Here is a 72,089-nt window from a genome sequence, read left to right on the forward strand (position 1 = left end):
AAAATTGAAGGCCGACATGGCACCCAGACCAACTAGTGTTTTTTCGCTACTTCTTTCACTAGCCTAGCCATTCCCTTGGGAAATCTCGGCTGAAGTAGCGGTTTCGGGAGGCAGTTTTCTTGACGTTGCTGATAGAACCGAGGACCTAGCTATCGCGCTGACAAAGATGTTTCGCCTCTAACACCATGTGTCTTTTTTATTACCTTGTTTTTGTGCCTCACTCAGAAATTTTCAACCAACCCTGCTGCGCTCTTCCGACTTCCCCGCGTTCTTTGGATATTCTGTCGAGTCAGCCTCCCGGTCGTAATTTGTACTTTCCGCCTTATGAGGCTGCTTTCTTTTCGCAGACGTGATAGAACGCAAATAATTTTTAGAGCTGCAAATTTTCTTTCTCCCCAGAAAGGAGCCGCGGGCACTCGTACAGCAATCCCCAGTGCATTTAGGTCTCATTTCCTCTGTGTTAGTTTCCGGATTTCTTCTTTCTTTACGATTCCTACTGGCAGGGTTCAGTGTAGGAGTTCTTTACCGTGCTCTGGGTCGTACGTGCGACACTCAAACAATGTGACATAAACTGGATGCACTCCTCAAAACAACCTGTGGTCTGCCTTTCCACGGACGTCATGTACTGGCTCCCGCTCTGTTTTATATTTATGTTTGCATGCACTAAATGGTTTCTTTTGTTTTGGTCTCAGTAATGAGATAGTTGGCAGCAATGTCTATGCTCGAGGACAACTTTTTGTGGCAGCGCAGAAGAGGCTAGGCCGGAAAGGGACACAGATGGGCTTTTCTGCCCGTGCCTTCGGGTGTGGATTCTACAGTCGCAACGAAACGAGATTAGCACTGTGACGTGCCACCGGAGCGCCAGATAGCAACGTTCTGCGCTATAGGTTGCGAACATGCCGATAACGGAAGTGGTAGCCGTGTTCGCGCAGCATGGTGCCACGCCAGGCTCACGGTCGTCGCTCCGTTCCTGCGCTTCGCGGCGTCGCCGTTGTTCCTTGTAACCAGCTCCACAGCCAGGGCAGCGTGCTGCTCTATAGCTGCGCGCGCTCCCGGCCCCATTTCTCCCGCACGCCAAAGCCGAAACGCATAGCCGCCGCCGTTCGCCACTGCGTGTCTCTCCCCCCCCCCCCCCCCCCCCCCCCTCTCAGCCTTCTTCCTCTGTGGCGGCGATAGAGCGCGGTGTTCTCCGGTTTCCGCATCGCGGGCTCGGCATCAGCGAATCACGGTGCGTGCACCTCAAGTCGAAACGCAGAGCCACGTTCATTTGACTCGCTAGCAGCATCAACGGCATCAGTCAGTCGCTGCTGTCCTTCACCGCGCATTGCTCCAGTGCGCCCACGCGCTGCCTCCGGCGACCTCCCGATAACTTGATTGCCCTCTTCGCTCCTGCTCCAATGCCACCTTTGTGCGGCGGCAATCAGAGCGCCGGATTGGTAGCGGCGGATCTCGATATGTGCACCGCCCGAGCCGAAACGCATAGCAGCCACCGTTCGCCACTGAGAACCGCCTGTCTTAATAAACAGTTTATTCTCTACCAGTTCTTTTTGAGCCATGAGCGAAGCAACCGGTGCAAGTCCTTCGTCTGCCGCTGCTGCTAAACAAGCTGCCAGAGCAGAGGCCAGCGCCGTTGCCGCCATAATCCAGAGGTGCTAGCCGCCGAAGCAGAAGCTTACCGTCGCCCACTCGAGATGATCCAGGAGTGTGCGTCGCTGAAGCAGAGGCTAAGCGCCGCTGCCGAGAGCAACCAGGATTAAGCGACTCTGAAGCAGAAGCTAAGCGCTGCCGCCGTGAAGACCCTGCCGTTCGCGCCGCCGAAGCGGAGGGTCATCGCCGCCGCTGAGAGCAACTAGGAGTAAGCGGCGCTGAAGCAGAAGCTAGGCGTTGCCTCCGAGAGGACGCACCAATGTTAGTAGTGTGGGACTTTAATAGATATAAAGAGAATCAGGAATTCATTACCACTTATGCGGGAATACATCCCATTCCTCTCGCTCGTATCGCCTCCCACGGCTATGACAACCTCGCGAAATACTTGCGTAGACCTCGTCTTTGAGAACCAGGCTTTGGTGCAGGAAGTCGAGCATATATCCATCTATTTCTCCAACCACAAATCTACCTTTATGAAAATCAAGAACTGTTAGTGGAGTGTTTCTTGAAGAAGGAATATTTGTGAAAAATAACAAGTTGTCTGTAATTGTACATACATGGCTTGCACGAATTCTTTGCCTCAATTTATCGAAAACCTCAAACAGATGATCAGCTGCGCTCAAATTTCGCGTTAGAAAGTAACGTAATCGTCGGCAATTTTTTTTTCGTCACGACTCTACGTTGTTCAGGCTAAGGGCGTGGAAGGGTGAAAGAGGGGAAGTTAGGCGATGTGGAGTTGGTAGGGCTACCGTGCAAGCTTGAACCGGCGGGATTTCTTTGCGGATCGTCTGCAGGAAGCATCGAAGTCGGGTCTGGTTTTAGTACGTAGACGCGCATATTGCATTTCATTAAGAAATAAATGCAGCTTTAGTAGGATTTATCTATTTTGGCAGCATGTAAAAATACAGCATACTATAAGATGATGCAAGAAATTTGGTTCGATTAAACTATAATGTGTAGAGGTCCACTTACTACGAACTTCGGATGCAACGAATGCCATTCACGTGACCATCAGGATTGTTAAACGTGGGCTGGACTGTATGTTTTGTATACTTCAGGCCCGAATCGAGAAAAGGATTCAGAAACATACATTGGCTAATCGTACTTATAAGTTGCGAAGAAACGTTTATTGGAGAAGTCGCTACTTCAAGTATGTGATCCTAATATATCCTGCAAACTGGTCGGTTCTCTAGTGGCAGCCTGCTTTCAAAAGCATTTTTGTAATACTAAAGTGTTCAAGTGCTTCACTTGGGGTTAAAAAATCAATCACTTAGAGGCACAAGACTGCTATATATCGAGAAGCTGGCTTGTAAGCCGGAAGTGATCTTTTACCTGACTGACTCCGGGCAGATCCTCCCATACGCTCTTGCCTTCGTACCATCAAACTACAATTTGGCTCGCAGCACTGACACACTAAATTCCTCAGTGAGGATGTCACCAAAATAACTTTCTGCTGTCTGCCCACCTCATAAACCCGGTTAGGTATGACTGTTCAGAGTGGAAACATACTGCCACAACAATACAAGTGGGCTAGAAATACAAATAGGCCGCAAATACACAGAACTCTTTAGTGAAACGCCGCTAAAAGAAAGCTGCTTCAGAAAGGATGAAAAGTCAGTCTAACAACCACAAAGTTTTTTCATTCATTCAAGGCTATAAGAGGGGCTCGAAGAGCGCCCTGGTCGTTGACAACGCCGTATTGTTTCATAATTTGCGATTTACGTCAGTGTTCATATTAAGTGAGTGTGAAGGCTTTGAGGGTGCCACGCCAAATTAAATTTGTTTAATGGGACAGGAGGATTTGTCAGCATAGATCAAAACTGAGAGGTGCACTAGCAGGTTTCTCAAGACGATAAATATTTCACGCCGCAACTAAAGATTGCAGAAACAGTTTCTTTGACACTATGAGTTGGCCTTTAGCATCCTCTTAAGTGACATCTTTAAGGCTCCTGTTCAGCGTTGAAGGCGGCGTCGGCGTTTGTCGAGAAACCTACATTACGCCGGCTGGCCGAGAACACCTCTTATATTTTCATTGGTTATTCGAGAAGCCCATGTCATATCTTCTTTGCTTGATATAGCAGAATGGCGCCGGCATGCGGCAGCTAGCCGGAAATCTCAGTGATTTAATGTACGCCGTTGCCTCATCAGGTGGCGCGGGAGCAGTATAAAGTTTACTGAGTGCGAAAACCTGCGTCCATGTGGAACGCTCCTTTCTGGGCACTTGAGTGTGTGCGCAGTAGAGTGAGTAAAATCAAGGAGTGTGTGTATAAAAAAGCAATACTATGTGCGTAAACTGCTGCGTGGAAGAGTTCATAGATTGAAAGTTCAAGGTTCGAAAATGTGGAAACTGTGTTGTCATAACTGCAATAAATGTGTCAATGTGAGCGAAGGACACTTACTGGCTGTGACAAGAGGCCGCTGAAGGGAGCCGTTCTCTTAAAGAGCCATTCCCTTCATACCTTTGAGGACGAAGCTCAAGTGTCGCCCTAATTATATTCTTGTTTCCCCTCAACAGAAGACTCACATGTGCTTACTCTAACGCGTGATATAATGTAGAGCAAATATGACGTCTTTCGTAAGTATTATTAGTGACCTGAAATGTTCCGCTAGTTTTTAAGTTCGAGAAGCTGATAGATTCTGCTTCCACATGAGGGAAGTTTTGTAACACGTTAATGACGCCTTCATAGCTCGCTTTTTTGCGAACCTTTTCCTGCTAGAAGACTATGATTCCGTTCCAGCTCGGAGGAGCGCGGCAGCCATTGCACGCCTGAGTAGGCAATGAGCCATGCCGTGTAATTCCCCTCTCAGCGGCTATGGTCGCTGAATACGCTCATTGCTTCGCCTGCGACGCTAATGGAAACTGGCCGGCCAACGCCGCCAACGAGCCAGGAATTCATCCGTTGCCAACAGAAACCATACACCGGTAGCTAATGAGCACCGAACGGTCAGCGGTCACTCTTTCTAGGAACACGCAAGAGAACTCAACATTTCACGAAACGGGGGAGCCAGTCAATATGATGACTGTAATCTCTTTTGAAAGCTCGTTCATAAGGCCAAATTATGATGTCGCTGCGAATTTTGTTTTTATAGAGCACAAAGAAGAGTGCAAAGTAAAGCTGAGCTTCAAACGTCAATCTATTTTTAAACTGATCAATGTTTTAGATCTTTCAACGTTCAAATGAAGGTCAAGCAATGTCCAGTATACATTAAAACTGTGTTTACAAGCACAGCGGACGTTTGTGGATGCCGGAGCCAACAGAGGGTATTGTCTCCTACGATACGTGATCCGCTTATGACGTCACTTGAGGAATGTATTTGCGAGAAACTACCACGTCCGGCAGCATGCCACAGAACACGAGAAGCCAGTCTGATTTAATGAAATGACCGCTTGATTTAGCGCCTGAAGAGTATGTCCGGTATAGCCACAAACATTTATCGTGATATTTTAAAAAAGATATGATCTTCGAAGTGTTGCTGACTACTCGTCTGCAAAAGAGTACTCATCAACTTTTAACTAAGTGCTGCCTTTGTATGTGTACTGTGAAGCGAAAATTAATTTAGAATTTTTTGGAAAGCTTTTGGCACGTTCATTTCTGCACGCTCGTTGAACTGTTCGCGTCATATATATCGTTTTTTTCATTATCATCGCCTGACGCTACTTCACGCTACTTGCATCACTTGAAGCTTGCATCGCTTGAAGCAAGCGATGCATGAAGAAGAGAAAGAAAGAAAACTAATGTATAAATGTTCCAATCTCGTTGTAAAATCACTTGCTGCTCTAGAGAGTGTCTTGTTGTATCAGTACCGTCACGTCTTCTTTTTTTGCGCTATATAATATCAATTTTTCTTCTGGTAAAAAACAGGTTCTCGGCCCCTTTATCTTATGCATATGCTTGACTGTCAGCAAACGGCGCATTTATTGCCAAGAAGTCTGCATCAGAATTTTCCTGCCTCTCGAAATAAAATTCAGGCGCCTTAAGCGAGAATGACTCCGTGATCAATGTTTGGAAGTGGCTGGCGGTGCTACCTAGCCGCCTCAGGAATCTTCTAGAAATAATTGCTCTTGGCACTCGGCAGTTTCCTAGCGAGAGCCGTGGGCGGCGGCTACACCTGTATTTGAATTTTTTACTTATTGTAACTGAAAAGAGTTGTTTTTTTTTTACAGGAAGTAACGTATTTGTCAGAAATTTCTCTTTACAGGACAGCTGAATTGTGAGCTCAGTGTCACTTCTATGGCGTGCGTGCTATTGTACAGCTATCAAGAACACACATAATGTTAAAAAATGAACACATGTGGGCGCTCTGCTTCTACAGGATCATAATACAAGTGAAAGCTGGGGTAATAGAAAGATCACAGAAAAGTAACTTGATCTATTTTAAAGTTCCTGAGTTAACATTGTGCCCAGTACTGCTTAGAACCACCCTGTGAAGAAACATTGCAAGAAAGTTCTGACACTCGCCGCTATCTTTCAAGCCATGAAAAATTCATCTAAAACAAGTGGTTCCTTTATTTCATAAACGAATACGTATGTAAGCGTAGTTTTCGTCATCGAGTCTGCGAAATAAATTTTCTTTATTAATGCTTGAACTGATATTGGTCTCACTTGAGTGTTATAGAAGTTCTAAACAACACCATATATTGAAAGAAGAATATATTCATAAGTATGATCAGATTTTGTGAAAGCGCTCACAAGACGAGTATCGTTCTGAGGAACGAAAGTTTGGTGCGGGCATCGTTTCAATTTTTAAACCGAGTACCATCACGAGCTACTCTGCTGAGGGCGCTCTCTTTAAAAGCGGAAATGCTAATTTAAATCTTTCTCGTATTATGAGAAAAGATGAGATTCGTGACGAAAAAATGTCAAGCTGAGCCACAAAAAAAGTTGTTCTTAATGCTCAATCGAGGTGTGCGCTGTTCTAAATCTTGAAATTGAAAGTTTATTGTGGTCGCAAGTAAAGAAATGAGAAAATCGAGGGAACTCGCAGATTTCTGCCACTCTTGTATATCCACGCCCTTATCCATGTTCTTCCGCACATAAAATAGCAGCAGTTATGACGTTAAAGGACACTAAAGTGAGAAAGACATCAAATCGTAAAAACCTGCTTGTAGTCTCAAAAAAATAAAGTGATTAATATTTTAACGATTTATGTGGCACTGTGTTTCGAGTTCGGGTGTCTGACGGAGCATTCCCATGGCGCGAAAATTGGAAAGAAAATGTGGAAGCCTCGAAGCGAATCTGCAGTTCATAGCGCCAAGGAGAGGCTGTCAGAAATTTTTTGAGCAGTACCTTCACTTTGTGCGCGCAAGTGAGTCGTCAGTTCTTTTTATCGCTATGTAACGGGAGGAGAGGTTCAACAATCCGCGGAACAGTACTTTCGAGTACGAAACGTTTACCCGACTGGAGAAAAACGACGGTTTTTCGAGACAGCTCCACCTCGGAGATGTGTTGTTCTAAGCTGGTGAATACGTTCGGAGTTCGGTCACCTTCTGGTTGTAACCTCTTTTCGTAGCTGCGCTTTTCTTTCTCTCTCCTCAATGGGTGCTTGCAACGCGGTCAGTGGGGAAAAAAGTGTTTTTTTTTTCGGCGCCTCTACTTGTCCCCAAGGTCCCCTTCGATGGAACATCGAAATGATTTCCACCTTAGCAATGTTTTCGCAAGTCCAGCTGTTGGGCTGACAACTGCCTTTTATCTGCAGCAGTATGCTTCTCTCTTTTACTTATTTCAGACCCGACTTTAGTCGTTATAATTATGAGCTCAAAGAAAAACGGGTAAAAAAAAGCCACAAAGAATATTTCCTCTTCTAAAATTATGATGTTTTGTTTCATTTCTTGTGTTTCCCAATGGTTCAAATTCAAAAGGAAGAACACAGTATGTAAAATGAAATAGAAGTGCTTCCAAACGTTCGTCGCAAGCGCTTAGTTTGCGCACGTCTGCCCTATTGGAGCATCGATAATGAAGGAGCGGCAGTCACGCCTTCGTCTACAACGCGAAATCCCTAAAGTCTAGAGAAGCTCGTTAGTTCTCACATTGGCTTCCAATATTTTGGCGCTTACGACATGGAAGCAGTTTTAGCCGGCAGTTGTGTGCCCCGATGTCATGGAATAAAATTGTGGCTGGCGTTCTTAGAATATTTTATATGATAGTATTATATACTCAAGCGCATTAAGAGCAGAGGAAATGCCGACACTGCAGCGATATTGAATGTGTGCTTCATAAAAATAAGGTGACTTTTCACTCCCAGATGCGCGCATTTTCAGAGTGGCTTTCAAGTACTCTTCGTTGCGCCTGAATGCTGGAAAGTCACGTTTGTGTTGATGGAATGCATTGTAAAGAAACGAAATTTGAACAAAGAGCAAAAAAGGCACAATTATATAAAGAGTAAAATCGCGACGTACTCTCTGCCAAGGTAGTTTAGGGGATGCCGGAGCTCAGGGAGAAAATTATTTTGACGCGTTGACCTAAGTCACGCTCCGGAAACGACTAGCGGTTTTTGGGAACCAGCATACTCAATGAGCTGGTTTAAAAATAATCGGTTTTAGTCGCGATGAAATGGAATAACATTTTTTTTTTGGAGAGCGCACATTCCTACCTCCTTTGAAGCGTATTGTACAATGTAGCTGCGTTAAAAAGATATTAACCCTTATTGCATACATGTTTGTTGAGATAGATAGAAAGAAAAAAGTTTTAAGAGATTCGTAATATAGTTACGCTCCCCCATAACGTTTGAGCACGCTCTTGGATGCTCTTGGAAGTGTAGCATTCTCTAAACCAATCTTAACAATACTGCTCCTAGTAAATTCAAAAGCAGTGCACTGTGCTACTTCGGTTGGTTGAGGTTGAGGTGTTGAATGCTACAGGTGGGGTTAGCCTTGCTTTATCTGCCGGCAATTGCTCCACCGCAGCGTCCCTTCGATATTAACAATGCCGCATCTACCCCGCTAAGCGCACAGTCTCTTATAATAGCACACATTCTCTCCCGCAGTCAGCATCTATGCACACAATCTATCCACACAGTCCACATCACAGTCCACTCCAGAAGTCACCATCTATGCACATATTCAGTCACAGTAGAACATACGTCATTGTAGTGCCACACTCCATAGACACATTCACTCACGTTCTCAGCCTGCACTGAATGGACTGATTGGACGAACAATGAAAAAAGCACGACTTCATTTCAAAATGAGCGAGTGGCCCACTACTACCACCTTCCTGAACCTAGTAATTTGAAGCGTCTGGCACGGCCACAGTAGGAAGGAATAATCTCTAAGTTCCTGTTTGATGCCCGAATGTTTCCGAGATATCTGCCACTTAGACCGTTTGAGGCTCTGCGAGTGTAGCATGGAAATGTCTCATTAGGAGTGTGGGAGACTTTCCTCGCTCACTAAAGACATAGTGGACACGAGAGCAGAGATAGCGTATGTGCATTCGGATGCGGAGAGAGAGGTGTAGTCTTGAGACTACAATGGTCCCAGTCATCTAGCGGTCTTGCCTGGCGGACAACCGCTAACTCGTGTTTTAAAGCAGAGGGGTTAATTTTGATCTCGATAAATTTATCGGTAGTAGTGACGAGCCCTTCGATAATTTTAAGTGGTACAAATGTGGAACATAATATATATAAAAAATCAACTGCAAGAAATATATAATAATGGTAACAACAGTTCATTATATGATATAATTAAAACTTAGCTCTTTGTCTATATTTTAGAAGGCCGCAACTGTATTTCTTTTTTCATTGTAGAATAGGAATAGCTGGTATTGTCTGGCTGCTACACAATTAACAGTTTTTCTTGTTATTTGGTACCTAGAGAACCAGATTCTGTGACGGCCTTTAACGAAAACTGAAGGCAAACCAGGTTAGCCTATATTGATAGATGATATTGATCGAATCACAAGGAAGTTAAATTTAAATGACACAGAAGCTTTGTGAGCTGAAAATACAAAAGAAATGAAATATACAGATCTCCGCCACCGGCTGTTTCTTAAGGAACTGCTACGACGTGTATATATAGACCCCGATCTCGAAGGCTGCACACCGCTATCCAATCACAGCATATGCTCTCGAAATGCGTCATAATCTCGACGTCATCATCAACGGCATGAGTTTAACTTGAAAGGCGGGAAAAAATCATCTTGAACTCTAAAATTAATCGACAATAAATATGTTGATATTTTGCTGCCAAACAAGTGTTTTCGGAACCTAAAATCACCAAACGATTCAAGTATACTAGTGTAACAAGGAAATTTGGCTTCAGTGAGTCTGTGTCGATCATGAGCCTTTTTACAGCATTTCTGAAAAAGTTACACGCATACTGCTCGCTTAAGTCAACGCATTATAAACCTATAAAAGTTTTCAGCTCTTTGCTAAGTGGTGTAGAACTCGGGGGATGAATTTAGCATTTGAGAAAAAAGTTCAAAGTCCGACTGAGCGTCGATCTCGCACTTGCAAGACCAGCTTTTCTAAGTTAACCTTAGCGTTCTTTTATTGTACGCACGTGCTCAAAGCGAACGCCGGAAACGTTTACACTCAATTATTTTTTCACTTTTTTTGTCGCATGAAGGCTACAGACACAATCGCACAAGTTCCGAGAAGAAAATTTATATTCAGCGAGCCGCTCGAGCAACCTGACCACGTCAGCACTGCAGTCGGCGAATACGTCCGCGCAACGACAGCCACTTAATGTGGAAGTGGAGTCGATGGAAGGAAAGTGGGGTGAGTGCAAAATGCCTTCTTTCAACAGCCTTGCTGAAATGACGCAAATGCAAATGACACAAATGGTGCAAGCGATTCCATCCACAATCACTTGCACTGGCTAAGCGCAGGTGTTCCCTCCGCTTGACGACCGCCACGCTGGGGGTGCAACGCGTTCCAGATACTTCTCTGAACTGAGTCAGGACTATAGCGCGGCTCAATCTTACTCTTTTCCCACTATCCTCAACGTTCGTCCGCGAGGTTGTACACCAGATCAAGAGTGTGAAATACGAAACTATGCAGCAACGGCGACTCCATCGGAGTCATCGTATATGCTTGGTATTCCGCTTGCCCTAGTTTAACAACCATTTCCCTTAGCAGTGGCACCGATTCCTTTTTTTTATTTGCGTGAACAGCGCGTAGTCGCAGTGTACCCTTAGCATAAGTCTGTGGAAAGCGGCTGCGTGCGCCAGGTTTCGTGAAGCAAAGGAGGCAATCGAAACCGCATAATGAGTATTCTTGAGCGGTGGCCAAAACTCGAATCGAACAGGCGAAGGGAAGCAAGTTAGAGCAACAGCCGGTATTTTTCGACCGACTCAAGAAGAAAGCGACTAAACTGGGCTGGAGTTTTCGCGGGGATGCACTCGGTACTGCCCTCAGCTATTTTTTGTACGACCTCAGGCGGCCACTAAACTACTTAGAATGTGAGAAGTACATTTTCGTTGGCCTTTCTTGAACACGAACTTGGAAGACGCAGCTTTTCGTCGTGTTCGATATGGGAGGCTTCATTTAAAGACTACTATTTCGATAAATTATAAGCCGCTGTCGGGCGGCATTCATTTTCCTTCAGAGTGTATGCGAAATACCTTTTTTCTAGCATTCTAACATGAGCTATTCACGTTAACACTTTGGCCTTTTATTAGCCGCTGCTGTAGACGACGAATAAATTCCATTTGGTCGCCAACAATTTTAGAGGGGCATTTAGAAGTATCCGACAGGGCTTAGGGTTGAGATTGTCTTAGACAAGATATCTAATCTTTGCTGGAATCTTGTTATAAAAGCGCGGCACTAGGTAGAGACAAGAGCTGCTTTCGGGAATTACGAGTAATTCCCGAAAGTGTAGGAGGACCTCTTGAGAAGCTGTAGTTTTCCGAGTTTCCTTTGAAGTCGGGAAGCAGATGTGTAGCCATTGGAGACATCCCCATGCCCTGTTTGTTGAAGCATTGGCCGAGTCAATCAACATTTAGCTGATGGCTGCAGTATTCTTTTTATTAATGTGCAATAAATGCACTGCTTAGGATAGGGTTGTTTACGAAAACACTTTTACACAACGACCCAGAATGCAAAAAAATAAATGGGCAGTCTATAATAGAAAAACGGCTTTGAAGCAGTCTTCAGGACCTCTTTAACGACTGCACTTGATAACAGCCAATGTAGTTGGATCCATTGAGTACGCAGACTTGCCGCATGCAACTTTCAGGAGAGACTCTCTCTTAAGGCAGGCCGAATGCGTTTTTCAGCCCACTTCCTTCCCTACTTCGATTTCCGCTTTGCGGCATTTCCATGTCTGCCTCGTTCGCCTGTCAGTCGTGCATCTCAATGGAGGCTCGTCTGGCAATCAAAAGTCAAGTCCCCAGCTTTGTTTCCGGTTGGTCTCGCAACGTTTTGGCATCATGCATCGGTATTATGAAGATATCTTTATTCTCAAAATCTTACAAGACAGAATAGCATGCTTTCAAAGCATTCACATTTTTTAAATGAATGACACGCTGAGAAAGATTTTAAACGCAAGAGAAAAAACTTAAGGCACACAGGAGCTCGCCGAGAGCAACTTTCAAGAATGCGAGGCACATTAGCTCTTGTAAGAATATGAAAGTTCGACTGCTCGTCCTTTCAGAGAAGTGAATATTTCGCCAGAAGAAGATTTAAGTGGAATTGTTGGCGGGGATGTTTCAGAAGGAGGACAGTTTTATAAATTCACTGATTTCATTTATAAGAAAAATAACATTATCCGCAGAACAAAAAGATGGGCCAGTGTAGATCTTTAATGGAAACATTCTTGCTCTTTTCGGCATGTACTTGTGAGCATCTACAATAAGTTCTATATACAAAATGGGCAAAGGACGGGAAAGCTTTTGTGTGATTCGGGATGCCTCAATATATAAGCCTTCGCGTTCTTTGATCATTTTTGAACAGAATGCCGTGGAGCCTGCCCTCACCTTGGCCGCTTTGTTCAGGCTCAGTGACGGTGCTAGACCGTGCACGGTTCTTTCTCTCCGAAGCTTTCACTTCCCCCAACTATTTCTGAGGTTTAGTGGCAGCCAACAAAAGGAGTGCGTCAGGCACCGGCTGCGGTACTTTTCTGCCTTTTGTATCCAGCCAAACCATCAGTGGAGAGGGTTCAGCCGCACAGGCGCACTGGTACACGCGCCAATCGTTAAGCTTGCCGGCAGAGGTCCGCGATTCCACTCAAACAATGCGAGCTCCTAGCACGTAGTTCCAGTGTTCAGTGGCAACCTACGCCCAGGCATAGTAATAAAGTTTTCCGAAAGGTTTCGTCGTAGAGTTATACTTCAACCGTTGTGGAGCAAGTGCTCGTGGAGCAATAAAAGTACACTAAGAGAACAAACAGAAAAAAAGCTATGTGTACAGAGAAGGGCACTGAATGCGAGCCTTCGGTAATATAACAAACGATGAAGCCGCCTCTGCAGGACAATCCTGCTTTATAACTGAATAACATTCCGGCCTGAGAAAACTCTCTGGTTCGTTTCGGTACAGGCAGCGGTGAAGCTGGGGTGGTTCTTTCATGTAAAGTATGCGCCCGCTAAAAATAAGAAAAAAGAATATTGTTAGGAGGAAGAAAGCCCACAACTCACTGTAGGCTTTTTATTTTTTCCCACCAGAGAGCGGGCTCGCAGGATGAAAAAGAAGAGAATAGCGCGCTCGTTGGCGAACGTGTTCGCGCCCCCAAGTATTGTGCCTTTGTTCTCATATGGCGTGCCACTGCGGGTTTACTGCTTTCCTAAAGAGAATACAACACGGAGAAAACTTTTCTGTGAGAAGACAACCATTGCTTACACGTGGCTCTGTTGTTGTTTGCACGTTATCAGTTGATTCTGTTAGGTCGTTTGGCTCACAATGTAAAGATAACAAATACATCCATAGACTTTGCAACTGGTATAACTTGGTCTCTGTAATAGAGTATGGCGTTGTAGTTCTTTAGAAACTATTCGTATAGAGCGCTATATTTCGAAATTTAGTTGATCGTGGGTGAACTTTCTGCACGCGCATTCGCATTGTAATCGGTGTTGAATTGTGAGGCGGTACAATTCTATATTACGGTTTTCTAGCGAGAGCTACACTACGCCAGCTCTTCGAGTCTTCAGCATGGCACCCTTGAGCTCCGTGGCCACCTCATGAGCAACGTGGCACCCCTTGAGCTCCGTGGCGGCACAGTGGCTGATCACGTGGTTGGTCACGTAGTTCAAGCCGTTGCGTGACTACTACGTGTCCACAACCATTGTGTCTTCACTTTAAAGCCGAATCTAAGCGTAGCCAGGCAGATGCAGCTCTCGCGTCACGCGAGGTTTAACCAGAGCTAAACAACAGCTAATTTTCTTTACGCTGTTCCGGTCCACGAATACACCGTACACAAAGAACTTTGAAGACAGCTCTTTTAAACTGTTTCTGGAGGATCTCCGGGAGTGAATCATATAAACGATTCTTTCCAACTGTGGCCTTTTTCTCTCGTTCTCATTGAATGACATGCCTCCACTCCCTCGTTATTTTCGTGCTAACCTTATCATGTGGTGGAGGATGACACCCAATCATAGTCGAGTGGAACGAATGGTTAGATCATACGGAAACTAAGATTGGTTACGCTTTTAAAGAAACGGGAGAAATGTGCGGTCTTTAGAGTATGGTCTCACAACGCACACTTGTACTTAGGATCTGCCTTAACAGGTTGTGAGGAGCAACACTTCTGAGCCTCACGGGGCATTGTCACAAAAAACACACAGTTCCGACAAGCATCAGCAAACAACGCTCAAAGGCTCCACGCAAACAATAACGTAGCCAGCGGCCTTAAGCGACGCCTCTGTGACGACGCTCGAAGTACAACGCGGGGGCTGTACATCTGCGGCTCAGTAAGCCAGATTTCATCATTCGAACAGCCAATCTAATGACGCATTTTAGTAATGCCTTTGGGGACCCATTTTACAATGTCCCGAACTACTGCCCCCTTTTACAGACGCTCGGCCATAGGCGCAAGACCGGGGTAAAAACGTCCTATCGGCAGGAAAAGTACTAAATAGACTAGCGGTAACGGGTTACACCGTTGGTAGATGACAACCATAATAGACTGCGCCAGTCGTCCTCATCATTGTATGACTGCTGTGTTAAGCAGTGCAGCAATAAAACTTAAGAGCAGCTTTCATGGTCCATATAGTGTTCTTATCAATACTACACCTCAGATACACCCGACGGTGGTGCCAAGACGCGGAAGGCGACAGAATAGGTTGCGGCCATTGATCCTACATATGAATTGAGTTCTATCTACGTTCAAGTGCTCTTCGCCCTACGTCTATAGGTGAGCCACCGCTACGGCTCTGTTATCGCTGAGCTCAGAAAGTCGTCGCTGCGAATGAGAGTGACAAAACAGAAGCGGAAAAAAACAGTTGTTGCAGTATATTGGATCTGTACTACTGTTTTTGAGAGCAGACTGAAGTCAGGCCACTGAGATAACGGCGCGGGTGCCTCAGCTTAATGAGGGGCTGAAAAACATACCGTGCAGTGGCCATTCGCCTTCCTGGTCTCTCTTCACCTCTTAGAAGCGTCGGTATTCCTCGATTACAGCGTAGAGAGACCCGCAGTTATTGCCGACATTAAGCTTCAAGGCATCGTTTGCGATGCCTTTGAGGACGTGCCAAATCTTGTTTAGCACACGTTTTCGTGAACTTTGATGCACGGAGCCAGGACGTCTTGAATCTAGGAAATGAAAGACTGCGTGAGAATATGGGCGAGGCAGGCGAGCTCTTTCTTCGCAGCTAGTTGCGACTGACAGGGTTCCCGAACAAGTCAGGCATCTTGTTGCAAATGCCTCAGCTCGCCAGTTAGATCTTATCGTTATCAAATCAAACGCAAGCCATGCCCTTAAGGTAGAACATGACTTTGGGGAGCATGATTGCGGGATCGATCCTTTTATGCACGCTCACACGCTCATGTGTGCTAAGCCAGTCCTCGTCAGTGAGGAGTCCGTGCTGGAGAGCATACCAAGATGTGCGAATGGGGACTCACGACCGTACGATGGCGCATACCGGTGCACCGTATTAGACGGTCGGCGCTGCAGCAGATCTTAGTGAAGGAAGGCCAACATTGATTTGCATGTTGGCGCTTGAGGGATACAGCATCGATACCAAAATAATATCAGATAATTACGGATGCGCGATTATTAAAACATTTCGAACAGTGAATCGAATATTCTGCTATTCGACTCGCTGAACAAATGACATAAGGCAGGTTGAATATTATTCGAAACTAATTTAGTGCGCTTCCAAGTTCTCAATAGGTGTTAAACAAAAGGAACGACCGGGCAGGCTGCAGTTTCGGGTGGCAGACTTAAAATCGGGAAGATCTCTTTTTGAATGGTGTACCGGTTCCTCCTCGCATCAATATTGGCGCCGAATTGCCTGTACTAATCTCACATTTCCGTCACGGCCTCAGGAAATTGCTAATACCCCTCATGTCGCCTCTTTGCGTTACTCATGTTTGTCTTGCGGTCGTAACTGGCGTATGCACTTGGCGATAAGTACTTCCGGTTGCGTGCCCAGTTACACCTCAACCGGTGATCTCAAGACGGGACCCTTGAGCACGAGTTGCCGCCCACTCAGCCATTATCGATTGTTCCGCAGGCCTTCTCCGACAAGACGTGCATCTCTGTGATGACGACCGAACCACAGCAGGCCGCCTCCGCTCAGTGGAGTTCGCCCGCCTGTCGCCTGAAGGTGGAGTATACCTCCGTTTGCTGCCTTTTGTTCCCTTCCCAAATGAAGAGTACGTCGCTTGCTCTATCATTGCTCTTGTTCTGCAGAGTACCGTTGTTCTTCCACACATCTTTATACTTGTCATCCAGAACCGCACCTACCTACACGTCCTGAACTTCAGCCTGTCGACTCATATTCTCCCTGGAGCAATTTAAATTGCTTACCTGTCTCCATGACCGACTACGCAGTTTCAGCCTTAAGGCCTGATCCTCCTACTGACCTCCCAAAAGCACCTGCATCGCCTATATCGAATTAATATCCATTTACCGGGATCCACTCTTCGATAGTTTACTGAATGCCACCACCTGCACAAGGAACTTGCTCGGGATAAAAGCGCCCGGGACGACAAAGTCTGTCTGGTACCTCACAACAGCTTATACATGCCGCAAGGTTCTTAGACGCGTGGTGATTACAGTCGCCTCCACAGTGCCGACTACTCGCCTGGTTCCATTGTCTTCCTCTGAGTACCGTCCCAACGTGGAGGCCTCTGTTGAGAAAATTCTGCTGCTTACTACAGGCCCTTACCTCGTTTACGCCCTGTCACCACCGTTTGCTACGAGATCGCACCTATACATCTACATCCCCGGCCGCTGCACCAAGAGCCGAAATCGTCCATGTCGCACGCCTCGAACTTTTATATTAGAACTTGAACTTGCCAGTGTAGTGTGCACCCGAGTTTGCTTTTGCGTGCCAAGGAATGGGGGGGGGGGGGGGGGGGGGGAGGCCGAGCTTCGTACGATTCCTATGCCCTTAGACGACGAGGAAGTGACTGAGAGCTCATAACAGTGAGAGAAACAACAACAACAACAACAACCATACTCGCTCTTCATTGTCTGCGCTTCTGAGGAGATTTTATAAGTCAGGCACTCGAACTTCAGGTTCGAGGAATATCGATGTATGTAAATATTTTGTCGGTTATAATAATATACAAAGTGGTTCCTCGTTGTCGCTAGCAAGGTGTGACCGGAGATTCATTGTCAAGTTCTGCGCCGTAATAATATGCGCGGGACTGTACACATTCAACGCATTCTTGCTTGAACACACTTCCGTGCCGCCGGCGCTCCGCAGCTTTCTATCGGGCCCCTTTGGAACTATTAGTGCGTGAGCAATAATCAGATGGGTCCCAACCCCGAACAGAATCGTCCGTTGTCGGTTAATTTGTCTTTTCGCAGCTATCCTCGCGCGAGCGGTTCTTGTCGATGCACTGCCCGCTCATCGTCGTCTTCTACGTGGCGCTAATCCTGTGGTTCTGACCCGAGGAAAGCCATCTCTAGCATGTCCACCCCTGGTCTAGCGCGATTGTCCATTCATCGTTGTCTTCCAGCTAGCACAAATCCATGCTTTCGAACGATTCCGTTTCGATTTTGATTTAATGCAGTAAATAATCTCTGTAGTTTTTTCATCAGGCACGGTGAGAACAGTAGGCAGGTCATGCGGAGCTTTGTCCGCTAAATCGCACCGACATCGCCGAATGGAATAAGTCTTGTTTTGCGCAAAAGAGAACCTCGCTATAATTTCGCGCATGAAAACATTTTATGTCATTGGCTTTTGCGAGGCAACCTGCGGCACACAGATGAAAAAGTGCCGGGTATTGTTGTCTCGTTCACGGTTGAAAGTTGTCAGAGGAGATGCGCCATGATTGAAATTCTGAGCATTAAAAATCTACGAGGTCAATCACCAACATATTGTCTTTTTTCAGCACTCTGGACGCTGTGCCTTAGCTAGAGTAAGAGAGGTGGATGAAGTTTGATCAAATATATGCATCCTTGTTTCCGGGCAGTGGCAAAAAAAGAGAAAGTCATTGTAAGAAGTTCCAGAGAGAGAGGATTAACTTTTTTTTGAAATGTTGTCTCGAGAATTTCTTAGCGACCTGATGGGTGAAGTACTCATTCAAAAGCTCCAGTGGCCCGAGCTACTTCAGAAATCTAGTCGATGAGCTTTAGCTCATCTTCCAAGGATGCTCTAGTCAGTTGAGCCTCTCACTGCTCGTAAGACGTGCCTTCTTTGCAGGTTGAGGCTTGTCCGCACGCCCACATGAACCGCTGAAATGTGCTTGAATTGCGTCACACCAGAGTAAGGTGTCAGGGAATATGGCAGTATGCTTTCGATGAGTATTTGTATGTTTAGAAACGAGATCGTCTGTAATCGCCACCAAGCTACAAGTTCTATTGTGCTTAGATCGTCGTGCAGTGGAGGGTATTTGCTACGGTTCAGAGGTAGTGTTTCTAGACACGCTGGCTTTATCAGCGTACAAGCTAGGTTATGAGCCGCACTCGTTTCCGAGTAACCCGGCACTAACGAGTAACCAGAGTAATATTCGAGTAATTGGGTGATATTCTTGTAAAGGGGTAGCAGCAGTGGTCTGGGCGTACGCCTCGGCTGCGGGGCATGGTTGGTTCGAAACTCACCGCCGGGCACCCACCGGTAAAAATGGGTATAAGCCACCCTCTGCCCGGCGCCCGGCTTCTTCAGGGGTGTGTGCTTGGAGGAGGCTCCGCAAACCCCGCTGCGCCCTGTCGGATGCAAACCCGGTTTCGAACAACTCAGCCTGCAAAGGTGGTTCGTGTTTCACTCCTAAGTGAAGAGTTCGAGTCAAAAGCTTGTGCGCTCTAAGAAGCGTCAAGTTCAACACTAAGGTCCTTCGTCAGAAGCGATTCAGAGTATCACTGCGGTCCTGGGAAGGTCCGGTTTTTCCGGCTGTTCGATTTTCTGAATAAAAAGCCCACAAATGGGCTTCTACCGCACGAGGCGGATTTAACCTTGCTTGACGGCGGAACTTATATCTGATCCGTAAAGGTAACTGCGGTTAAGACCCTTTTTCCAAGCATCTCACCCGAGAATAACCGAGCACCAGGCCGGGGGAAACCTTGTACCCATTAGAAAACCGGTGAGTCCTCTGCGGCACTGGGGATTGAACCCAGCACCTCCCGAATGCGAGGCGGATGCTCTACCACAAGGCCACACTTAGGCCACCACAAGGCCACTCCTCATTTGGGGTGGGCGGGGGAAAGGGTGTCTACCTGTTGCGTAATTACTGCAGGCTAGCTGTGATTCTGTGATAATTTGTGCCGTTTGGCCGAGTCTGCTTTGGTGTTTAATAGCAAAAGCCACTGCTCAGGCATCACGTACGGCGCGGCTCTCTTCCCAATTGGAGGCTTTTACTAGCGGGTTTTATACGTTGTCTACCGCACCTTTCGCGAATTCGCACCCACCCAGATATGCCGCATCACCACATGGGGGAGAGGAATCTCGTTCTGGATGTTTGTCGGAAACGCTGCACTCGTTCCTTGCACCTTCCCATGTGAAGTTCACGGAGCAAGTGTTTAGGGAATTGGTGTAACCATTAAGTGAACACTAATGTGGGGCAGCAGTACTGGTTTTGCTTCCAGAACATTCAATCCTCCGAGATGCTAGTCCTGTCAAGGATGGCCTTTCTTACTGCCCGGAATTTGAGCATTGTGTTCTGAGACGAGGATCATATCTTTGAGTTATTAATAGGAGCTTTCAACGCCGAGGGCTTCTTACCACTCGTTTGAAGTGGTGGTAGGGAGGTCTAGTGCCTTTTTCTAGACTGATCTGAGTATTGCGCTGATTTGGGCTTCCTCGCTTCTATTTATGGTGTGTTACGGGAGACCGTAGGTGGCCCTACTCGTAATTAAGCCTTCAACGAGTCCAATGGGGTCATTATTCTCATGCCTAGGACGTGTCTAGTGATGTGCGTGATCATGCCAGTGACCATGGTGGTAGCTGATTTTATGGTTTGAATTCTGTGCAAAGAAAGCATACTACTTTGTGTCCCGAAGACCTAGCTCCCGAATTAACCGAACGTCCGATTGTAAAAATGAAGTTCGATTACACTGACAGTGAAAAGTTGTTGCGTTGGATAAATGGTTTCAATAAAAGTGCACTTTCAGGAGCTTGTTCAGTTCAATGTGTAATTACTTATTAAATTTTATTCAAACTCAAGCAGACGTAGTACTGCCTCATGAGGCAATTTGGACGTTCCAATTACTGTACGCATAACATCAAACAGGGGCCGTAATATTGGTTGCTTTTTAAGGCGCCTTCTGCTTGTCCGAATGGGAAAACTAAATTTAATCTACGTAGTGGGCATTACATTGACTCGACACATGTTATACCATTCGAACTTTCTACAGACCGGAAAATCACGACGTAGCATTTTTATGTATTCGCTAGTTTCATAGCTCGTTATAGGTGCCCTGGCACGCACTGAAGAAGAATGAAACGTACGACCCCGGCCCAGACCAAGTCTACGCTCAGCGTAACAGGAATAGCGACCGATTCTTGCTTTGCTTTTCGCTACCTGTAATCGCGAAGGCCACAAGAATGAACAGCGCAAATGGATATGTGGAGGTTGGGCGTCATTATTGGCATAAAAAAGTTAAAACAAGGTCGGCAGAGAGAATACGTTTTTTGCTCAGCAATACTGCGTTCACTGCGAAAGAATGACTAGCATACATAGAGGAAACTGGTAGGTTTATCAGCGCTTATTACATTTTCTTAGCAAAGTGCCCATAGGTCACCTGTCGCGGAAATAACAGCAAAGAGCTGTAAAGAAGAAGCAAAGGCACAAGATGCCTCAAGTATCCTTCGTCAGCAGCCGGATGCTAACTCTTGCGCTGTTTTCATCTCCCGGTGAGCTGGAAGGATGCTGCCGCCTTCTGTCTTGTTGTTGATGGATGAAGATGGAAGCGGTCGATTTCCTCCACCGTCCTTGCGAGCGCCTCACCGCCATCTACAACCGCAGGGGACCCGTGACGGGAAAATTAACTCTCTCTGTAGCCATGGGGAGTTTTTATTTGTTCTCTTATTCATTTTTGTCGTTCTATAGCCTTCCTTATACGGCCTCCTCCGTCATGCACCTCCTTATATCTTTCTCGCTGCTAGGTTTCTCGCTTTATTCCATGAAGTGCCGTCCCTCGCTTATGTCCGGATATCCCTTGCACCCACTCAAACTCTGGCGGCTCTGTTGCGAGCAAGCTGCGGTTTGGAAAGCATAATATTACTTCACATAACGAACGCCTGGGAACAGGCTTGGCCTGCCATGTTTCTCTACCTTCCATGTCATCCTTTCTTTACATTTAATATTGAGATTTTCGTTCAGCAGAACTCAGCAACCTCAGCAGAACTGCGGTGCTAGATCGAAAATACTTGTTTGTTGTAGTTGCGAAGTAGATAAAATAACAGCCGTTTGTGGAAAACAACAAATGTTGATGCGCGTCAAGCGGCACACTTGGCAGTGTAAATTATGCAACCACCAACAAATATGCTATCACTTAGTCACATGCACGTTCGCTCAGCCTTTTGCTGATGTCCTTCATTATCTGCTTTGAGCTACCAAGGTTTGTGCTCGCCGCAGTCCATGTTAACGCGACAAGAATAAGAAAAAATGTATGCCTCAATGGGCTGTAAGCAGCTTCAGCCTGCCTAATATCCGAATAACGAGTTTTCATATCAACGGTGCCGAAATATCTTAAAAAGTCAGGTCTTCGAGCAGCTTTATCAGAATGGGGTCGTCCATTTTATTAGAGTCTTGTTAACGATGCACAACTGTATAAATTATTTATTTGCGCTACAGCTCGCGCTCACGAATCTGTCCTACAGTGCAAAAAAAAAAAGCGCCCATCGCATCAGCCAAACGAAGTCCTATATAAAACTATTATTATATGGCGCCAAGGCGTTCTGCTTTTGTCGCTACAGCAGTGACAACCGCCCCAATAGCTGGTGATCAGATTTTCTACACTACAATGGGTTTTTTATGTTCAAAAACTATTCGTACCTTACATGCCGCATGTGGGTATGTTATTAGAACACCCGGCTGCTGAGCATTTGGACACGGGTTTAATCCCACTAATAGTGGCCGTGTTTCGCTAGAGGCAAAACGCCGAAAGAGGCCATGTGCAGTGCGACGTCAGTTCACGTCCCAATCATGAGTATTCCGAGACTAGTTGGCTCCACCAGTAGGCCGCAAAGCAGCATTGATTGATTGATTACAAACGTCTTTATTTCTTCAATGTTCTCCGAACATGTGGGTGGACCGCCTAGTCCGGTAGTCCACTGGCTGCTGCTGCTGCGCTGGCCCTCCCCACCAGCCAGTGCTGACATGGTGTTCGCGCAGCCTCCATTCTTGCATCGGTCGATTTTGAAATTGAAAATTGTTTTTTGGGGAAAGGAAATGGCGCAGTGTCTCTCTCACGTCTCGGCGCACACCTTAACTACGCCGTAAGAGAATGGATAAAGGAATGACCGAGAGAAGAAAGATTTAAGCATTTTCGCGTGCCAGAGGAATCTTATACATCGCCTTTGTGGCGCATGTGAAATGATATGAAGCTGCATCGCCCCCAGTAGATTTCTTAATCCGCCGCGTGAAATACGCAAGCACAAGCTTAGAATCTTGTACAGAAAAGGAATCACATCGTTTATGCGTTGTCTTACAGCTACCTTTTCAAAGGAAGCATGAAATTCTATTGACTGAGGCAAGCGGTCGGTTTCCCATCGCTTGTTTCCGCATCATAAAAAAAAATATTTAAGCTGGCTTCATTACTGGCGAAGATATCGGAGATATAGAATGATGAACCTCCGCGCTCTCCTGAACAAATACACGCTTAAGTGCCTGAAAGCAACGAGAGAAAACAGGTTGGGCTGCACACGTCCGCACCCGTCCGCAACCGTCCCCACCCGTCTGTACCCGTCCGCACTTCACTTTTTTTGTCCCACATTTTCTGTAGTAATGCGGTGTTGTCCGTAGCATTTTAGAACTTCATGGTCTTTACAGCGTGAGCTGTTTATGCGACACGTTCAGTTGCCGCACACACCCTCAACGTATAGCTTTTCCCAGCGATCATTTGGGCATCCAGATGGCGCAGTGCTTGCCTCATGCTCAACGACCAAGACGCGCGGCCTTAAGGCGCGCGAAGCTCTTACAAATTTGGTATGAGGAATTGAAAGACAGCGCCAATCTCATTTCTTGGAGGACACGTGAACAGTGACGTGAGGGAAAGGAGGATGGAGGAAGTGAAATAAGGAAGAGAGAAAGAGGACTCGTAGTGAAGGAGTCTAGATACAGCTCAACGACCTGGGGTTCTTTAAGGTGCGCTCGTCTCGCACTGTACGAAATGTTCTTGCATTTCGTGTTTATCGAAAAGCGGCGTCTTTATCGGAATGCAACTATCAAAGTGACATTGAACCCGCGTCCTCGCGCATAGTAGCCTAGCGCCCTATCTACTGAGCCAAAGTGGTATGTGTTGCGTTTAAAAATGCCTCGAGGACGCTCCGTGAGTCTCTGTGTAGAGGTTATAAATAGTTCATAAACGTATGCGCGGTAGCAATCGTGCAGTGGGAGGACCTTGAAAATAAATTGGTTTTGAGAAAAGGGAAGGCGCAGAAACTGTCTGCGTTTCTGTGGAAACCTCAACAGCGGTGAGATGAAAGGCAGATATTACAAGAATGAAGAAAGAAACTAGGGCCGTAGGAAAAAAGAGAGCGGGCCCGTTTTTGGGCAGTCCGCCACTATACGAACATTCCCCGCGTATTTCTGTCATAGGTTGTCATGAAGATCTAACACGCTGAAACTGCGTACTCCGCAAGATAGTGACGTAATTCAAGAAGGACCCGGCGCCAGCATTTATAATACGTGGCCAGAGGAAGGCATTTCAGCTTTCATATCAATGGCAATACTATTAACGAACTGCCTCTTCCAAATACATCTCAGTAATCTTACTGTATGGTGGCTCCAGGCTACAATAGTTGTATGGAAGTTGGATGTGCGTCGATGGCTGCTGGGTGGAGACTTCGTTATGCGCTGAATGCCGGTTTTTATGGGTGAACGGATCTTGAGAAAACGTCTTTAGTACAGCTAGCGAATTCAAAACTTCGCAAATGCGATAGCTACCGTCCATAAGAAAGCAATTCACTCATAATGAATCATGAAGACGAAGTGGCACGGTCAGCTCGCTGTAAAGTAGAGCTCTGGGTGCCCACCTCCGCAACCGCGAGAAGAGTCCAAGCAATCTCTCACCTTAAGCTTTCCGTGCAGCCAAACAGAAAATGAAAATTCGTTTTTGGAGAACGGAAATGGCGCAGTATCTGTCTCATATATCGGCGGACACCTGCAGCGCGCCGGAAGGGAAGGGATAGAAGAGGGAGTGAAAGAAAAAAGGAAGAAAGTGGTGTCATAGTAGAGGGCTCCGGAATAATTTCGACCACCTGAGGATCTTTAACCTGCACTGACATCGCACAGCAGCCTACCAGGGCAGCCAAATTTGCTCTGCTAGTTTTAATTGGCCTTTATATTTCTAGCCTGAAGGAAAACTGTCTCAATAAGCCTGATTTAGATATATCCGTTTCATTCCTGTTTTCTATAAGGACACGATGACCAGTAGGAGAAACTGAGCCCATAATGTAGAGATTTTCACTGCTGCTAATGTTGCTCAGCATCATGAGCACCGAAATACCAGCGAATGCGGTTGAGGGCTTCTGGAATCTCTAAAAGGTTTTGAAGTCTCTTTTGGACGCACCAGGGCCCACTTGCTAGAAAAAAATACGACAGCCTAGATCCCAGTCTAATCTTTACAGCCCTCCGCAAAACCACGAGCCCGGCTGGCCGGCGAGCCAGGGCAAAAGCGCTCCGCAATTAATACGGTTCCAGGAAGTATGCCGTGCGGGTGGACCCTGCATGCTCAATCGAGGAAGCGGTGGCAGTAGTGGTGAACCACACCCTTCAATCCTTTGCTGTGCTCTCCCTCTCCTCAGTTACCCCATCAGAACTGGCTGAAGGGGCAGCCATCGCCTTTGCGATTGCCCACAGGGAACCACTTTTATATTCTCACAGATTAAAGCACTGCAGTACTCAATTTTGCGCCGGCAAGTTCATGCCCGTGCTATTTGCATACTGTCCTCGCCCGGTGCCAACCTCCCAGCCAGGTGGAGCAGCTCCAGGTGCCTGCGCACTCGGTGAACTCCGGCAACGAGGCCGCAGATAACTTAGCCCGACGTGTGATACACCGGGCACTGGCGGCCCCCGCGTTGGAGTTCTCCCGGAAGCACATGCACACGTTCACTGAACTGTCTCAGGCCTAGTGAGCCGAGAGACAGCTCTAGAACCCACCTCGCCCCTCCGTTGATAATTACCGCAAAACCCTAATGTGTCGCCATGAGATGCGAACCATCCAATACACTTATATTAGATACCCCTACTATCAAATCCGCACCGAGTCCTTTTGCGCCTCTGAAACCATCCCATTGCCTCGCTTGCCGGCACCCTATTCCAATGCCCGGCGGATCCTCCACTGGCCTGGAGCACCTCACAAGTTGGCAGGATGGAGACCTTGCTACGCTCTGAAGATCCGGTCCGGCAGAAGACCGCCACGGACCAGGCTGCCGACGTCATGGACCATAGAAACATGAACGTTTGAGTTTTGCGGGCCAGGTACTCCATTTTCAATTGATTTCTCTCAATACAGTTTGATTTAGATCATTTTTTACAATCAGTAATTAGTCAGGTCTTCATTTTTTATTCTTTAAGTCACTCCCGCAAACCGTTGGCTAGCTAGAGCTTCTTTGTGCTGGCATTCTTCGCACGCGCCAAAGCTCCACTTCAGTGCGAGAAAGAAGTTAATGAACACCCAGCTGCTGCTGTCCTCGTCACTGGGTAGTTCTATCTGCCTTTATGCCAGTGAATGAATCATCCATTTTAAGTTTCCTTTTTGCCTTGTATTACGCTTTGAAAGCACTTTTAAAAATATTAAAGTCAACTACCCACATCACCTAAAAGCAGAATGTGCCGCAACTATCCTCTGTCCCTCTCGAAAGAGTGAAGAAGACAGAGAAGAAGACCAGCTGATGTCGCAGTGAGTTTCTTCGCATCGCTCCTAACAGAAACGCGGATCAGTTGTTTGTCTATTGCCATAATAATACGTTGAGCATAGGGCAGAACGGAAGGATTCCAGTGAGAACCTTGTGTATAGTGCTTCCTTCTCTATTGTTTTCTTACATATAACTGATGATTGTTGAGCTGTTAGTGACTCCCTCAGTTTTCTGCAGGTCGCGAGATGTGCTTCTTCAATACTCCCGGTGCAATCAAGGTTTTGGCGGCCTTTTGCTTTGTAAGTAAATCTCGACATTTTTTATACTTGCGTAAACCATTCATTCACGTTTAACATGACGCCGCGGTGGCTAATTCGTTATACTGCTCGGCTGTTGACCCGAAAGACGCGGGTTCGATCCCGGCGACGGCGGTCTCATTTTGGTTGAGGCGAAATTCTAGGCTCCCGTGTACTGCGCGATGACAGTGCATGTTTAAGAACACGAGGTGGTTGAAATTGTCTTGTGCTCTTTACAACAACATCCTTCATAGCCAGAGTCATTTTCGGACGTTAAATCCTATACACATTTTTTTAACGTCTGCATAGAAAAGACAAGCTTGCATTCGCAGCTCAGAATGCCGTAAGGTGCCGAAGCGCTCAAAACGTACATAACTAAAATCGAATGTGCATAAAACCTGGAAGGTTCTATCTGTGGTTGCTCGCCAAAAATAGTGGTAACAACAACACTCCTGGCTTTGTGTTATCAGTCTCGAGCGTTAGCAGTATTCCTGTGCAAACTTTTGATAACTAACCGTAGGCACGGCTTCATGAACTTAGCAACTTTAAGTGGCCACCTTGAATAAATCCACAAACATCAGAAGCAGTGACTCTATTTAAGATATGGTAACGTTTCAGTTTGAGACGATAGTACTATGCGATAATGTAAAGGTCCCATTTAGTGGAGAAAGCAATCCAGTTGGTGATGTTGGCGTGGAATGAAAATTCCGATTTGTCTAGTGGGTCATGACGTCGCACGCTGAGTTGCGGATTGAAAATGAATAAAAAATGAGTTAAATTGTGATCATGGGGTCTTAGCATGACTCAAATCCAACAAGAACATGCAAGTATGTAAATTAAGTTACAAATTACGCTACTCTGGACAAATTACGGGTTAGGATAACAATCCATCAGCCCTTGGTTGGGAGTTAGACGCGCCATTTCAAGGCCACTGAGGTACATTCGCTGTTCTTGATTAAAAGGACACTTTGTGTATTCTGTTGCATCATGTGGTCTAGTAAGATTTACTGTACGCTAATGAGTGCGCGTAGTTAGTAGCTTTTTACCTAAGCTCAGCGTCTGTTCCAGTCATTCCGGTTCCTGGTGTGTGTGGCATCTAACGGAGTTTGCGCATGACATAGCGGTCAGTTCGTAGGAGGTTGAATAACGTTTCTCAGACCTCCGAAAAATACTTGGTGTCGCCCCGTCAGAATTTGCGCTTGTTAAAATTATCAATCTTGTACAGTTTTGAAAATATTCTGGGCTGTATTAAGAATTAAGGATGCTTGCACAGAAAGGCAAGTTGATCTTAATGAGCTAACATCAGTTCAACAGCATGTGTTATAGGGATTACCTCAGTGCTCTGTAATTGGGCCGCTCTTATATCCTTTTTTTAGTAAAAATAAGTAGCACGCCTTAAATCAACCATTTGATTATATCCCGATGCCGGTGTCATTAGTCATGCGGCAAATGCTTTGTCGATATATCAGCTTTGAAGCGTGACCTACAAAAAGTGTTTCTGCTAGCTGCCACCGGTGCCAAATGACTTCAACTACCGAAAAATGTTATGTGCGGTTTTCGAGGAAAAAAAAGTTTTTATTTCATAAAAAAGTTTCTTATTTCATATAACATATATTGCCTTGTACTCCGAACCAAAACGCGCTAAATACCTCGCGATTACGTTTAGAGAAACGCTTGACTGGTGTCTAATCAGGTTGACTTGATTGCCGCGAAAGCTTAATGTCTCCTTCATTTTAGTGCGAAAGTACAAATTCAAGCGTTCAATCGCAACCAAGTATCTTGTGGCTTGCATGACCTTCAGGCTACAGAAATACAATAAATATTGCCGTGACTATGTTTTGAACTCTCGGCGGCGGGAACGCATCAGCTTCGCTAGCTACTCCAAAAGAACATTATCCTATCGCCGCATCGGAGCCCACCTCCTGTTGAACTGCAACACACACTCGTGCTGCGCATTGCACATCGTAGTCTTCATAAACTTCATCTGTCGTGCGAATAGCTGAAATGAGCTTAATTTTTATCAGTGCTTACAAAAATCGGTTTTTGAGGAAAAGAAACGGCGCAGTAATTGTCTCACATCTCGGGGGACACCCGAACCGCGCCGTAAGGGAAGGACGGAAAGCTGGAGCGAAAAAACAAAAATAGAAGGAAGTGCTGTTGTGGAGGCCTCCGGAATAATTTTTGCCAGGTGGGGATCTTTAACGTGCGCTGACATCGCCCAGCATACGCGAGCCTTAGCGTTTCGCCTTCATCGAAACGCAGCGGCAGCGGCCGGGTTCGAACCAGGGAACTTCGCCTCTGCAGACGGGCACCCTAACAAATGTGCCACCGCGGCGGGTCAGTGCTTATCGTTAGTTCATTATCGTTAGAAAAACATTAACGTAGTTAATTCAACTAGACGTGCAAAATAATTTGTTTCGCCTGGTTATCTCATACCTCATGGTTGGCTCATGGTTTTGACTCGCGTTAAAATCCTACTACTTTTCACTAACAAAATTTTAAACAATATTCGTCTCCACCGAACGCGAACTTTCATTTGTCTAATATTAATCATATGTTTGAATATTCATGAGTAACCTGAGATGCGTACAAAAACGCTCATAGATAAGATAGAGCGTATTCTTGAAGAAACGGTGCGCTTCGTACCTGGGATTTAGAACATTAGGTAGTATTATAACAGTAAGTACTATAAGCAGATGTGATATACGTAAAGGGCTGGGTTGGAAAACTCTGTTTGAACAGAAAAATTGAAAGATCGAAATTTCATTACAGTATGTGCATTAACACAACTGGTATTAACAAAACACTGTACAACATAGCAATAGGTTTCGTCTAGGAGCAGCAATGCTCACAAAATTAGACCGGATCAACGCAGTAATAAACGCTTAAATATTAATTTTTCGAAGAGAGCGATTCTGTAGAATTCTGCATTAAACTTTACGCGGAGAAAAGTAAACTAACGAAATAAAACGATACCTGAATCTATAAACACGGCACCAGTGATGGCTGCGCTTGATTTCAAAATTTTTATTCAGAAGATAACACATTCATATTTTTGTTGTTTTTGACAATGTTGACACATTTACGGAGCTGTAATATAGCGTTCACTGTTTTAAATGTATTTTAATTTTACTATTTTTTCAATTTTTGCACTCTTGTTTGGTTTTTGGTATCGTTCATTGCTGCATAAAGTGATGTGTTCGTGCTATCTACCACGATCTCTTGATCACAACTTGAGCCCCTCTATTCTAACGCCCCTATAATAGTGCCTTAGTGGATTGATGTATGCTTGCAGAATAAATAAATAAAATATAAGAGGTAATAGACAAATAAACTAGGAAACAACCATTAACGCTCTCGCGTCTTGCTTTACGGCGGAGATTAGTTTTTGACAGAAATTTCCTGCGGCTCTTCTTTACTCCCGAAATTCACTCTATGTTACCAGATTACTAAAGTTGTATATTCAAAACAGAAATAACTGCATCAACCGCATTCATGAACTGCACGCAAAACGGGGGTACCGTAAATAAATACATTCGTAAATTATGTCCTCAGAAGATGTGATTCGGGAAAATTAGCAACTGAAGAAATGCCGCTAAAAGAATTGCCCCGTGAGCAAAGTAGGAACAAACAGCTGAAAAGGTTCTAAGGCCTACAAACAATGCTTTTGCTTTTACAATGTGTTCTGATATTTCTAGCCATCAGATTCCATGACTCCGATGGCTTTAGTTGTCTCCTGAACTTCAGCCATGGCAATTTCGGCGGGAGTTCCAAAAGCTAAGGCTGGAATTCGGAGTTGATAGTTCGGTTCGAGTTGTTCCGTGGCAGATTCCTTGGTTGGAAAACTGGTTGAAGTTGCCGGAGTACAGAGTCGATCGCACTTGTCTAGAGCGGACGGGCGGTGTGCTGCATAGCAAATGAAGTTAAATCTTTCCGCACCTGCTATGCTAGCGGTTAGGCGCTGGTGCCTGTGCGGTTCACGTGTCTATTCTGCTGCTCTCCAGCGCAACCATTATCAGTGAAATTGAATACTTGCTTTAGAATTCTGATTTATTTTCCCCGGATGGCAACTCTCGAGCACTCTAGACAAGTGTGATCGATTCTGTACGTTGCATTCCTCGATAAAACTGGGTTATATTAGAAAACGTTTGTTTGAAATCAAAAAGTGAGAGTGGGATAAGTAGATCTAACCAAGATTTTCGTCACACTAAACATAGTGGTGACTTTAAAGGAGTGCAGTGCACTGGCTTTACAACAGCTATAAACGCCTAGTCGGAACTTGGTGAAATTGCTTCGTAGATTTTTAAGCGGTTGGTTCTAGGACCTTGCCTGGGGATATAGGTATTGCAGTGGTTATTGTTTCAGCCTATGTTTCTGCAAATATAGGCGCGTAAACCAAGTGGCCGACAGGTGACTTCGCGGCAAACGCTTGCCGTATATCCTCTTATTATGTGGTACTTCCCTTTGACCACTCTGGATGGAGGTCACCGGACAAAACGTCATTCCAATGCCCCGCTGGGAAGCTGGGAAGCATGGTTTGTCCCAGTCGCTGAACAACTCTCGTGCCTTTTCCTGTCTCCTCTCGCATCCTGTCACCTTTAAAGCAGTATGTTTCCCTTTCGAATAATAATTACAGACTTCCCTAAACATACTCTCTCCTCGAGTGTGCGCTGCCATAAACGCACGCGATCTAAAAACGATGAAGATTGCTCTTGACCGAGTAGGTACAACGTCGCCATGCAACGCCGTCTCCAGGACTCATATGACAATTGCACCTCCCGGACACCAAAAATTACAAATTTTCTCCTTACTGTCGGTTATACATTCCGCTTTAAAATTTTTCTTAACATTGTTGTATGGTCACTCGGAAAATTTTCCAAAGCACTCGAACGGTCCATCTGGATGTACACTTGCGTGAATTGCGAGTGGCGTAGTGATTGAAACAAGACCGTTTCGTGCACGTTTTTCTTTAACTCACTGCGCCTTTAAAAGCGGCAATTGTCATAAATGCAGAACAGAGCGCGCCGCTGGAGCGTGGTCTAAACCAAGGCAATGTGCTGGCGCAATGTTTTTTTTTTTTTTTCACGCGGGGGCGTCTACTCCTTCAGGCCGTTTACTGCGGGTCCTTTTTGTTTTCCAGGGCCATATTTCGTACATCTGCCTAAGGCGCATCGATGCTTTACAGGGCCACTTTTTAAAAATATTCTGTCTAATGACATCCCGCAACCAGCATTTCAAACTAATATAGAAGTCTCAATCGGGGGGGAACGATCCTAAAGACGGCTTTTATCGGTGTTATTGAATAACTACCCGAAATTAGTACAGCGTTTCTTTTACCTATAAATTATATTTGAAGCACTGTCAAATGCCTGTGAACTATAAAAAGTGTCTGAACACAAATAATCTCTTTGAAATGCTTAATCGTTCAGCAGGTTACCAGAGATTTCTTTGAATTCTAAGGTATTGATGGGAGGATTACTTTTTTGTTTTATCTTTAAATTGGCTCTAATTCTGCTCAACTTTTTTCTTCCAAAAAGTGCGTGAACATGTTCAACCTGATATACCTGTTCATTCGCTACTACGACCTCATGCCTCCCGACGCGCTGCGCATGAGGAAAGACATCGAGAGCGTGATCCCCGACGTCAAGAACCTCGACAAGTACCGTGAGTGCACCTCTTACGCGCATCAAAATGTATGCGGACTGGCAGGCAGAAAGTGGCGGTTTCCAGACGCGGTAAACCTTCTAAAAATAGCTCCTTTCATTTGAAGGCAGTTGCCTTAAGGGTCCCGTTCAGCGTAATTCGTGCGTCATTGGCGTGTTGTGTGTTTGAAACAGCCATGTGCCAGGGAAGTGGCGCATCACTTAACAAATAAAACGCGCCACAAGGAGTGATGTGAGGACTGCCAGCGGTATTTGACTGTCATATAGTGAATGACCAACTCCGCATATATGGGCATGCTGGTAGATTCAAGGCGACAGAGGAGTATTTGCGTGGAAGGGATCTCTAACACTACTGCATTGTACTCTAAGGGTAGGTCCTGCGTTATGCGGTGATGAAAGGAAAAAACATCTGCGCCGGCGAACTGACACACATAGAAGATCGCAGGCCGCTGAAGGACTTATTAACGCAATCGTGTCATACCGTCGAGCGTAGGCTGAGCGCCCCTAAAAATTTAGTCTCACTTTTAAAGACAAGTATTTCGACCCCCCTTCCTGCTTTCTCTAAAAAAATATTTGTCTGTGTCACTGTTTGCCCTGCATGTCGTTAAAACTGCCGGAGCTTCCTATAGATTCGCAAGCTGTTCTATCAGATCAATCTTGAGTGCTTTATTAAAAACGATAATGTAGCAGATGTTCTAATATTATGTTCTACTCAGACTGCGATCCACTCTTTTCGTTGATGCAGTAGTAGGGCCTCGTAGGTCTCTCGCTTTTTATGGCCAGGCAGAAAGAAGGCGCTGATGTTTCGGTCCTTAGAAAGGAAGAAAATAAGAGACAAGCTTACCTGCGGGAGAGGCCAGGTCAGGGTGTGCGAGCTATGATCTGCACAGAAATCAAAGGATGTAGATGTTGAGGAAGGCAAAAAATGAAAGAGGGGGGAGGGGGGGCATTATGTTGACCTGCAGTGCGTTGAGGCGAAAGGCTTTAGAGTTCACAATTGTTTGTGAATCTTAAATGCTGGAGACACTGGAGGGCGTTTGGGAGGCAACCATCTAATCCGACGCCTTTCTGCACACACTCTCCAGCTTCCTACACAGAGAAAACAATACGCATCGGCAGGAAGTAGCGCAATCGTTAGTACGCTCGGAAGGGTGGTGGAACGGAAGGATGGTGGCTCGAATACCATCGTGCGCAAAGATTTTTTTCCTTATCGAGTTGAAGAGTGTAACGAACAGACGGACGCTAGCATAAGTAATTAAAGGCTGTCGGCTTTAAATAAACGGGTTGAGGCTGAGGCTAAGAAATAGCTTATCTCCGGTGCTGCTGCAAGGCTACAGTAAGTTGTATGATGGACTCTTGGTCATTGCGCAATAGCTACCGAGGCAATATATGTGGAAGATATTTCCATTGAGTTTTTGGTATTTTTTAAGGTTTTAATGCCCTTCGTTGCTCATGAACAAAAGCGTCAATAGCGTTTCGTTAACACTGCACGTGCTCTTGATTTTTCTGTGGCCATTGTTGATAAGTCAAAGCCCTTCAATGGCCGTCCTTCCTTGAGAAAGACGCAAAAAAGTTGAATTTTGCTTATACATATTCCTGGAGTGGGTTGTAACCGTCAGATTAAGGAGCGGAATCTTTCCTGGAGAAACTCATCACTGTTCAGATTGATATTAAATGAAATATTTTATTTCTCCTTATGTATAATTTTTGGCAGTGATAATTATTGCACAAACTTTCAATTGCTTGAGCAACACGATAAAATGTAGTGCGTCAAGGGGTTAAAAATAACTGCAGTGTTGTGTTGGTGTTTGCGCACTTTACTGATACATTTTTTGTATGTTCTCGTTTGCCCTTTAAGCCTTGATGCTAAGTTTCACATAGGGGCGACATAATTTTTCAGCGGAAACTAATTTCGAAATATTTCGTTTTGTGGTCTCAATCATAAAGATTTCTACGAAAAATCTTGTGTGTAGGACGTAATGAGCTGGAATACCCTCCATAATGTTCCTCGTTTTGCGGAAGGGCAAAGGCAAAACTGCGAACCTGTTTTTGCTAATTTCAGAAGAACAGTTATTGAAGTTGCGTTATAAGTTGTGTTCTTGATGTTGGCAATTGGATTGCTGCGTTTGGCACTCAATGCTCTCACGACAGATCTTTTGGCGGCGGCCAGAAATATATTTATATCTGCTTATCTTAATCATGTCTGGTGCTTTTATTCATTCATTTTCTTATCTGGTACACAGTGGCTCCAAGGGACTCAACTGTCTTCCTGAGCTCTCTCGCAGCCATCAGCGTTGTGTTCGATTACATCCTCTACATCGGGGTAGAACAAGTGAGTGAACTAAGACTCCTTACAGCTCTGTCTAAGCGCCGCGAAAGCTTATAGATATCACCATACAGCTTTTTCGCTATCACGAGCAAAGTAAAATGCTCAGCGGTACCAAATTTCTCTATATTTTGACAATGCAACAGCATTTTGCAAGTTCTAGATGCAGTTAGAAGAAGAGTCGTCTTCGTGCCGCAAGTCACTTCGATTCAGCCAATAGAAATTTTCCGCCCTAGTGACATTAGGAAACTTCCCTTCAACCAATCTGCGACGCTTATCAGCGGCAGCACACTTTTTAATTATGTGACTTTTATTGCTATCGCATTAAAAATTCTTGCAACCAAGTGTTTCCAGCGCTCAGTCTTCATTTCTATATGAGGTGTTAGCCTAAAGCATGAGACAGAGCATATGCGTACGAACAAGACCTGGCATATACGCACAGATATTTTGCATTTCCCCTACACATAAGACAGACAAGTTCTGAGTAAATATTTTGTAGAATAATAAACTACAATTAAGGTGCATGCATGCTGAATAAATATTAAGCAGTGACGCTTCTAGCAAATTCTTCCATAACTCCATTCGCTTCCCCCTATCCTCTTTTCCTGTACCCTCACCTCTTTCATTTCATTTCTCCACTCTGCCTGCTATCCTTTATTTCCGCTGCCCCTGCTCAGGTGCTAGTATCGATGGCAGATGCCGGGGCTAGCAAAAATCTTTTCCTTCCTTTTTACTATTATTTTCAATAAAACGTATTCACGACGACAGAGCGTTTTGTGTTCGTTGGAGAAAAATTTTCTGGCGAGAATATAGGGCTTTCTACAGAACTGTGCAAATATACGTAATGAAATTAAATTGTTGATGACGGCGCAGTTCAATGCACGAGATACTGAGCAATATCGTGAAACAGGCAAGTATAGAACATAGCTACAAAACTCACTTTTCGCCGCTTGCTTCTCCTTTTCAATGCAAATCTACCTACTCCTGCTGCTACTACTAAACCATTGGACTACAAGGATGCTGCACGAATACCTTCACGTAACTACATCTGAATATAAAGCTACTCCAAACGTCTCCTCTAAAAAGCTGACACTAGGCACCTTTGTCCTAAGCCAACGGCTGATATTTTTGTCCTGGCCTTTCCCAGGCATTCAACATTCACTATGCTCGCTATTTGCACTTTAAAAATACGCCGAAAAATGCCTACCATGTTTAAATGTATGCTCAAATCTCCTCTGCAGCAGCATCCCGGCCTGATACTAAGCGCGTGGCTGTGGGGCATCATCGACTGTTCCTTCGACGCCGCCATTGGTATCGCTTCCGGAAACATGACCATCATGGATGTAAGAGTACCGTCCACACCCTTGACCTTAGAGCACTGGACAAGAAGCAATGTAGCGCTAGCTTCAACGAGTACACTCAATCTATTCCTTGTGCAGTTTCACACTTAATATGTTGCAGTGGTAACTACACGCAAGGAATAGCCAGGAACGATGATAGCGTGGCAGTGAAGTTCTTCTGGCATATTATGTACCATATAGATGAGTTTCATAGCAATGTTTTAAACGCATTCTTTAGGCACTGCATAACAAATGCGTAAACGTATTCGACCAACTCTCCGCGTCTATGCTGGTACACTAGCGCTCGCTTTTTCGGTCAGGGTACGCGCGTGTTTACCGTAAAAATATATTGCTATAAACCGTAACAAGTACGAAGATACTAAAAGCCCGGTTCTCGAGGTTAAATCAGAGTTTAAAAGAGCTTCCTTGTTGATTAAATCTTTAAATGGTTCCGACGTTCTTATAAGCAGTCAGGACCTCTCGCCACCGTAACATTATACATCAAAGGCGAGTGCTAGGACCAAGGCTCAGTTTCGCTGTACTGTGAGCTTGGGAGTGAGAAAACAGTTGGAGCTCGTAATTGGAGCAAGAAATCAAAACAGAGCTGCTTCTAAATGACGAGCTGCGAAACTCACAGGTTAATGTTCAAATCAACGAAGGAATCATTTAATCTCTAACTGCGATTCGAAGTGTACCGCCGAGTTAATTTCAGCTACTTAATTTCTATTAGGGCATAATTATACATGATCTCAAATCTAGGCTAGTGGAATTCCTCTCTCCATCCCGCTCTTCTTATTTTCTCTTCCATTCATCATTAGGCTTCCCTCAACTGAATCTTAAACATCTTCTTCGCATTACAAAACGTGCGTTTGCGTTGCTGTTGGCCAAGCTTGTAGAGCGTGTTTTGTAATGTTTAGATTTTGTGCGATATCATTACGAAGAACCAAAATGCTCATTCCTATAAAATCGTTGGCTCCCACGGCGCTGTTCTATCATTTACAGAGCCTTGCTCGGCAACCGGATTTTGTCCCGACAACAAAACCGGTAGAAAGCTCTCTAGACGTAAGTATAAGTACCCTGAATAAAAAGCCCAGCAGCTGAAATTTTGATTAAGGCTGGCACATTCTCCGAGTACCAACCACGTCATTAGGAATCTTACATACATTTAACATAGGTGTTCAAGCTCTCAATAATTTGTTACATGCCCTCGCTTTAACGACTCACCTTGTCGTCACTCCGTCCTCACTCTGTCGTGGCAGTGTCCACGGCCGGAGCCCACGAACGGTCCACCGGATCGCCATTATTTTCGTTGATAAATCATCCAGAGCAGGTAACAGCAAAGCCGAGGTAGCGCGCTTTCGAATACGAGAATTCAGCTTTTCGACCCAAGCGGTGCGCAGTGAACAGTTATGCAGTACACGTACAGGGTGCAGCACATAAGGATTTGTACAGTTTCTAATTACAGTATTCTTTTAGTTAGAACAGCGCTTTTTCTGCATAGCACTGCTACCGGCGTATTGCACCAAAACGCGTCTAACACATGCTACTAGCGGGCCGATTAACTAGTATTGAATAATTAGCTTTTTAGCTATTACTGTTAGGCTCCTTAATGATGGAAGGGCGTGTAGGCCACTGTAATATCAGTAACAGCTTTTAGCATTTAAAAACCGCGGTATGCTATCGGCGCTACGACCTAACAAATTTTGGCTACATAGCGCGAAAATAAATGCGCTTCCGAGAAGCGTTTAAGCACAGCAACTTCTTCAGTGCAAGTAACTCGTCGAAATAGCCGAAATTTGTTGGGCCACAGCGCCGAGGTCAGCTGCATTCTCGAAATTCTAAAAACTGATATCGATAGTTAGTATGGTGAACCACACGCCTCTTAGTAATTAAGGAGCCTAAAAGTAGAAGTTAAAAGTTAACTATTCAGTATTAGCTAACCAGCCTGCTAGGTAGCTCATCTTAGCTGTACCCTGAAGTTCTACACCGCTGACAATGCTGTGTCGAAAAGAGCGCTCTTCTAACTCACACAGCCTATTTTTAAGAACTGCAGAAATTCTTAGGTGAAACACGCTGTATTGTTACCTCAATGCAGATATTATTTTGACACTCTTCAAAAGTTTTAGCCGGGCAAGAGTTGGGGTGAATATACAAGGTTTCGATGTGCGACTGAATAGCTTGTGTGTAGCGGCGAGAGAGCACCCCTCACGTGAATGCTGTTGTGCCCACATACATTGTCACGGGGGCGTGTGGTGAATTTCAGTTTCGATTTCAAGTAAGGTAGCTCTGCCATTAATGGGGACTCTACTCAACATAATCACGCTCTGCAGTGAACAACCAATATGTTTACTTCTCGCTATTGTTGCTATCTTGGAAGTTTTTGTCCAATTGTGGCGAATGTAGATTAAGCTTCGATAAAGTTTAAATTATTATATCATTCACAAAAACCTTAAATTTTGCTCTGTTGTTCAAAACAGACTTTGAGCAACAATATTAGGCACAATTTGTTCGTTTCGGCACAATACTAGAGACATTTGTTCTGCTCGCAATCTTCAGCACGCGAGTTGTATTCGTAGGTCAATGTCGAATTTCATTTTCCTTATATGTATTTGTATACTCCGGAAAAGGATAACCACATTTGATAGCAGAAGAACGTGATTAAGAAAGTTCGTTCGAAAATTGTGTATTTTGTTTGTTGTGAATGTGCCTTGCATGTCAAACCCAGACTCCCAAGGACTCACGTAAAGAAAAAAAAATGCTTACAGTCGTTTATTCTTAGGGCATGATAAGCGACAACAGCTGTGTATTTTTCCACATGAGAAACAAAATTATGACGTCACGCATGGCCACAACTATTACTGAACTGCTGCTGAACGAACATAAATGGCCGCAGTAGCGTATGAGTGATTTGGGCGCACATGTAGCTAAGGGGGAAGTGTAATCTGCATTATGGAAGGCAAGGGTAGAGTCGCTGCTCTCCTGAAGCGTGAGTTCTGCGAATATGTGTTAGCTGTCTATTGTTTCATTCCGGGGTGGGCAGCGGGTGGCTGGGCAAATGGCCGACGCGTAACGGTGATGATTGTGACTGAGATCCTGCCAACGTTCATTTAACAGCTCGCACTCGGAAAGAACAAATATGTTCGGAGATTTAAAACTATTTGCATGCTTGGTGTACTGTAAGCAATGCTGACTTTAAAAGTCTTGCGTGTTGATCTGAAGGCTTCATAACGGCATAACAATGAGGTAGCTTGCCGGAATTTGCGCACGGTGTTTTTTCGCAATGTCACGAACTAGTGATTGCTTTGTGCAGAGCGGGAACACTATCACCCTCTTTGTGAGCAGGGTATCCAAAGAGATTTGTACAGGTTGCACTCCAGTTATTCAACACGAGCAATTGTTAGCGCTGATTTCTTATTTTCGATCCTTATCTTTGATGCCAGATATATCGCAAGACGTATGGCACAGCCCCATTGCCAAAGACAGTGAAACCTTTAACCACACAAGAGCCACCTCTCAGCAACGACACCGAATACGTTCACGCCCGGAAGAAACAGGTTAGTTAAGCAATGTAGTCAACTGTCACCTTCTAGTGGGTTTTGTATTCATTATGATATTCAAATTAGGACACCCTAAGGCCAAACCTATAAAAGTATTTAGTCCGATCTCGACATGTTTTAACGAAATGAAGACAATGTAGGCGACATGAGTTGAGCCTCGTCTTTTAACATGGTGCCGTAAATGGTCCCACTGAGCAAATAAACATAGTCGGCGTTGGATTGTCGAGGAAATCAAGATTGGTGGAGAGAGTCTTGACCTCACAACAACAGGACATCACGCGGGTAATTCAAACACCACAACGACCACACAGTATTGCAGCGACGTCATTATATACTTCCTCACTGGTCAACCAAGTAGTGACGACATTCCAGCACTATTGCGTAGTGCCTCCGCAGGATGAAAAAGCAATTGCACTTGAAAGAAAAAACTCCAACATTCGCCTCTTTGGCAGTGAGCCGGGCGCGCTAACCTATCGACCAGTGAGGAACGTCCGTTCGACTTGGCTAAAGGAAGGCCTTATGGGTCTTGTGGTGAAAAAGAAGAAATTCAAAATAAAGAAAGATTAAATATTATGAAAAGAAGAAAAGCGTCCGTTTGTGCGTACAGTAAGCAAAGAGAAACCAGGCCTCGGAAGGGGGCCACTAACGCTATCGCCACATAACCCTAAGGCGGAGCTGAGAGTCTTTTTCCAGTTTATTTAAATATTGGAGAAATTACCACTCACGACCATTTAAACCAAGAACGCACGTCTGAAATAAACACAAGCTGTAAGTGAAGCCACTATGGCGAGCTACTCACAAGAAACTTTTCCAGCTTGCTTCTAAGTGTCATCAGGTCATTTTCTAGCTCAGAAATTTGAACTTTGTGCTCACTTCCCCAACCAATCTTCTGCCCTTTGAGTAACACAGTTGTCAGTACAATTCGCTCACTATGCATTGCCGCCCAGCACTCCTAGCGAGCCAGAGATGGCGCAGTTTTAGGAAAGAAGAGCGCTGTCATTACATTTCTGGTGCCCGTCTCTGTAAAGTATTGTGGCCACAATAGCGCTTCTCCTAAAGCTTTTCGCGTTAGGGGACAGATTGTGCAGAATTTCGTCCCGTTGGAAGATCTTGTGGGACACTGTGTACGAGACAAATGTGTCAAATTTATTGTCACGTCATTAATGTTCATAACACAAGAATGAACCACATCGCAGGTGGTTGGCAACCAGGAAGCAATCGCAGGCACCGAACTCTACAGACCTCACGGTGAGCGCTCGTTCAAATATGAACATAAATATTTACTTCTTCACATTTGTTAGCTGTTTTCCTGTCTCAGCATTTGCTATGTCACGGTGTATGATGTCACTGCCTCGGATCCTCTTGTTGTACAGACGGATGTGAAGAAAAAAAATTTTAGCCTGTGGTTTCGTTTAGAGCACCCTCATTAATATTTCCGATTGACTGGTTGTCTTGAGGAATCGCAGTGTACTTTTTCGATGACGAATAGATTCGATCTTTCAAGGATACGGAAGTCCCAAATGAAGTTTCATTCTTATTCTTCTTATGTTTACTTAGAATACAAGACATACCTCTCGGTGTTAATTTTTTCGCTTGTCGTTTTGCGCTTTTTAACCGTGCTAGGCTGCACTCGCATTTAGTTATTTCTTCGGGGCTCTAAATATAAAATTATATTTTTAAAGTGGAATAACTACGCGTTACTTTTCAACAATCATGTTGTTTCGATTTTAAGTGAAACAACCTTCACGATACTCAGAGTCATATTTACTGTCCCTCGCTGATTCATTGGCAATATGGGGCCTCTATAGAATCGCCAAAATAGATCTCGTTTTGAGAACTGAAAATGATTAATATTTGTCCTCTTATTATGCTACAAGTATCACAATAAAGTAAATTTCGCCTGCAATACCAGTCCAAGGGGCCAAAATTGGCGGTTTAGATTGCCGTGTTCACAAATATTTCGCGTTTATTAGGTGAACTATGCTTTGTGCCGAATCGTAGTAGACGGTTAAGTAAGGAAAAAAAAAGTGTGATAACGATTATTGGGCGCTGTCAGTGGTTGAATATTTTTTTCGATTTGTAAAAGCATTTACACGTAAGTGAAAAATTTGGATCGCCTCACCCGTTAGGAATCTATAATTCCTCATAATGATTCGTTTTTTGTTTGCTATACACAGCGAATATATTTATATTGTTTCTGCGCCACTGCAAACAAATAGAATTCCTTGTATTCTTATGTAGTTATTTGTACAGACTGATATATGTTGATGTGTGCAGCTTCCTTTAAAAAAAAGGTTGGGAAACGAATACCCCCCCCCCCCCCCCCCCTTGATAGAGCAGAAAGGTTGTTACAATTTCAAAAATTTCGCAGTTATTTAGTGCCTAATTTATATACATATTTTGTTTACTCCAGGCAGAACAAACTGCCGTTCTCATGCTTTACGTCATATTTCGTCTAATATTCAAGGTACGTAAGAGATTCCTTTGTTTCACTCCTTTTCTTTCTTTATTGAAACTATTTTATAAACACAGCTTTCGCATGACGCAGCTTTCGCACGTCCCGCTTATGATGTATCAGTTTCTTAAGTTGCTTGCTGTCTTCAGGGAAAATGCTGCAGACAACGCCACGGGACTCTGAACAACCCTTCAGAGGGCTTCAGTGGGCTAGGAGAGACTGTGTATTTTTTCAAAACCTTGTTTACATTTAGCCAGGACATCAAAGAACAGCAGAAGGGGAAAGCATAAGAATGACGACTGTTCTTCAATTCCAACACATCCCCTCTACATGGGTCGTTGTCGGCGTTAAAAATTTACAGAGACCCTTAAATAACCTAAGGAGTAGAATGCGACTGTATATGAAGAAACGTTGCATGCTGTATATTTATGCGTCTCTTTCAGTTCTTCTACCGCATACACAATGTTGTCGCTGTCATGTTACCTTAATCTGCATACGCATAACCATGCACTCTATGAATCCGCTAACAACCTGTTCCGACCTTCTTGTGTTACCTCTTTCCGGTAACGCTCTTGAGCCTTGTTTTTTTGTTTCAGTTTTCGCGCCATGTTCAATTTACCATATGACGTCATCGTCCTCTTGACCAATCAGCTATTTTTCTAAAGAACATAGGGCGCAGCGCACATCGCATGATGTGATGTGCCATGGTGGGCAGGTGGCCATTCAATTGAATTAATTTAAAGAATCAACTTATTTACCACGCGCCATCGTGGGCGGGCTGTGATGACGTCACCATGTGACGAGGTCTCGTGACGTCAACGCGCTCTCGACCAATCAGCGACTTTTATGCTTGTCGCAGGACGTAATATCAAACAATGTGAAACTTAATACTGTCGCATTATTACGACTCTAGGGTAAAACTACACCGACTCATCATCATACTTGCTTGCAGAGCTGAGCTCTCATGACGAATATAGGACAAATGCAGAGAATTGGTTTCATGAACAATATGCGATAAGAAAAGCAATAGATAAGCGCTTTAACGACATAGCTGGGCATGATATAAACGTTCGACGCCGACAGGTTCACGCAAATAAAATCAATCTCCTATAAAGCTTCAGATTTGGTATGCTTTGTTCTGTCTTCCTCTCTTTCCTCTAGGAATCCTAACAGCGCAGGAAAGCCAGTATTTTATAGTTAGAACTAAAGACAGGCCTCTGCTTCCCTGTGCGTGTTCTTTAAATCTCTGTACAGCAAAGAAAGCCTCACCGCACTTATACTCAGCATATCAATCTTACATTCTTGATTTATATATTTTATTCCCGTCTTCAATGCGCCGAAATTTTAATAGCAATCATCAAATATACAATAAACGATTCGAATGCTGTTAAATTCTAATTTAGCGACCATTGTTCTGGATGCTATTCCTATGCAGCCAGTCAGCTTGAAAACTACATGCAATGCTGACATTTTTGACAGATTTAAAACGGACAATGTTCCTAAATTAATGCTTCGTGAAGCATGAACCGCTGCGACTGACATTAAGGAGTCGCTTGCCAGTTATAAAACATAGATTAAATGAAATTTTGAAGGTATGTCGGGCTCGACTCCCGATCAGCCACATTGATTGTGATTATGTCATAGTGAACGCTTCTAGAATAGTTTAAATCACGTGGAGATAGTTTTCGTGCATTACCATCGCGCATCATAGGTGTTTTCACAGTTACCATACATAAAAACGCGGCCGGCACGGCCGAGTTTCGATCCCGCTATGTTCGGATAAGCAGTAGAAGGCCAAAAGCGCTGAGCTGTCCTAGCTGGCAAAATTTTTATGTTCGAGACTTTTAGCGTAACCAGGCGTCCTGGTGTGTCCTGATGAAGACTTCACTTGCCAGCTTCCAAAAGTGAAAACAGAGAAATTGCTCCCTTCGTTTTCAGAGTAGAGTGAACTTCAAGTGGGAAACTGTAGACAAAGAGAGGCTGACAGGCACCAGGTTACTGGTAGCGAAGTAGAGAGAGATAATTGCCTTCTTTCTTCTTATGTTCCAGCACTAGAGGAGTCACTAGCGAAAGAGCCGCTGTGTCCTGGTGCAGCCTGGTGTCACCACATTGAAGGAGGCAAACTGGCAGCTTCAGCCACGTGAAAAGACCGAAACCGCGTAACGCGAGCTGACGCTTTCAGTATCTGTAAAATATTTATTAGTAACCCATACGAACGGTTCATACATACTGTGGTAGCGCACCAACGTCTCATTTAGTTAGCGAAGTAAAGCAGGGTTAATTTTTATTCCCTTATGGTGTTTGGATTTTCGGCGTGCAAATACACCCGCAGTTCACTGTGGCGCACAGGTTGGGGCCTTGGCGGGTATCAAGGACTACGCCAGCTACGTGGTGGCCCAACGTCAGACGCAGCAGCTGGACAAGCGCCTCGACTACGAGGCAGAAGAAGCATCGATCAAGGCTGCTGCCGACGCTGGAGTTCAACAGGTGGCAGTCGAGTCTTGCGTCCCCGTTCAGCCGATGCTGCCACCTCTGGAACTTGTGCCGCAGATGCCGCCACCACCCACTGTGCCGCCATATCCTCTTGTGGACAGCATGCCCGTTCCTCACTTGCCGTAGTGGACGCGATCACGGGCGGGAGAAATACACTTATATTTTACTCACCACGGGATATTCTTCTTCGGAGGTTAATCATACTCCCGTGCCTCCTCAGCAGCGACACTAAGATCTGTGTCAAAAAGCTGGATAAGGATGCTGGCTCCTAGCGACGATATTTAGGTCAATTCCATATCAACACAGCCATTCACGCAATCACTGCAAGCTTCTTAAAATTTGAAAAGAACACCTGGCTTCCGTCGTAACTACAACGTGGAGGGGGGAATCTTCAGCTCAACGTGAATCCACGCTTGATTCGTGGGAAACACGTTGTAAACACAACAGTTTACTGCCTAAATTTAGCCACACTATATTTGTTTATTTATTTGCATTTAGTTTATACTTTTCGGCATGATAAACACATTAGATATTTTTCCCTTGCCACATTCAGCGTGAAAGTGCATCGTCCTTGTTTTGTGCCTCTCCTCCTTGTATGAGTGTTCGCTACACGTGTAAACGCGCGAACATTTCATATTTGCTGCAACCAGTGAGCGTATCGCGGCAAGCACTCCTACACTCTGAGCACTGGTAATCTTTGTTATAGAGTATACCGGCTACTGTACTCTTTCAGCAGCAGTTTACTCTACCCAAATTACCTAAGGAGTGAACCCCTTCCTCGGCAAAGAGTACAACTGCCAGTGCACCGTTTCTACGGCTAGAAGGAGTTCGAGGTTCTTTATTTTCTTCGTCCGTGCAATGCAGCGGAGCGATCATGTCCAGCTTTCTGGGGCAAAAATTTTGAATATTTGAAAATTGTAAGCCACTGATATGAAAATATTTAGGGTAATGGTCCAGTATTCTGACATGCAGCAAAATACTTCTGAAAGTGTTTTCATCTACCGCATCTAAAAGCGAAGACTTCTATAGAAAACCAGTGGAGAACAGTTTTGACGAACGCGAAAACGTGAATAGAAAAAAAATACTAGACTGCCGTCAGCTGATCTACTGATATATTGATTGTTATTGTGAAATCTTACATTGTATTAAAAATTGTGTTTTTAAACTGTTTGCCGCTCAAAAATGCTTTCGACCAGAATTGCTGAGTATGAGTCACCTTGTAACCTCACACAATCTCATCGGTTCCTGATTCTACTGAACGCAAATAAAGAGCTCTCCTTTTAAGCGCCAGGAAAGAAGCGATATGCCTGATCAAAGGTTCTGAACAATACCATTCAGAAAATGCATTCAATCCTGTGGGTGCGTATGAGAAGAGACTGTTTTGCCACTTTTTCAGTTTCTCCGAAACATATCGCTAAGTGAAAGTGTTCTATGCTCTCCGGAGCCGTCATTCATAATTTTGTACATGTGTTTAAAAGCAGCCACTTTCTGAGGGAAAGCGATGCTTCGGTTCACTGGAAAGACTTCTGTCAGATCCCGTAAGCCTTCTCGATTCGCCACGAAACAAAAGTGCTACAGTTATGTGAATACTCGTCGAGAGTTCTAGCGAAGCTGCGCATAATTTTTAATGCAAATAATTGTGAATCAGAACGACAGTTATCGCGCTAATGGAGGGGGAGTCATCGTGTCGTAAAGCATTCTTATTGAGCTGAGAGTTTCTGTAGCCTGAATCTGCAGCACGAACTGTTTCACAGTTTACTGAGCTGCGCCAGCTCTAATGCGGCAGCAATCTGTGGAGCTGAACCAGAGAAGTTCGCAAAATGTACGCAGGAAGCCGCCGCAGGACTCAAAATGAAGCATAAGCATGTGCTCAAAAGCACTGAAGGGCAGTACGAAGGTACCGCGGCAGGCTTGCAAATCACTGCTCCGTGGTTCAATTCCTTGCTCAGGTGCAGCTTTTTTCCTTTAGAAATTTTGTAATAGAATGAGTATATCTACTCGTTCTGAAGGCTTGCGTTTTGCACGTGTGTGATGATTCTGAAAAAAAAGAAGCGGAATATGGGGCATGCATGTACTCCATCGAAAAGCGTTCATTGTCCTCCTTCCGTTCTAAGAGCCCTCCTTCCGTTCTAGGCGAGCACTAACAAGAAAATGCGACACGGTCTGAAATGAAGCATGTGATGCAAACTAGACTCTACCTGTATACAGTAATTACACCTAATTCAGGCCGATCAACCCGTACGTTCCCTGTAGATTTCATTTTATCCGAAGACCACTTTCTGTGATGTGATATGCAACCGGAGCTCGACTACCTGCGCCCAGCATATCTCGGCAGCCTTGTTTTTCTGCGTTTGTTCTTAAACTTTTTTTCGGTTCATTTGTCTATGCCGCGCAATATAATTTCCAGTATTGTGTTAGATCCCTTATTTCTTTTATTTACTTGGGTCGGAACTAAAATGCCATAAGAGAGGCCGCCATGGTCTACAGCTCTATCTCTGCGTTTGAGCTGCTTAGGACACTTCTTTCCTAGGCGACTTGCACCGCTTATTTGTTGGCACTCTGGGTTTGCATATTTTATCTGTAGCCTTAGTGGGCGGAAAGAGTTTGTGCTTCTTTGAGATTTTAAAGAGACTACAGAGAAACCAGCCGAACTAAAATTTCAGCTGATGAGCGCAGTCTGCAAGCAACTGAATGCATAAAATGACGATTGGTCAAGACCAAAATAAATCTTAGTTTTTAAGCTCATTCTCTCAGCTTATTGGTGCTGTTCACTAGAGAACAAGAGCTTCTGTTTTCCGTTTTGTGCCCATGCAGTTGACCGAATGTTCGAAGGGGTCAGATGATTGGCAAATGCAGCGTCCTGCTTTGTGGCTGAGCTTGTAATAAGTTGAATCAAGCACTGAGCGCAGGGTCGCTGTTCTCGCCCCTGTAGGAAGAGAAGACTAATCACCCGTCGAAACACCAGTAAACCCTTACGTTTTCAGTTTTTAACCGCAGCCGTGGCCGAGTTGGTTGGGCGCCCGTCTCGGCTGCGGGAGGTGGTTGGTTCGAAACCCACCGCCGGACACCCACCGGTAAAAATGGGTACAAGCGGCCCCCGGCCTGGCGCCCGGCTTTCATTAGGGGTGTTCGCTTGGGAGAAGCTCCGTAAACCCCGCTGCGCCCCTCGCGGGCGAAGCCCCAGTGTCGGACAACCCCGGAACCTGCTAAACGTGGTATCACGGCCAACGTGGCTCGAACCTTCATCACCTGCAGCAGCAGTCATGCACACACACACACACACACACACACACACACACACACACACACACACACACACACACACACACACACACACACACACACACACACACACACACACACACACACACACACACACACACACACACACACACACACACACACACACACACGCACACACATACACACTTTTTATTTGTAAATGGCGAGTTCCACCTTTTTCTGCACGCACGCAGCATGTGCCCCACCCCCCTCCCCCCTCCGTGCCGCCACAAATAACTGGAATGTTCAGAAATGTGTAAAAAATTATTCAGTTTTAAGTGATCACAATCAATTGCATTGCACCTACAGTAAAAAATTTTTGGCACTTTTGTTTTCTTCTTCGCAGTCAAGATTTGTCTGTTCTATGCTTCAGTATATAATGCATTTTATACCCAAGTCGTCGCGGCCATAGCGGTGCATTCATGTACGTTTAATCACCTAGAAAATCTATTTCAAAAATAAAAGCGACATTGCTCTCACCGAAGACACTGGTGACGCTCGATTGTAAGCATCAAAGATGGCATCCACAAGCTACTTGACAGGTGGGGGTTCAATCAATGAATTTTACCGGGGGCAGCGCCTACCGTCCCAGGGCTGTGGGGCAACACTCAGCCGCTGCAACACTGGGTCAAGAGGGCTATGAGTACTGCCAGGTATCTATGAAAAACATTTCTGCAGCATTGTGCGGTTTGGTAAAATAATCTGTTCTAGCAATCGCAGACATTTCAGTTCAAGTGGTAAGAACCACTAGCCCGTAGCCGAGAGTAAGATTCACGGAGTATACATATAAAACGGAGTAGGACTCAGCCGCAGCACCACTCAGACGCTGCACCACTGCGCCAGGAGTGGTATGAGCACTTCCCGGTATCTATTAAAACATTTCTGAAGTGTTCTGTGGTTAGGCAAAATAATCGATTCTCACAATCGCAGACATTTTAGCTCAAGCATTAAGAACCAACAGCCGGTAGCCGAGAGGTAGGTTGACGGAGTAGATATATAAAACGAAGGAGGATTGACTAGTGGAACGAGCGGTGTTCGCGTAACGCTTGGGTGAATCTTTCTGGTATGTGGGTTTCTTGTATTCTAAACGCTTGCGAATTCCCGGTACTGTTGTTTGCTGGCGTTGGCTTTCTTGATTGCTAGAAGTAAGGCCTCGTATTCCTAAGCCAGAGTGTGTGATTTACGTCCAACTCTCACTGGTGTCGGGTCCGGGTCGCATTCAACGTATAGCTCTTATTTTTCCAGTGTGTACTCAGATTTAACAAGCCAAGCCAACACAGTGCTCTAAAACTTAGCACCATATGCAAAAACTGTTTGCAAACATTCTATTAGTGAACACTAAAACCTTTTTTTTGGTTTCTGTAGGGCTCCTCAGCCATTTCTCAAGGTAGAAAGTTTCAGTGGTTCTCCTTTTACCACTCCCCGTTACTCAAAGGAAGGTGATCTGTGTGTAAAGTGTCTGGTTAACGTTTCCTTAGTCAATTCTTCAACGTTTTCTAAAGAGTCCGCGTTTCTAGATGCACCTTTTGATTGATTCACTCCACGAGACGTGACGACGTTGCGTGTGCGCGTTTCGCTCAAAAATATTGCCTTGAAAGAATGATATATTCTGCTGGATTCTAGCGTACCTATCCTCCTTTAAAGGTTGCGTCTGTCTCTTACGGACGATTTTAAATTATTCCCTGTCAAAACGAGGCGAATATATTAGCAACCAAGCGCCAAGCAAGGTCTTTAGCACACGCTCGATGAGCACAATTGCGCAGGAAGACAATCACAAAATTACCACCCAACGAGCGCTGAAGAAGTTAATAAAGCGTGTTTGCGTACGGGCTCAAATTAGAGGCGATACCTGCTTCGTAATGTCTGCGTGCGAAGATCTTAGTGCAGTCCCAAGTGTAGCCAGCCAGAAAGACTTGCACACTGAGGCAGCGTAGGGGATTTCGAGCGAAACCGCGGTCGCTTTAGCCATGCTTGTTTAATCACGCAGCGCGAAGTTTCTCTTCCAGCAGCAGCAGAAAAGGTAAACTATATTCCAGTATTCTACAGCATGCTGCCATCTGGCGAAAAGGTTGTCTAGGAGCTGCATCATTCGCACAATAGCAGACGGCGGCGGAGACGTTACCCTCGGCCGCCTCCGGCTCCGGCGTCCGCGAGCGCAAATATTTCTTTGGGAACACATCGTCTGCAAATTTGCGCGGTTCCTCTATTGCTTTGTTTGAAAAGTGTATTCAGTGTAAACATATCTAGGCCTTAGTTTGAAGGGCTGCGTTAGCGAGGAAACGGAAGCGGACAGAGCGAATTTTGTGGGTACGTAGCATAAACTCGCAAGCACGGGTTCAACAGTGCTTAAAGTTGTCCTAGCTGGTTCAGCAGCAACCGGCGTATCTAGTCAGCAACTGCGGCGAAGCGGCCCTGCCCGCTGTTTGACCATCGTTGTGATTTAGTCGTCGGCTGTCGTCTGCAAGAAATTTTTATAGCCTTTTTAAAGAAGACCTGGCAGGGCTGCACTGAGCTTCGCAAATTCCTTTTTAAGATTTGGGACAAGTAACGTAGATTGACTTCATAGTGGTGTCGTCAGAGCGAGCGAGAGGCTTTGCATATAAACCCGACATTAGAATGACTCGTTAGGGGCTTTGCATATTTTGTACCGGTGGATCCCTGCGTTGCATTGTTCTCAAAACAAATTGAACCGGCATAATTGCGCGCCTTCAATACACATTTTTCACTCAACCTAACATAGTGCCAACGTTTCTAGACAAAAACAGCGCATTTATTTTTCAGGTTGATATGCTAGAATCGCTGTTGCGGAATTAACTTCCCTTTAGGCAGAACTAGACTGCTTGTAGACAGCATACCCGTAATTCCGCCAATGATCTTTTCCGAATCAGGTTGAAATGTTCCGGTCGGCTCTACGCTTCTTGTTCTTTCTATGAAGCAGACATTGATGGGTGCGGAGTGCAAGTCCTGAGTCGGTGCATGAACTCTGTTCGCGGGCATCGGAATGCACTCTCAAATTCTGGTGCGTACGCCGCCGGAACGTTGACGTAGTCCTCGTCGGCCTTTGAAACCTCGCTAAGGCATTTGAAGTAAGCCTGGAGCAGGAAGAAGAGCTGCGCGTGCGACAAACGCCGCGCATGTGTTTTTTTGCTGTCTATGTCTCGAAGGGTGTACCAGTCCTCCTGGTTCATGGACCGAATTACGGTTCGCAAAGCCAGGGACGCAGCTGATACGCGGACCGCTGCTTCGTAGTTGTGTACTGAGCCTGGTAGTTCGTCGCTGTCTCTGGTGAAAGACTCGGCGAAGCAATGTGTTATCCACTCCACGTTTCCTTGTGTGGCATTGTCCCAGTCGTGTCGAAGCACTGCGGTCCACAAAAGTTCAGCCAGAGGCACACCAAGCACTGCAATGTTGATCGGGTTTGGACTTTCGGCGAAGCGTAGAAATCTTAAGGGAGAGAAAGAAAAAACAAGACGAGCTCGATGACGCAACAGGGTAGTTAGGCATGCGAAACATTCATTGAGACTATTCCGAGGCCGCAAATGCGGCATATTTTGGAATATGTGTTTAAAGTAAAAGAGTAGTTCCAAGAGTGAATTCCGCACTATACATAATTAAACTTCTTAGCGCTCGTCCTTGATGCTTTCGCCACTGCCCTTTCCTCATGAAACCCCGCGCTGCCGAGTTCTAGGCAGAATTTCAGATCGGCACACTGTGGAGAGGCAATAAACCTTTCGGTGCCTAGGAATGGCAATACCGGAAGCGACAAGACAGCAGGGAAGGAGCGTGAAAGAGACGCTGCTTGAAAACAAGTGGAGATGTTGTATCACATTGTTGGAAGCAACCGCACTTTATTAATGCCAAGCAACTGGTCGCCGCTACGAGACAGTTATTATGAAGAAAATTTACCCTGCACATTTGAGCGCCAGTGTCGTCCAATTTATTTCCGCGGTGGTGTACTGCCCGAATAACACGTACTTTAAAAGTGCCGTCGCCTCTGTTAGATGTTTTCAAAGAGAGTAGCGCTCGCGCCAGAGTAATCCGCAGACTCCATTCGCTGTTATTACATGTTGCAGTTCCGTGTAGATACCCTGAACTGCCGGTGAAAGTCACGTGAAGAAAAAGAGTAATGGCCTTTTGGTACTACCTCTGTCTATGCCACCGTTACAATACAGCTCGACGAGCTGTCGCTTCTCACGTTACAGCATTATATATGCATTAATGAGTCTCATTTTGTTCTCGCTGAAGCAGCAGAAGTCTATGTTTTAAGAATTATCAGGTTTGGAACCTGTCTATACCGGCAACGAAAGAGTACAAAGGCTGTGCAAATTCCAGATACCCGTGTACTGTGTGAAGTCAGTGCACGTTAAAGAAACCTAGTTGGTCGAAATTTCCGGAGCCCTACACTACGGCGTCCCTCATAGCCTGAGTTGGTTTGCGACGTTAACCACCCGTAAACCATAAACAAAAGCTGTGCTCTTTGAGCCTCCGGTGCTGTGACTTTTCGCTAAGCACTGCACTTACGTTTTGTTAAATAAAAATGAACATTGCTTGCATCTTCATAGTTTGAAGCCAACACTTCTCTACCCCGCCAGCGGCGCTGAACTTCCTCAGTATATGCATTAGAATTTGATAGCGGCCTTATTAAAACTTTTCCTACGTGAGCAGATTACACTGTAAATAAGGCCATAGTAGGAGGAAGTGACAGAAAACAAAAAAGTAGTTATTTTCTCTCTGTGTCTAAAATATGGTAACACGCAAAGAAAAAAACATTCCATTTAATCCTCGACCGCCACCCCTGCTCAATGTCCAACACGTCTTACACTCCTCCTGCCACTTCCCGTAGAAACTACGGTTACGCGATCAGCTCAAGCTATGGAAGAGGAATGGAATTCTGCAAAACAACGCACCTGTACAATGACGCTGGAACCTCCAAGTACAATCGCCGTCCAGTGTGTAGAGTTGGATCCATCTTGTTGAAACTCTTCGGCAAACCAAGCCTCTGGCGCTTTTCACGGACATGGAACTGAAACAAACGTCCCAGTAGCACATTGCCAGCGAAATTCGCTGCTGTAGCGTTCGGAACCCGAGCCGCGTCAGCATTTGTGGCTTCTGCCGTCAGCAGAGTGATGCCGGCGACAAAGTTTTGTAGAGAATGGTTCGTCTTGTGGGGAGCGTCGGTGACCAGAAGTCCTGATGAAGCTTCAAGCGCGACTGCGCTCAAAACACTTTCGTACATATCCGCGACAAGATGCTCCTTCTCTGGCGAGCCGTAGAGGTCCCAATGGGCTGCGTTAACGAGTGCTGTCATGTCGGTCGCTACCTCCATGCACACTTGGTGTGCATTCTGAGCGTCTAGAAAAGAAGGGATCGTAAGGTACGCTCTCGCGATTGTGTGAGCGACGAGGTATACAGCACCGACGAGCCAATTGCTCCTGTCCGTAATTTTTTGCCGAAGGATTACCAGCTGGGCCACGCCGAAAGATTCGACACTCACATCGGCCACGCTGTTCACCCAGGAGAGTATAGATAGCGCTTTAGCGAACTGCTCAGTCGGCCAAAGCTGGGAAATATTTGCTATCACGAAGCGCTCTACGACGCTCCTCTCTGGGTACAGCATGTGCAGGTTCTCTGCAAACTCGGCGACGTGAGAAAACATCAGGCAGGATGTATTTACTTGTTGCTGATGGCCGCCGCCATTCGGTGGCCTGCTGGTCCCCTCGGTGCGGTTATAGGCGTTTACTGCCGCCGCGACACACTCCCGACAGACCAGATGCATCTCGGAAGATAACTTCAGGGCATCATGGTAAAACAGCAACGTTCCGTCAGAACTGCTGTAGTGAATCTCAACCACCGACCTGATCTGGTACTTGAGGTTCATGATAAACAGGAACACCAGGAAATTGGGCTCCGTCAAGTTGGCTAGCAACTCTCTTCCGATGTCCCAGAGGGCGGCGGCCATCTGAACAAAATGGGCGGGCACGTTTCGGCCGTCTTGGTCTTGATGCGGCTTCGCTTTCGACGCGGCCACGCAGCTGGAGTACAGGCCTTGAAGGAAAACTCCTGCTCGGCTGTCGGTCAACACAGAAGGAGAGGAGGCAAATCTATCCGCCGGTGTAACGGGGAGACCAGCGATCATTTCTTGAAGGTTCCTAAGAAGCATTTCCGACTTTCCGCTTCCGTTCTGAATGACGGCGGCGCAAACGTGGGCGTACAGGTTGTTGCATGGCTTCATCGTATCGTTCACGATGGCGGTGAGCTGGTTACCTTCGTAGGGACAGCAGAAGGGCAGAGGTCGCGAAGAAGACTCGGCGCTCGTTCTTCGCACAACAAGTGCAAGAGCGAGTATCACCAGTAATAGCGTGGTCGCTACCAATAAAATCACGGCCCGCACGACCATAGGCCGGGAAAAGCGAAATAAGAGTCTATCGCGGTTGTCGTTGCCACCGCCGTAGAACTGACCGTTCGGCTGGCTGCTCATTTTCTTCTTCTTCGCGGTGGTCACGAGCTCGCCAATAGCTCGCGAGCCTTGATGGATATGTGAGAAGAACAAGTATGGTAGCTCTCGAAAACCACATCTCTTTCTAGCCGATGCACATAAATTATCGTAAAACAAAAGATGCTGTCTTCGCTGTGTCGCAGAAGCATTATTCCGTCCTCTAAAGGACGCATAATAATGGTTGTGCGATTAGTTACTGCCGTGTTAAATATCTTTAGATCGTGAGTTTTCTTTTTCATTGTCTAAACAACTCTCTTGCCCCTCGGCGCCAACGCCTTCTTCATCTCTTACGTGCATACACTTTTTAGAATTTCACACGCCCTGGCCGTTCCTGAACTCAAGTGCATCTGGAATCTCCGTTGTGGACTCGTGAACGAAGGAATCGTAAACTTAGGCACATCCGTTGTGTGAAATTTTTCCCGATCGCAGTTCGTCCTGAAGCACCAAGAAAATTAAAGCGCTGTCTTTGGAATTGCTGAGAAAGGTTTCTTTTTTAATTTGACTATTAGACGGGCAGTACAGCTCTGACGTCCGCTTGCTCAGGATATCCTTTTGCCAGTGAGCACATTCTTGAGTATTTTATATTTCTGGGTTGTCGTACTTTTCCGTAAAAGTACCTAAAAAAACCTTCGCCACCCATTGAATCTCCTCTATTTGTTTAAACCGCTGTTCATACAGTGCCTTTCTTTTTGCCTTCCCGAAACACACTGTACTGCCTCATTAATTTTGTTCCCTTCAACACATAAAGCAAGTACGCCAACAGTCTTGTGGTATATTTCAGTTACAGGAACTGTGGCAGATCCCAAGCACACAACAGCGTCTGCAAATGTCAAGACCACAGCCGTTTTGCCGTTCCAGGTTTCTCGAATCTTTACACATCTGTTTATAACCGGGGTGCTCGAAAATTTATGACAGCTGCATTTCTTTTCGTTTTCTGCACTGTTTCCTTGGTCTGGTTTTAAAAGTGGTGTCTTTAATCATTTGTTCCTATCGTTCGTGTTCCATGAGTGCCCCATTAACTACCTTCTGTTCAAGACTGACAGCTTCTACCAGTATCACTTCTAGCATTGAGACCCCCATGACAGATTGTGTCCACTAGATGGAAAACCCTCTCAGTTAGATACAGGTACTAGTCTTCGCGTTTAAGCAAGTTGTGTCGTTGAAGATAGCATTTGTCCAGCTTGTGGATACGTCTGTGCGATGAATAAAGTCTTCTTATTCTAACCACCGGAGCCTCTGCCAAATATTACAGTTTAGAAAGTAATTTACACAAACAATAGCTCTCGTTGCTGAAAGTTTGAAATAATTTTTGCGAAAACGCTGACGCTGGAGCTGCTTTAAATTATAAGTATTGAACTGAATACATCAGTACTGAGTTGTGCATTTGTAAGTCTTTTGGGTCATTTGACCGACGAATAAATCAAGGCTCTTTTGCCGCAAAGTGATGCCACGCTTTTACACAGTGAGGACTCAATATTGTTTGTTACCGACTGGCAAGTTTAGGGAGAATTAGATGAAAAAAAAATGCTTCTCTGAAGAAAATGTTTCCCCTATCATTCAGTTAACAGCAGGACTCCATTCGTCAATAGCAAAATTTGTCTTCATAGACATACCTTGCTAAAATATAACAGGATGGTTTCTTGGTAGAAAAATAAAATTGTTTCAATGACAACTGTTACTGGATTATGTCCGAATTTAGATGCAGTGCGAATGACGAGTGTCAGATGAATACAGTGCACTGAATCACACTTCAGTGTTCATTGTGATGATGTGTTTTGTGGAATAAAATGGAGCGACAGGTTCTCAATCTTGCTGAAACTGCATTTGGCACTGAACCAGAGAAAAACTGCTGAAGGCAGTTGTAGCCAAAGACGAAAATATGAGAACCGAAGTTGCACAACCTGACTGGTTAGCCGGATAAATACCGCCCATGAGCAGGGTTTAGTAGGCCGAATGTCTTATTGGGTACTACCAATCTGACTGCGTAGTAGGGAATGGATTACAGTTAAAATATAATATAACAAAGTAATGAATAGCCTGTTATTATTTCGTTAAATCAGAAAATTTGTGAAATCAAGAAAAGAAGTTTTTCGCCCTTATAAATCTGAAATGTTAACGTAGCGGCACCCAAAATATATACCACTGCATTGTATTTGCCGACAATCCGTGGCTGCACATATAAAGTCCACGAAAGCGGCCAGACTTGCTTGTGCGTCAAGGAGCCATCTGGTAGAACCGATTCGAAGTCATGGTGGGAAGCGCTGCCAAATTCCGAGTCCTTTGTTCCGCGCAGCGGCGCAGCTTGCAGCCACGTTAAAGCAATGCCATGCCAGTGTCTTGTGCGCCTATTGGCGCGCTGCCAGTAAGCTGCGAAATATCGTGGCAGAAGTGAGAAATACCTTTTTTTACTACGTTGTTTCCGGAAAACTTCATTAAATAAGTTTAGTGGTCATTTGTTTCGTTATTTTTGGTTATATTGAGAACACTGAACGCAATTACTACTTGCCGCGGAATCAAAATTTGTTCGCTAGATCGGGAACATCGTAAAATCTTGTTTCGCTCAATCGAGCTGCAACTGTATTTGCTTTTTACACAATTTTTTACATGGAATGCCGGAACAGCAGGATCGAGTATAACTGGGAGGAATATTACGACACCAAGTTCCGTAAAAAAGTTAGCGTAAGTGTCGAGAATTTTAGAGCAGCTATAAACTAATGTGCTGATAAAAGTACAGGTAGTACATGCTTTGTGCCGGTATTGAGGATAGACGGAGAGTGATTGAGTGGCGCCTTTCAAAACAGTCATTGTAGCAGGAGATCCAGAGTGAAGTGCTCAAAATGTCAGTCACGTGTTCATTTGTGTTCCAAGTAGGAGCCGCTTACTCAATTGTCACATACATAAAAAAAGTCCCAGAGTACCTAACTGGTGCCAGGAAATGAAGACTGTGCCTTTGCAGATTTAAACTGCAAAGTATTTTAATGTTCATTTCCGTGATTCGACACGCAAAACAGTTAGTTTCTCAAAAATCGCTAAAACACTCCTGTTTCTGGACTGAGGAGGTGGTTAAATCAAGAAAATTAAACGCCCCAACTGTTGATAACGCCAAATTTCGTGTCGTAATCGTGCCGTGCTCATCATTATAAGCCCTGAACCTCCTTCCTTTTCTCCAACTTTCAGTCCTAGAACGTCCGCCGCCGAAAGTGGCCGCCAAAAATTGAAGGTGTTTCCGTCAGTCTGCTAGACCAACGATACTAGCGGCATACCTGATTCCCCGTGAGCGACTTTTCATCAGTTGGCCTCTTCGCTGCTACTGCAAAGTACACCCACACGTGGTCACTTCTAGCTGCCATTTAAATCCCATGACGGGGACCAAAAAAAAATAATAAGTGGCGATAAAGGGCATCTGTATCGTGTCTTCAGTCCAGCAAAGCAGCCAAGCAGCGGGAAGCACGCCACTGGTGTGCGATAACGCACTCGCCCTCTTAGTAGCAAGTGCGCTATAAATAGATTTGCCGAATGAAGACGTTCGTTCCCTGTTCCCTGGCGGCTTCCACGCTTCACTTCGGCAAACCCTGCCGCAGTACATGGTGCCAGAAGTGGGACGGTGCTCAAGTCTGCTGGTCAGTATACCAATCGCAGTGTTCACCAGCCGACGGAGGACCGGGAGGAGCCGAGCAGACATGGAGAGCATGAAGCCTCCAGAACCCCTCATTCTATGCTGAGACTCCGGAAGGTGCTGGAAGATGTTCCGCCAAAGGTTAGAATTTTTCATGGAGGCTACATCACCTGAAAAACCAAGGACAGAAGCGGAGAAAACGGTGATCTTGCTCAGCGCGTCAGGGGAAGATGCGATAGTTTGTTGCGACAGCCTGCGACAATTTTTCGTTCTTGGAGACATAAAGGAAACAGGACTACAAGGTTGTCGTCACCAATTTGCAGAAGTACTTCGCCGAGCAGAAAAACTAAGTACACGAAAGGTATGTGTTTGGTACGCGTGTGCAGAAGCCCGCAGAACCTCTTGAAGAATTTCTGTGAGATGTCAAGAAACATGCGAGGTCCTGTAAATTTGGTGCCCTAACGGATGACATGGTTCGGGACCAGATCGTTTTCGGGACGAATGCACCGTAGTTGCGGGAGAAAATGCTCAGCGAAAAAAATTTTTCGCTTGAAAGGGCCATCACCTTATGCAAACCAGCTGAAGCCGCAGCTGGCCAAAACAAGGTATGGTCCATGGCAAGGGAAGAGACTGAAGTTGACGCAATAACTTCAAATAAGAGAAAGCAGCACTAACCAGCAAGATGCACCCGTTGCAGCCGAATACATTCCCCGAAGGTGCTTCCCGGGATACGAAAAAACTTCCCTTTCGTGCAACAAGTCTAACCGTTTTGCCTTGTGTTACAGAGGCAGAAGTAATGTTGGTGAGATACAGCATGACGGTGGCGACGATGACTTCGAAGTTTTAGACGTGGCTATCGACAGCATTCCGAATGGCCGCGACAGGCTTGTGAAAGCAGCTGTAGGAGGAAAGGGTGTCACATTTAAAGTTTACACCGGGTCTCAAGAGAACCTCGTGCCGCTATCAGTGTATAGCAAGTTAAAAGTTGCTACTCTCCAGTGAAACTTAGCAGCCCTGCGCTGGTACAACAGCGGCATTAATGAAGCCCTGCGGAACCTTTCCAACGCCCGTCGTCATAGGCAACCAGAAGGAAAGTGCCGAGTTTTTCGTGGTAAAAAGCACAACCAGCCCATTCTTGGTTTGGAGGCCAGCGACTGTTTTGCTCTAGTTAAGCGGAATGTCGACGCTGTAACCGCGAACAACTCGGAGGAAGCAGCCCGGATGTTCCCGCACTTATTTAGCGGAACTAGAAGCCTCAAGCGGAAATACAGGATTGTGCTTCGTGAGGTTGCTACGCCCATTCTCCAGCCAGCTCTAAGTGTGCCCCTGTCTCTTCAGCTGCCATTGCGTGCCGAGTTGTACCGAATGGGATGGGAGGGCATCGTTCGTAAAATGAGCGACCCAACGGACCGGGTAAGTCCACTATTTATTATGCGCAAAAGAGACTGCAAGCTAACAGTATGTCCTGACCAGAGGAAATTTAATGAAAGCGGGAACTCTATCAGATGCCACGGCGAGAGGACGTCGAGGCGGAGCGTAAAGGTGCAAAATTGTTCTCTCGTTTGGATGACCATGCTGGTTTTGATTAGGTTGTGCTAGATGTGGCTTCATCAAAAGTTTACCTGTTCTCAGCACCCATTGAGTGTATATTGTTTTTTGCAGCTTCCTTTCGGCATAGCCTCAACGAGTGAAGTGTTTCTCAAAGCCCAAAACGAGATATTTGACGGTTTTCTTGGGGTTCAAGTGTATGTCGATGATTTGTTGATTTGGGGCGCAACGAGAGAAGAATACGACCAGCACCTGCGAAATGCACTAAAAGGGGCTTATTCCGCAGGGCTTACTTTTATCGCCGGAAAGTGCATTTTTAATGAACAAAAGACTGCTTTCCTGGGTGACGTAAACTTTCCAGCGAAGGTATAAATACGTGCCAAGCTTGGCAGAGCGCACTTCTCTGGTAAGGTACCTGCTCAAGCAGGACGTGCGGTAAGAGTGGACGCCCAACCATGGAGCAGGATGGCGAGAAATTTGCGAGGCACTGAGCGCAGCATCGTACTTGGCAATTTTTGACCCAAACCTAGACGTCAAAGTTGCATCAGATGCTTCTGATTACGGCGTTGGGTCGGCTTTAGTTCAAAGGCGTGATGACGGATTGCGGCCGGTAGCCTACGCATCCAAATCGTTAACTGAGACCAAACAGCCTTATTCTCAAATTCAAAAAGGAAGCTGTGGCGCTTGCCTTTGTTTGTGAAAAATTTCATTATTTTGTTTACGGACGTCCCGTAGTACCAGAGAGTGATTACCAGACCCTCATCGAGATTGGAATGAACGCGATAGCTTGTATGCCACCACGAGTGCAGTATTTTTTTTTTAGGCCTTTAAAGCACGATTACACAACGCTGAGCACCTCTCAATGCATAAGTGCTTGTGATTCGTATGACATTTCAGGGTGTGTTTTATCGACTAGTTTGCAGTGTTCGAAAAGGCATAATTTATTACCGAAAACACTCGCAAGAGCGCACTCCTGCGGATGAATTCTCTGTCGGTTGTGTATTACTTACGCAGCGGTATGACTCAATAAACCCAATGTCGGAGCATGCGTGTTGCAAGGAACGCGTACCTCCTTACGACATAGGCACCGCTTTTTTATGTTCCTTTAACTGGTACGAGAAAGCAGCCTTAGAACAAACCCTAAAAACAGAGCCCTTTTGCAAAAAAAAAATGGTGTAACGAGTTCTCCCGAAACGCGTATTCTATTTCTAAAACGCATTCCATTTCTAAAACGTGAGCGACCGCTTTCGCAGATTATCAGAATATGCTGACACTGCCGTCCTCGCAAACACTTTAAACATCTTTGCTTGTCCGCTGGCTGTGCAACAACGAAGACGCGTGGTATTTTGCAGCACGGGGTGTCCTTGATTTGGAAAGCAGGGTGCTTCAGAAGAGGAGGCTTTAATCCGGATTTAATTGCCGAGGACTCGCTACGTGTGTCCTTCCTGTACGTGCTTCCTGCATCTATCCTTTTTTTTTCTTGCCTGTTTGCGGATGTTGTTTGGCGCACTCTATCTTCCGTTCTGTTGTCGTATCTCTCGTTGCCAGAACTTACAGTAACCATGGAAAGGTAAGCCAGGTAAGCCGCTCCACTAACAATGGAACTGCACGCTACAAGCTCGTTGCGACTGAACGGAGGTACGAGACTGCGTGAAAGCGGTATGGTTCGCTCGTGTACTGCAGCAGCTGTGGCGCGTTTGTTTAAGCTTCCCTTCATGATAGTTCAAGCAGGGTGGCAGGCTCGATCGCTACCCTACGATCGCTCCGCTTTGCCGCTCAAAGCCATGACATAATGAGCTCAAGGATAGCACATCGGGCATCCGCCACAGCTCTTTTGTGTAGTGCAGCTATCACATACGAAAGTCGGTAAATAAGCAGGCCTCCTCTTAGGGAATAAAAGCAGCCGGTCCATGTCGAAAAGCAGCTCTGTATCTGTAAATGCTTATGTAAATAGAGTGGAAACTACGCCGTTGTGCGCAGAGGGATGAGAAACAGGTGATGTATAGATCTAAGCATTCGAACTGACAAAATGTATGTTAATGTTTTAATGTAAATTCTCAGAAAAGTTGCTTTTCCTGAAGCATGCGCTAGCAAGGTACTTAGATGAGAAGCAGCCACGAGGCAAGTAGGAGGTTTGATAGAAGGCTAAACAGATAGCCGTACGAAAGACGAAAAATTTGTTGAGGCACTTATAGATATCTCCTAACTGCGGGAAGGCGAAAGCCGTTTACGACTAACTGCACTGATTTGAATTTGCCGCGCTTGAATTCATTTGACGACAGCGGAGAAGAGCAGCTGGCGCGAGTGTGGCAGAGAGATCACGTGAAATCATAAGGTCATATGACCTAAATTGTAACGGACGGACGCAAGTATGAGCCATTAAAGGCTATCAAATTAGTCGGTAGGCAAGTAAGTAGGTAACGTAAGAGCTCCCTCGTTTTTCAGTTCTCACCTAGGTAGAAGACATAACTTGTCGTGTCGTCGTCTTCTCTGCGTCTTCCTCTTTTTTGTGCTCTTTAGCTGTGAATAACTCTCTGTACTTTTTCCGTAATTGTTGTTTAAATTTTTTTCCCTCCTCATACCTAAACAATTTCCTTATTTTCTCTTACAAATTTTTTTCATCTTTTATTTATTTCTACTTCCGTAAAAGCTGTACAAACGTTGGCTACCATTGAACCTGAAAGCAATTTGCATATCTGTGTTGGCCTAGTTCGGACACCTCAAGCTCTATATTAATAAATGCTCTTTCATGTCCACGCCTTGCATGCCATGACACAAAATATTGTGCGTAACATAAAATTTTCACCAGGTGCACCTCTTCTTCGATCACCCAGTGGTTGTCTAGAGAATCATGCCCTGGTTTTGGAATTGCCGAAGGAGACTTCCCATTTCATTTTATGTTTGCCCGCACTATACATGCACATCACTTGTTTAATGAAGCATTTCATAATCCAGTGAATATATTTCGATTCTCGCCATTTGTTATCTTGCTATTTTCTCCGTGCCGTTTACACGTGCAGCCACTCACAAGAGCAGCTGCATATTCGGCCTTCACACAGCGTGGAAATAGCAGCTACCACATAGTCTAAAACTATATTAATTCACTCTCACTCTGCCTTACTTCAGACTTAGATGACGTCAAATACTGTAAATATCATTCTTCCCCGTGGTACCTGTGCAACTAAATCCAACCAGTCGAATATATTTTTTTATTTTTAGTGTGAAATTGGGGGAGGGGGGGATCCCGACATGCAACAACGCATGCAAGCATTGAACCAGCCACTGCTATGCCTTTTCTGTTCCTAATAATGAATTCAATTTAGTTGTGCTTGTAACAAGTCTTGTGCTTCTCGGTAGAGGCAGCTGTTTTTTACTTTTCTTGTTGTTGACGCTTCCATAATTTTGTATGATTGGTCGTTCTCATCATTTATTCTCGGCCCGATCGTCACCTACATAACGATAAATTTTCTCTGCTCAAAATCAATCTGAGCGCCACAGCTTTTTAGGCGTATATATTCACAAATTTTTTAAGCCATTTTCGATACTCGCTGGTAAAAATATAATCTGCTCCCACTAGGCTTGACAAGACTCAAGTTTCCAAGAAAAGCAGTCGTAGAATGGAGAAAATGGGACACTGTACAAAAGTATGGTCATGCCTCGACATACGGAAACAGTTTAATACGATAATGAATATAAAGAAGGATGAGCTATTGCCCTCAGAAGCACCCGTAGAAACCCATGTATTTCGGTGACGAGAACTGATCACAGGCCAAGGTCTATAAAGATTGAAATTTGACATTTCGGGGGCACTACGGCTTCCATTTCACTATCCGTAGGAGCCATAGTGCTCCAGAAAGGTCAAAATTTCTTTCTTCATTGACCGTGGCCAGCGACCAGTACTCCTTATCACCATGATTCCTAACCAGACGCTATGCCGTAAAACCATCGACTGCACCTATGTATTCTATACAAAATTTTTCTGAAGTAAAATTCTAATACGAAGAAATATTACAAAACCCCAAGCGGATTATACTGGCCCTTTCCCGCTCAGAGTTCCGAACTCTAATGGCGCTGAACACATTCGTGCTCATTCAACACGGCAAGAAAATTAACCCGTATGCTGTCGAACTATACGAAAAATATGAAAAACATTTTCCACCCGTCGCAGGATCCGCATGAGAAGTTTCAAAAGGCGATCGGTTTTCGTCGGACTCGTCAGTATCCCACATTTTGCGATCGGCGCACCAATCCTGGCCGAAACCTCGGTACGCTGCCGCCTGATTGATGCAGAGCGGGACACACGGCGCGCTGCGTACGCTGTGCCTCGAAAGTTGACAAATACAACGAAGTTGCTCCGTTTTCCAAGCACCTCGCTGTAAAGGCAGCATTGCCAACGCGCTGGGCTTCTCAGTTACGGCACGCCGCAGGTTTCTGTTTGCGCGTAGTATTATCATGAATGATCGTTTGGCAGTGCATCTAATGTGTTCGACCTCCACGTTCTCAGTCGCCTGCGGTGTTCAAACGGGTTGCTGCACGCCAAAAGCACAAGCAAAAGCGCGCTTCGGCTTGCTATGAAAATACTACGAGAAAAAAAACACCTGATGGACGAAGGCTCCGACTCAACTGCCGCTAAGACCTCCTGTTAGCTGCCTTATAATGCACTACTCTTTTCCTACAATGCACTTCACCTTTAAATGCTCTCTCAAAGGCGCAACAGACAAAATTTTGTCAATGGGGCGTTTAATCGTATGTGTTGATGCAATCTTTGCAAATATCTTGAGAAAAAGATGGCTGCTGGGAGGAGAAGGATAAAAACCTATTTGAATTACTTACTATAAATAGCGGATTCTTCACAGTGAGGGCAAAACCATCATCACGATCTTCAGCCTGACTAAGCCCGCTGCAGTACAATGGCTTCTCCCATATCCCTCCAAATAAGATTGTCACCCTGTACCCGCTAGGTACTTAGTCTCATTTTCCCACTTTTCTGCCGCCATCTGCAACACTTGCATTCCCTTCGAGTCCAGTCCGTTACCCTTAGTGGTTGTTGGTGGTGTTGACTTTGCACTGCGTGCCATTATATATTCTAGAACGAATATATCGCGCTAAGTTACGGCGCGTGGGGTGCTCTTTCTTCCACCATAGAAATAAATAAAGCTCCCGGGGGCACTTTGTTCACCCAAAGTGCGGTGATGCGAAAGCCTTTAGCGCGTTATTGCTGCTTCTGTCCCTGATGTGTGAAGATGTTGATTAAAGACTACACAATTTTTTGCTTCATGACACTTTCGCTGACGTTCTTTAGCGCGCGCACGCTTGGTTGCTGGAGACACAGGAGAGCATTCAGGCGGCGCTCTTACCTGAACACGTCGCGTACAGAACCCTTACATGCATAAGAGGGCCTCCCCAATGAGACCTTAGACGCAGCCATAGTGGATGCCGAGGTCTTGTTTGCTCTGGGTCAGCTCCGTACCACCTCCGCAGCGGGACCGGACTGAGTGTCGAACAGGACGCTCAGAGACCAGACCCCAAGTCTGTCGCAGCTCTGACAGACCTAATGAACACCTACTGGAGGGAAGGCGACATCCCCCAGGAATGGAGGCATGCACGGGTAACCTTCATCCCCAAACCGGGAAAGAAACTCACGATAGAGAATCTGCGGCCCATCTCCCTCACTTCTTGCATCGAAAAACTCTTGGAGGATGTCATCCTTAGCCGACTGCGAAATTACGCTGAAGACCGCGACCTACTTCCTCCCACAATGATTGGTTTTAGCGCTAGCTTGTACACGCAGGGCGTGATGCTCCAGCTTAAGAAGGACGTGCTGGACCCTCCACGCGGGACCGGGACGAAGGCAGTGCTCGGGCTAGACCTGCACAAGGCCTTCGGAAACGTCTCGCATGAGGCCATCTTCACGAACCTCTCTAAAATAGACCCGGGAGAACGGACATTCAATTACGTCCGATCATTCCTATCCGAGCGGAGCGCAGAGCTTGCATTAGGTGGCCTCAAGTCGGAGCTTATTCCTCTGGGAAGCCGAGGCACGCCACAAGGCTCGGTGCTCTTGCCTTTCCTTTTTAACCTTGCACTCATTACACGACCCCCAAACTCGGCGCCTTGCCGGGTCTGCAGCGCGTTTTATGCGCGGACATCACCCTGTAGGTAACCACTGGGAATGACCTCCAAATAGAGGATACCCAGCAGCAGGCGGTTGACATAATTGAAACTTACGCGTCGGGAGCGGGCCTTGAATGCTCGCACTCGAAATCAGAACTGCTGGTTCTTAGAGCCAAGCCACGCGGTAGAAACGCAAACTCAGCCCCGTCTACAGCTCTGATTGTATATGTGCAAGGACTTCCGGTCAAGGAGGTCCAAACCATACGCACACTGGGCATGTACATACAGAATAATCGCAAAAACACCGAAACGATCACCAGACTCACGGCCATGGTCAATCAGACTTTGCGGCTAATCAGACGGATCTCCAGCAAAAGACGAGGCATGAAACAGAAAGATCTGTCTCGACTTGTGCAGGCTTTCGTGCTGAAAAGGGTCGTCTACTCCCTCCCATACCTGCAACTGCGGCTCGCGGAAAGAAACAACGTCGAAGCAACAATCCTGCATTCCTATAAGGCGGGCCTTGGGCTCCCGCACAGTACGTCCACGGAAAGGTTGCTGGCCCTTGGGGTTCACAACACATTCTCGGAGCTGTGCGAGGCGCACCTCGTTTCCCAGCTCGGACGACTCACTCGTACGAGCGCGGGAAGGGCCTTGCTGTACGGACTAAAGATGTGCGAACCGCTCCCGGAGAGGGACGCGAAAACGCAGTTTCCCACGCACATTAAGAAAGCTTTTTTGATTACACCCCGACCAAAGAACATGCACCCCGCGCACCACGAAGGCCGACGCAGAGCGAGGGCTCTGCGCCCTACACACTAAATACGGCCGAAACGACAATGTGGCGTACGTGAACGCAGCGGCATACCGACAAACCCCCCAAAAAAGCGTTTGCACTGGTCTCGGTGAACGGGAACGGCGCCTTGGTGGCCGCATAGATAGCAACCACCTCCTATGAGACGGCGAAGGAAGCAGCAATAGCCTTAGCTATAGCGAATACGCGTGCTGCTATTATATTCAGCGACTCCAAAACAGCCATTCGCAATTTCGTGAGGGGCCGTATCAGATCTACCTTACTCCGCATCCTTAAAAACACACCCCTTCCGATTAGAGAAGTTGAATTGATCTAGGTACAGGCCCTCTCGTCTATTCCAGGGAACGAGGATTTTTCTGACTTAACAGTGAGCCTATGATGTCGTCCCTTCGTGAAGAACAACCGAGGACATCCTATAAAAGATTTTGAAAATATAGAGCATCATTTCGAAGGCAATTTATTTTTAAAATTCCGCGCTATGTGCTAGTGGGGCTGATCCCCGTTCGGAGTGACGGATTGGAAGCTCGGTCCACTTAAACACATGTACGCAAAATATTGAGCAATATTTTGCTCATCTCAGCGTACCAATAGGGGCGACGAAGAATGTGAGAAAGTATGGTCGTTATTTCGGTGACATCTTTTTACCATACAAGAAAGAGATAGAAAGGTATGAAAACTGAATAACCTCTGCAATAATACAAAAAAGCTCTGACAGCAGTAAAGCAATTTGCATTTTGAAAGACTGCAAAAAAGAAAACAAAAAAAGACAGCGCTGTCAGGAAGTGGACGAACAGAATTTGCAAACAACTTTCCAGAGAGACAATGCATTTTTTGGCACAGCATACAATATGACTTGAAATTGGAAATTTAAATTTTGCGTGCAAAGCGCTAGGCTTTGTCTCGGGGAGAGCGTGCTCAACACATGAAATATTTATGGATGGTCACCCCAGCTTCGCCGTGCAACAACGCTTGTTCCGCTAGCGCAAGTTTTGGAAAGCCTTGGAACGCGCATTCAAACACGACGCGGCCAACATACGTCATCACGTCGTGCATGCTGTACGGTGCTGCCACCCGGTGTCATTCTTCGTACTGCGAATGCCATCGCATTAGGGCATAGACGTCTTGCGAGCGAGAAACTAAAAGAGTGCAGCAATATCTAGGAACGCACACAAAGACCGATATAGAAGAAAACATAGTGAAGTTGCCAGCTGTGTGAACTGCTGTAGACCATTCAGGAAATGCCTGACATTTCTTTTTTCAAGTGCGAAAGTACTCAACTTCGGGCTTAGTTTATTTTTTCTTCTTCTTCCGTTCGTAGTAGGAGGGACAGCCCATCGACCAACCACGAGTCGTGAAGCCCACGAACATAACGCAAACGAAATAAATATACTAAGCACAGATAAATTCATGAAGTTGAAAGGTTCCAAATTTCCTGCGGTGAACCGTTCCCATAAATTTTTATTACAAAAAAAACTTGTAATTACCTGCGGATATTGTGGTTACGGCGGTCTTTAGTATAATTATAAAGGCATCGACGCGTCACACGTAGGTATAGTGGTTGGCTTGCACCTAAAGCTACGGTTAATAAGATAATATACTTTCAGTTATTATTCAAGACTAAGCATCTTTCGTGCACCGTTTTTCAGAAGTGTTCACATCACGTAGTTCACATTATAAGGTATATAGCGGAGCACTCACAGCATTCCCCATGCCCTTATTCTTTATGAGGCGGGAACCCTTGTTATCACCTTTTAGGAATATTTGATCTTTACAGGTGCCGTTATGTTCATACACGGCTCCAAAGAAGCTTATGTGACCAGGAGACTTCTGAGCAAGGATTTACGTACAAAAAACAATTCTACCCAAATGCAATGTACACTGAGGAATTCAGTAATGATTTGCAATATTTGCTGCTCCTGGAACAGCTATTGTCGGCCTCCTGCTGCAGAGCGGTTTATCCGTAATGATTCCTATGCTGCGTTAAGAGGTAAAGCCTTGCAAGAACGACTCGTAGGAATGTAAACATATTGTTACAGGTTCTATTTACAAATAATATTTACAAGGCAGGTCGAGAGGAGCCGAGAGGAGGTGCGCCGGCGGCAGGATACTTGACTTTCTCTTCTACTTCCAGCCGCCGCACGTCTTCTTTATTCCTCAGAGCCCATGCGCAGCACGTGACATTTCCCCGTTCGCAGACGAAGCCCTCTGGGCCAGTCAATCAATCGGGGTCCCGAGAGTGGAATGGCTTCAGCCGTGCGACATGCACGACCTGGGTTGTCCTTGAGCGGCGTCCTTGCGTTGATTGGGGAGAGATGACATAGTTGAGGTCATTGAGGCGAGCAACAACGATGAACGGGCCTGTGTAGTGGGATAGCAGCTTTTCTGATAAGCCACGCTTGCGTAGGGGCGTCCACAACCATACAACGTCACCGGGCAGGTAGGAGACATCCTTGCGCTGGCGGTCATAACGCTGCTTAGAGCGATGCTGTGATGCCAAGGTGCGTATCCGAGCAATCCGACGGGCTTCTTCAGCGCGACATAGAGTGTTGGCAATAGAAGGCTCGGTGTCGAGAGAGAAAGGTAAGATGGAGTCGAGGGAGCTTCGAGGCGGACGGGCATAAAGAAGGAAGAATGGGCTGTAACCAGTTATTTCATGCCTCGACGTGTTATAGGCGTATGTAATGAAGGGAAGCACGTCGTCCCAGTTCTTATGGCGGGAATCGACATACATGGCCAGCATGGTCGTGAGTGTCCGATTGGTACGTTCAACCAGTCCATTAGTCTGGGGGTGGTACGGCGTCGAGTGGCGAAAATGGCATGAACTAAGACGCCGAAGCTCTTCCACAACGTCTGCCGTAAACTGGCGACCGCGGTCACTGATAACAACTCGAGGAGGTCCATGCCGGAGGATGACAGCACGAAGAAGGAAGAGCGAGACCTCAGCAGCGGTGGCGCAAGGTAGGGCGGCGGTCTCACAGTAACGGGTGTGGTGATCAACGCACACTATAATCCAGCGGTTACCGAAGGACGAGCGGGGAAACGGGCCGAGCAGATCGAGTCCAACTTGTTCATATGGCGTGCTTGGAGGTGGCAAAGGATGCAGGCGTCCAGGCGGAGAAGTCGTGGGAAGCTTGAACCGCTGACACTGCACGCAGGTGGCCACGTAGCGCTGAACCATGTGACGCATTTTTGGCCAGTAAAAACGTTCTTTGATGCGGTTAAGGGTCCTGGCAAACCCCAAGTGCCCAGCCGTGACGTCATCGTGCATTGCCTGCAGAACAGAGGAGTACAGAGTAGCCGGAACGACGAGGAGAAAGCGCGCACCTCCAGGCGAGTAATTCGTTCTGTAGAGTAAACCGTCGCGAACGCAGAAAGGGCTTGCGGATGTCGGGTCACGGGCTTCGGCAAAAAGCGGCGCCAAGTACTGATCCTTGCGTTGTTCCATCTGAAAAGTGCCAAGATCTGGAAACTCTTGGGAAACGGCAGTGAGATAGTCATCGAAGTTTTCATCATCGGAAGTAGTAACCATGAGCGGCAGCCGCGAGAGGCAATCTGCGTCGGCGTGTCGGCGGCCACTTTTGTAAGACACTTTGAAGTTAAACTCTTGGAGGCGTAACGCCCAGCGGGCCAACCGACCGCAGGAGTCGCGTAGATTGACCAGCCAGCACAGAGAGTGATGGTCTGTGACGACTGTAAAAGCACGTCCATAAAAGTACGAACGAAACCGTTGTACGCCGAAAACAACGGCGAGACACTCTTGCTCTGTTACAGTGTAATTGCCTTCCGACTTGCTGAGGGTGCGACTTGCATAAGCGACAACGTGTTGATTGCCCTCATGGCGTTGGATAAGCACAGCACCCACGCCGATGCCGCTGGCGTCAGTGTGGAGTTCAGTCGGTGCTGTCGGGCAGAAATGACGCAATATTGGCCGCGAGGTGAGGAGAAACTTGAGCTGCCGAAACGCGGAGTTGCATTCGGGAGTCCAGTGGAAAGGGGTGTCTTTCTGCAGGAGACTTGTAAGCGGATAGGCTGAATCAGAAAACTTAGGAACGAAACGCCGAAAATATGAGCAAAGTCCTAGGAAACTCCTGAGCTCTTTCACTGATTTGGGTTCTTTGACACTGCTTACAGCTTCAACCTTCTGCGGGTCGGGTCTGAGGCCATCCTTGTCAACGAGATGACCAAGCACAGTAATTTGGCGTTCACCGAAGCGACACTTCTTCGAGTTCAGCACGAGACCCGCTCTCTCTATGCAGTCTAGGACAATGGCTAAGCGGCTGTTATGTTCGGCGAAGGTCCTACCAAAAATAACAACATCGTCCAGATAACACACGCAAACTTGCCACTTCAGGCCACGTAAAAGCGTATCCATAAATCGTTCAAAAGTGGCAGGAGCGTTGCAAAGGCCGAAAGGCATAACATTAAATTCATACAACCCGTCAGGTGTCACGAATGCTGTCTTCTCTTTGTCTTGCGGGTGCATCGGGATCTGCCAGTACCCGGACCGTAGATCCACCGAGGAAAAGTAGGAGGCTGAGTGGAGGCAGTCAATGGCATCATCAACGCGCGGGAGCGGGTAAACATCCTTCTTTGTGACAGTGTTAAGCCGGCGGTAGTCGACACAAAATCGCCAAGTGCCATCTTTCTTTTTGACAAGGATCACTGGAGCAGCCCACGGGCTTGAAGATTCCTGAATGATGCCGCGGTGCAACATGTCTCGGACTTGTTCATCGATTATCTGACGTTCGGAAGGCGAGACGCGGTATGGCTTCTGGCGAATCGGCTGTGCATATCCAGTATTGATCATGTGATGGGTACGGGAAGCTGGAATCGGCGGTGGTTGGTCGCGGCCAAAGTCAAACACGTCCGCATGCTTCATAAGAACGGCCACTAGTACCTGGCGGTCGCTAGTAGGTAGGGATTTGTTGACCATGGCTAGGAATTGAGAGTCGCTCAGATCGCGGCGTCTAGTTGGACGAGACACGTTGTCAGTGATCGCGGCAACTGGTACAGAAAAACGTTCTTCAAAGCCAGCAAGTTTTAAACCACATGGCAATACTGCAGGTTCGTTGGAATGATTGACAGTCCAAAGAGTGGCATGGCCCTTGGTCACATGGACGACGCTGCGGGGTACTAGCACACTTTTCTTTGCACAGTTAAGGGAACAAGGTTCCACCACAGCATCGAAGGCATCAGAAATCGTGCTCGAGGAGACAACGGGAACAAATATGGCAGACATTGCTGGAACGACGGTATCTACAGAGACAGAAAACACTTGGGCAACCACTGGCGAGTCTTCTATGAGAGCTGACCGAAGGCCAGGACCTAACGATATGCCACCACTGCGGAAGTCGAGAGTAGCGCCGCACTGGTGCAAAAAGTCAATACCGAGGATGATGTCATGCGTAGAACGAGGGAGCACCGTGAATTCAGTTCGGAACATGTGGCCAGCGATCACTACATTCACAGAACAAATACCAATCGGAACCAATGATTCTCCCCCGACACCCCGGAATATAACAGCACGATCCCAAGCGAACATTATTTTACGACCCAGACGGTTCTTGAAAGTTGAACTCATCACTGACACCGTGGCACCAGTGTCCACTAAGGCCATGACGCAAATACCGTCCACTAAAACTTCAAGGCGGTTCCTTAACATAACAATGGGCAGAGGAATTGGCACTATCGATGATCCGGCGACCGCACCTCCATCGGCCGCACACGCTAGTTTCCCGGGGGCGGTGGGGAACGACGTTGGGGGGAAGACGAGCGGCGAGAGCGGTGCGGAGGTGGAGTCAGACTTCGGTCAGAGGCAGGGGATTCGTTCCGTGGTGGCGCGTAACTGGATGGGCGCTGAGACGATGTGAAGACACGGTCAT

General features: G+C 45.9%; 2 protein-coding genes across 2 annotated transcripts; one reads left to right on the top strand and one right to left on the bottom strand.

Moving 5' to 3' along the window:
• The first annotated feature begins 26,449 nt into the window (after window positions 1-26,449).
• Window positions 26,450-44,465, top strand: LOC144129888 (uncharacterized). The gene is made up of 8 exons (XM_077663949.1): window positions 26,450-26,506; window positions 32,041-32,167; window positions 34,410-34,498; window positions 35,734-35,835; window positions 36,835-36,894; window positions 39,273-39,386; window positions 40,586-40,637; window positions 44,177-44,465. Exons 1-8 carry the CDS (start codon window positions 26,453-26,455, stop codon window positions 44,461-44,463), a joined length of 885 nt encoding a protein of 294 aa, XP_077520075.1. The 5' UTR covers window positions 26,450-26,452; the 3' UTR covers window positions 44,464-44,465.
• Window positions 44,466-50,517: 6,052 nt separating this feature from the next.
• Window positions 50,518-53,851, bottom strand: LOC144129889 (uncharacterized). Its single transcript, XM_077663950.1, has 2 exons — window positions 52,527-53,851; window positions 50,518-51,063 (listed from the first exon to the last, which is right to left on the bottom strand). Exons 1-2 carry the CDS (start codon window positions 53,849-53,851, stop codon window positions 50,547-50,549), a joined length of 1,842 nt encoding a protein of 613 aa, XP_077520076.1. The 3' UTR covers window positions 50,518-50,546.
• Window positions 53,852-72,089: the final 18,238 nt, after the last annotated feature.

This window comes from Amblyomma americanum, chromosome 4 (assembly GCF_052857255.1).
Source record: "Amblyomma americanum isolate KBUSLIRL-KWMA chromosome 4, ASM5285725v1, whole genome shotgun sequence".
NCBI classification, from domain to species: domain Eukaryota; kingdom Metazoa; phylum Arthropoda; class Arachnida; order Ixodida; family Ixodidae; genus Amblyomma; species Amblyomma americanum.

Coding starts and splice junctions, on each gene's coding strand:
- LOC144129888 (XM_077663949.1), top strand. CDS start 26,453: ATGTGCTTCTTCAATACTCCCGGTGCAATCAAGGTTTTGGCGGCCTTT. Junction 35,836..36,834: donor GAAACATGACCATCATGGAT/GTAAGAGTACCG, acceptor TATCATTTACAG/AGCCTTGCTCGGCAACCGGA. Junction 36,895..39,272: donor CGGTAGAAAGCTCTCTAGAC/GTAAGTATAAGT, acceptor CTTTGATGCCAG/ATATATCGCAAGACGTATGG.
- LOC144129889 (XM_077663950.1), bottom strand. CDS start 53,851: ATGAAGCCATGCAACAACCTGTACGCCCACGTTTGCGCCGCCGTCATT. Junction 51,064..52,526: donor GTTCCAGCGTCATTGTACAG/GTGCGTTGTTTT, acceptor CTCTCCCTTAAG/ATTTCTACGCTTCGCCGAAA.